This window comes from Camelus ferus, unplaced genomic scaffold (assembly GCF_009834535.1).
Source record: "Camelus ferus isolate YT-003-E unplaced genomic scaffold, BCGSAC_Cfer_1.0 contig1605, whole genome shotgun sequence".
Classification (NCBI taxonomy): Eukaryota; Metazoa; Chordata; class Mammalia; order Artiodactyla; family Camelidae; genus Camelus; species Camelus ferus.
In genome coordinates this window covers 1-53227 of record NW_022587800.1, presented here as the reverse complement: position 1 = coordinate 53227, position 53227 = coordinate 1, and the positions used below count along the sequence as shown (strand labels likewise).

Below are 53227 nucleotides of genomic sequence, written 5' to 3'. Positions count from 1 at the left end.
TAACACTAGTTTGCCTTGATCAGATTCCAGTAAGGACCTCACAGAGTTGCAACATAAGCAAGTTCATGCCTTCTCCTGCAGTTGTTTCTATACTCATAACAAGCAGGAGTGAGAAAAGCATTTAGGTTAGATACAAGCTGTATTTATAGAGAGCTGCAGGCTGTTTTCATATATCAGTAGGTCATTACGACCCCGGGAAGATGATGGCACCACCCTTCACCGTGATTGATAGGAAGAATTCTGTTCTCTATCAGAGATCACATTGCATTGTGCTTAATAAATGGCTCAGGACCTCTATCAATAATTATGTCCCCTTGAGCATACGATTTCTTAATCTCTTGCAAGCCTTGCTTTCCTTGTATGTTGGAGCTAACATATCACTTATAAAGATGTTTCATGAGTAACAGTTCATATAAAGTGCTACATATATAGTAAGCACTTTACAAATGTTAGATATGCTGTACAAATATGTGTATATGTATGAGTGTGTGTGTGTGTATATATATTTGTAACAATCATTTACCTTCTTAAGAAGTCCTAATCTCACATTTTTTTAGAACACTCCTGAATTCTATGACCTGCTGCCACGGCATCCAGTCAAGTTCAGGCTAGATACAACAAGGCAGCCTCTAGCTTAGAACATATGTAGAATATTATAAGTTCTCTACAGCTACCCTATTCCCAAACAGAGGATGCACTCCTAACTCAGTACAGGAAACTGTGTGTGTGTATGTGTGTAGGGTGAGGATGATGAAAGAGGTGCCTAGATGGGGGTGAGGGAGCAAAAGCAGTTTCAAATATTACTCATAAAAAATAAAGTCAAAACTCCTAGATCTGTTACATGGAAGATACCACAGTGGACATAAACCTTTAGTGTGACAGCGGTGGTAGATTTCACAGTACACAGCTGTTTGGCTTGACGTTGACCGAGAACACAGCCAGAATTGCCTAACTTTTGGTACCATTTCCCCTCACATCTGACATGGCTTGATTATAACACTTAATTCCCTAGTGTTTTCCTCCAATCTATAGACTTCAACGTGGAGGCCTGTTGACTCTGCCTTCTTACTTCAGAGCTTTCTTTCTTTTTTTTTAATTGAAGTATAGTCAGTTATAATGTGTCAATTTCTGGTATACAGCATAATGTCCCAGTCATATCTATATGTTTGTTTTCATGTTCTTTTTCATTAAATGTTACTACAAGATGTTGAATATAGTTCCCTGTGCTATACAGAAGAAATTTGTTTTTTAATCTATTTTTATATATAGTAATTAATATTTAAAAATTTGGAACTCCCGAGTTTATCCCTTCCCACCCCCTTTCCCCCAGTAACCATAAAATTGTTTACTATGTCTGCGAGTCTGTTTCTGTTTTGTAGATGAGTTCATTAGTGTCTTCTTTTTTCTTTTCTTTTTTGGTGAGCAAGATTCTACCTTGCTCACTAAAGTGAACTTTCTTCGTGGCTTAAGAGTAGGTCAGGAAGTTTACCAAAGGCAGGTAAATGTCCTTGCCTTTACCGGTTTGTAACACCCCCCCTCCAATATTACAAAGGAATTACACCAAACCTTTCAGAGATTTATGCTGAAATGTTCTAATCAGATGGACACATATTTTTTTTGTCTAAGATTCATAGAGAATAAGATGGTGCAGCTTCTGTTGGTAAGATATTGTGCTTAACAATTTGCATCTTTAGGAAGTGGCTGGTTTAAATCCCACAAGCAATTGATTATCATTGCTAATGAAGCAGACTAGATGTCCAAAAGTTAGTTTGAATATATTTTAGTATTGACAAAGTTTAATCTGTATATATTTGTTATTCTTGTTGCCCACAATCCTAATCTGTGTAGGAATTACAATTCTACTTGTTTGTGATTCCTTCTGAGGTTTTTCTGGCATCAGCACTTACACTAATGAAACAATTTGGTTTGGAAAAGTCTTCCTTGTTGGCTGAATTTAGGATTGAGTTTACAATCAACTTTTCTGACCGCTGTCATTTTTCTTTGTTATACAGTCTAGAATCTGAGCTGTCCAGTACAATAGCCACCAGCCACATGTAGCTATTTACATTTAAATTAATTAAATTAAAATAAATTAAATTAAAAATTAAGTGCCTCAGTTGTTCTAGCCACATTTCATGTGCTCAACAACCAACCACACGTAGCTGGTGGCTAACTTGATTGGACAGGATAGAGAGTATTCCTATCTACAGGGGAAATTATGTTCAGCACTGCTGTTCTAGAGGATATGTCAACAATGGTAAATGTGAGGTCATAGTAATAACATTAATTAAAAGTACTCATGATTTGCTAGGGAGTTAAGAAAGAATATTGTTACTCTCATTTTAGAGCTTAAAGAAGCATGACTGGTGGGATATGGTTACAAATAATTTAAATTGTGTCTCCCACTGCCTTTGGGTGGGGCTACTTTTCTTCTCGCTCCTATGTGAAAACTTAGTCCAGGACTTTTCTGGTCACTCTGAGAACTTTCTGTCATGGCTTTAAATCATGAAAACACCATCAATTCAATAATTAGAATGTCTAGTCCTATGTAATTATCAAAGCTCTGAAGCTGATTTCAAATTGAAGCTTCTCTCTTCCTGCAGTCTGGGACCAGAGCTGGCAGGAAGACGTCATATGATAAGGGAGGTTTAGTCAGCTTCTTCCCTGTTTGTCTGCCAAGCACATGTTTTCCTCCTCTGTCAGCTTGACTGTAACAGCTGGTTCTAAGATAATGCATCTATTATTATGGTCTGAATGTTCACGTCCCCTCCCCAGCTCCAGAATTCGTATGTCGAAACCTAATGTCCAATATGATTGCAGTGGCAGGCAGGGCCTGTGGGAGGTGACTGGGATTGGTGCTGGTATGAAAGAGGCCCAGGAAAGCTCCCTTGTCCCTTTCACCATGTGGGGTTCCAGGTGGAAGGCACCAGCCGGAATGGGCTTTCCTCACATGCTGCATCTGCCGGTGGCATGGTCTTAGACTTCTCAGCCTCCAGAACTGTGTGAAATAAATGCTGTTTATGAAGCACCCAGGTTATGGTATTTTGTTATAGCAGCCCAAATGGACTAAGACAACTTTCACTGGCATTTCTGTAAGTTTTCTAGTGATTTTTCCATTCCCGAGGACATCTCTACATTTCCTTTGTCAAACATGTCTATTCTGTGGAATGAAGAGATAGGGTATAGCTTCCTTTCATTTCCATCCCTAGGTTTCCATTTCCTCTACTGAGGTCTGTTTGCCCCTCCAGGTAAGATTGTTCACTAGGATCACTCTATCTTGCATCTTCTTTATACTCATGATTAATCTCTGATCCATGGGAAACATCCTTTGCCCTGAATACACTCTGGGGATTTAGATTACTAGACAAAGCAGCAAGCTCTCCTGTTTCCACCACTGGAGTGGCTAGGCTTCCAGCCATTCATTCTTTCCACTAATCAGACTTGCTGTGGATGCCAGCCAACCGTGTCCTCCAAAGTTCAGGAGAGACATGTTAATGAGCCCTTAGAGTGGTCACCTTAAAGCTACTATCTTGTAATTGAGGGAGCTGGAATTCACAGGATGGCTCTCACCAAAGAAAATTTCCCCAATCTCTAGCTCTGAAATTTTTGTATACCCTCAGTATGGATGAGTAGATTATGAGCCATTTAATAGGGTTTTAAAGGATTTCCTTTTTTTTCCTGTAATGTATAAACTTCAGTAGTTTTTGATTATAGTCACAGAATTGTACAATCATCACCATACTAAATTCAAAACATTTCATCACTCCCAAAAGAAATAGTACTGTGTACATTAGCAGTCACTCCCCATTCCTCCTGATTGCCCCAGACCTAGGCAATAACTAATCTACTTTATACCTCTGTAGATTTACTTATTCTGAACATTTTATTTAAATAAACTCATACAATATGTTGCCATTTGTAATTGGCTTCTTTCACTTAATCTAATGTTTTCAAAGTTTGTGTTTTAGGATGTTTCAATAATTAATTCCTTTTCATTGTGAAAAAGTATTGTATGGATATACCACATTTTGTTTATCCATTCATCACTTAAAATGGAAATTTGGGTTTTTTCCACATTTTGGCTATGATGATTAATGCTGCTATGAACATTTGCATAGAAGTTTTTGTGTGGACATATTTTATGATTTCTCCTGGGACTGTACATAGGAGTTTAATTGCTGCATCATATGGTAACTCCGGGTTTAACATCTTTTAAGAACTGCCAAAGTATATTCCAAAGGGTCTATGTCATTTTACATTCTAATCAGCCATTTATGAAGGTTTTAATTTCTTCATATTCTTGTCAACACTTATTGTCTGTCTTTTTGTATTGTAGTCACCCTAGTAGATGTGAAGTGATATCCTGTGTGTTTTTGATTTGCATTTTCTTGCTGGCTCATGGTGTCGAGTATCTTTTCATTTGCTTATTGGACATTTGTTGTCTTTGAAGAAATGTCTGTTCAGATCCTTTGACCATTTTTTAATTTAGTTATTTTTTTAATTTAATTGTAGGGTTTTTAATATATTCTGAATACAAATCCTTTATTAGAAATATGATTTGCAAATATTTTATTATGTGTGTTGTCTTTTCACTTTTTTTGACGATAATTGTTTGTAGCACAGAAGTGTTTGATTTTGACAAAGTCCAATGTATCTTTATTTCTTCTGTTACTTGTGCTTTTGATGTCATATATAAGGCTTTGCCTAACCCAAGGTCATAAAGATATACTCATATTTTCTTGTTAGAGTTTATACTTTTAGCTATTATATTTAGGTCTGTGATCCATTTTGAGGTATTTTTATATATGACTTAAGGAAAGGGTCCAACTTCATTCTTTTACATATGGATGTCCAGTTGTTCACTACCATTCATCAAAAAGATTATTCTTTACCATATTGAATTGTCATAGCACCTTTGTCAAAAATCATTTGACCATAAATATAGGAGCTTATTTCTGGACCTCATTCTGTTCCATCAGTCTATACGTCTGTACTTATGCCAGGACCACACTGTCTTAATTTCTGTAACTCTGCAGTCAGTTTTGAAATCAGGAAGTGTGAGTCCTCCAACTTTGTTCTTCTTTTTAAAGATTATATTGACTATTCATTTCCATATGAGTTTTAGGAATGCCTTGTCAATTTCTGCTGAAAAAGAAACTGAAATTTTGATAAGGATGTAATGAATCTGTAGATCATTTGGGGAAATATTGTCATCTTAATATTAATTCTTTTGATATAGGAGCATGGAATGTCTTTACGTTTATTTAGGACTTCTTTTATTTCTTTCAACAATGTTTTGCATTTTTTAGAGTACACATGTTAATTTTTTGTTGTTATTGTTAAACTTTCTCTTAAGCATTATATTTTTTGATGTTATTTTCTGGGAAGTCATTTTCTTAATTTCATATTCTGATTATTTCCAGGGTACGGAATACGGATGATTTTTGTATACTGATCTTACATTCCTCATCCTTTTCAGAACTCTTTTATTATTTCTATTTTGTGCATTTTAAAGGATTTTCTTTTTTTAAGACCATGTCATTGGCAAATAGAAATAATTTTCTTTCTTCCTTTCCTACCTGGATGCATTTTATTTCTTTTTCTTACCTGACTGCCCTTGCTAGAATATTTAGCACAGTGTTAAATAGAAGTGATGAAAGGCAGCCTTGTCTTGTACCTGATCTTGGGGGAAAGTATATAGACTTTCATCAGCAAGTGTGATGCTAGCTATGTTCTTTTTTTTTTTTTTTTTTTTAATAGATTCCCTTTTTCTGGTTGAGAAAGTCCCTTTTTATTCCAAATGTATGGAGTGTTTTAATCGTAAATAATATTTGATTTTGTCAAATGCTTTTCTGTTTCTATGGGAATGATGATGTGTTTCTTTTCCTTTATTCTGTTAATATAATGTGTCACATTAATTGATTTTCGGATATTAAATAACCTTGCATTCTTGGGATAAATCCCACTTTGTTATAGGGCATAATTCTTTTTATACGTTGATAAGTTTAGCTTGCTAGTATTTTGTTTAGGATTTTTACATATGTATTCATTATAGTATTGGTCAGTAGTTTTCTTTTTATGTTTTACGTCCAGTTTTGGTATCAGGATAATACATGATCTCATGGAATGATTGTGAAAGTATAAGTATTTCCTCTTCTTTTTCTTCTTCTTCTTCTTCTTCTTTTTTTTTTTTGGACGTTTGTGAGTCACATTAAATTTTCTTTAATTTCAATAGAGTTTACTAATGAGGCCATCTGGGCCTGGAATTTTTTTTATGCGAAGTTTTTTTTAATTACTGGTTAACCCCTTTGCTTTTTATAGATATAGTCACATTTTCTATTTCTTTATGAATGATTGATTTTGGTAGTTTATGTCTATCTAGAAATTTGTCTGTTTCTTTTAGGCTAGCTCATTTGTTTCCATACAGATTTTATAATATTCCCTGATACTGTTTTTTTTTTAATTTATTTATTATTTCTGTGAGGTTGGCAGTGATGCACCTCTTTAATTCCTGATTTTAGTAATTTGTCATCTTTTTTTCTTAGTCTATCAAAAGGTTTGTCCATTTTGTTGATCTTTTCAAAGAAACAACTTTTCATTGATTTTTCTCCTTGTTTTTCTATTCTGTTTTCTTCATTTTCACTCTAAGTTTTATTATCTCTCTTCAGATTTAATTTTCTCTTCCTTTTTGAATGTTATGGTGGAAGCTTAGGTTATGATTTGAGATACTTTTTTTAATATAACTATTTACAGATACAAATTTATCTTAAGGCATTGCTTTCATTGCATTTCCTAAGTTTTATTAGTTTATATTTTCATTTTCATTTGTTTCAAAGTACTTTCTGATTTCTCTGGTGATTTCTTCTTTGATATATGGTCATTTAATTATGTTATATGATTTACACATATTTGTGATTTCCCTTTTTTTCCCTCTCATTGATTTCTAACATATTTTATATGATTTTAATCCTTTTAAATTTATTTAGTCTTTTTGTTTATGGTGGTTGGGGACCTGGTGGTAAAAACATTCTCCAGGGTCTATGCTGGAGAATGTTCCATGCGGATATGAAAGGGGGGGTTCTGTTGTTTGGGGGTGTAGTGTTTTATAGATGCTCTTTAGAGACCTGCTAGTCATAGTTGGCTTCTGGTCTTGGTGGAGTCTTCTATTTGCTTGTTGATCTTCGTAGTTGATACTGCCTTTGAGGTATTGATATCTCCCACAATTATTGTTGAATTGTCTCTTTTTTTCTTCAGTTCTGCCAATTTGCTTCACATGTTTTGGGACTCTGTTAGGTGCACGTGTGTTTTTAAGTATTACATCTTCCTAATGGGTTGACCCATCTATGAACTCTACAATGTCTATCTTTGAAAATGATAGACACTGTCTTTGAAAATGTGCACTGTGTTCTGAAACTTCATTTTGGCTTAAGGTGCTTTGGAAACTTTCATTTACCGGTTAATATTCTGTCATATAGGTTATGTTACTTTTGCAGTGTTAAGAACCTAGAAAGAGAAGTCAGTGCCTACTGTTTTGCTAATTATTTAAATATCTTATGTTTTGTTTCTCACTCCAGGCCATTTGGTGAGAACCTAAGTATCTGACAACAAGTTAGTGCTTTTGGGAAACAAACACTTTTGGGTGCAGCTGAAATGCATGAGCTTTCGAATCATACAGGTTTGGGTCCTCATTCTAGTTTCTCTGCTTAGTGATCTTTTCATCTTTCTGAGCTGTAGTTCTCTCATGTGTAACACAGAAAAAAATTTACCTTCTTAAAGTTCTTATGAAAAGTGTATGAAATAGTATATGTAAGATATATGAATTATCAAAGTGACATGTATGTGATAATTCAAAACCTGTTAGTATCCTTGATTTCTTTTCTTATCTAGGTTAATAATTCTAATTTCTTTAAATTTACTTCAAATTAAAAAAAAAGGAAAGCAATATAAGTAAGATAGAAAATTCAAATCCACTGAAAAATACATTGAGATTCAGTTAGATACATATGAACCTGTGACAAAGAGTAGAATAAATAAAATCAAAAGACAAATAATTTCTGGGGAAAGTATGGCTTCCAGTACATTTCCTCGCCTTGTGAAAATTGGTTAGTTGATATTTAATATGCAAAGAAATCCTAGAATCAAAAACAAAATACAAATGTTAAAAACAAAAACTGGAGAAAAATATAAGCAGGAAATTCAAAAAGGGAAAAATTCAGTGATGTCATGATGACATGATATTTCAGTTTTTAAAATGAAATATATTCATGGCAAACAATTAAAGATATTAAAAAGATACAATACAACACAGAGTGTAAAAAACTGGGAACTCAGACTTTCATGGAGGAAATGTGAATTGTTTAAATCTTTTTGAAAGTTAATCTGGCATATCTATTGTAATTCAAACTGCATGTGTTTTAGCCACTCTCGCTTTGGAACCTATACTATAGAAATAAATATGCTAGTATGGAAGTAATCATTGTTTTTGGTTATAAAGTAATGCCAACATATTGAATTATTTTTGTATGGAAAATACCTGAATAAAATACAATATATCCAGACTCTAGAAGATTGCACAGCTGTGAAAAATCATAAATTATACTGCTCATATTGACCTGGAGAAAGTTTCATTAGTAAGCAAAGTATTTGGTATTATTTAACTTTTTATTAAAGAACAAAAAAATATATATGTACAGACGCAAGTTGTATGTACAAAACTAGAGTAGAATGAGGAAAGCTGTATCTCCAATGCGCTAGTATTTGTTACCTTAGGGGATGACACTGGCCAGGGAATGGACATCATTTACTTTCCACTTTGTACATTTGTGCTGTTTGACTTGTTACAAGAAGCAAATATTACATTTCTAATTTTTAAAACCCAATATGTATTTTAAAGACATGGAAGGGGAAAAAAAAAAAAAAAGATGAGGGCAAAGGAAATGGCAAGAGAAGATGAGAGGTGACATATCACAGGTAAGTGTGACATAGAATAGAAATAAAATCAGAAAAGCCCAGAGCTAGATCACATCCGTTGAGTCAGTTGGGATCTGATGAGGACAGAGGAACACCTAGCAGCCTCACTTCTCCACTGTGGGAAGATTTGCTTTAGCGACTGCAGACGCCTTACCATATCTGAAATCTTTCATTTTTACTCTGCTCTGACTTGTCAAACAGTACTTCTGCTTTCTGTGGCAAGTGCCTCTCTGCATTTTCACTGCCCTTGAAGAAAGACACTCATGATGCCAGAGACATCAAATTCCAGTCAAGCTTGCTCCTGGAATTGGAACACATGAGCATTTGGTTTTAAGATCAGTCAGTAGGTTTCCATTAGAGTGGACCATCACGGAAGCCAATTTGGTAGATGATCATAAATTGCAATCTCATTAGATAAGTTTATCCCTGGATGATATTTAATAATCATGAAATATCATTCTGTCTTTTTTACTTAAAAATGCCAATGACAGAAAAGGGAAGAAAGAGGATTAGGCTTAGAATGCATTCTAATGCATTCTGTATCTGTGTGACACCCCTACATTACCAATTGGCTTATTATTTATCAAAGCAGCACACACACACAAATCATGTCCACCAGGAACAAGCTAGAAAATACACTTTGCAGATTTGGAGCATTAACCATATTGTGTCTTTATAATGTTAAAGTTTAGGACAGTCTTTATCAGGAAAGTTATTTTAGATACTGTATGCAAAAAAAGAAGACATTTTCTTGATCATAACTATAAACACCATCTTTTATAAATATTAACATAGAGTGTTACATAATAAATTTGATAAAAAGTAATTTTTATTTTCAGCTTTTCTAAGAAAAAGTCTCCAAGAGTTTTTCCCTTAATACAAAAACATGGTGTTCTTACAGATCTTTAAAATGTACACATTGTACTGGAGTCAAGGGGTCTGCTGCAGGCTAGAAAATGATGAAAAGCAATTCTAATAAATTCTATTTGCTTATTGTACTGTCTTTCTTCATGTTTTTAATTTATATGTTTACACAAGAATCTTTATTACATTCATGTCTTTTAAATGTTCTAAAAAATAAAAACAGCAATGGTAGTGTTTAGTGTTCCTCTAATTTTTTATATATGATTTAGTTTCTAAATCTAATCATTCTTCTTCGATATTTTAAGTCCTATCTTGTGTCTCAGTCTTTACCCCCAGCACTCGTTATTTTTCCTTCTCAGAGTATTGTGATTATGACTAAGGGTTACTTCTGGTTTTGGTGATATCTCTTAAATGATGGCCAAGAGCAAATTGACTATTTTCATTCCATTCCTTATTTAGGACAATATAAATCAAGCTGCTTCTGGACATAGTTTTCTCTAAATATATACTCTTTAATACTTTTGACATGTCTCCATTTGTACTTCAATATATTCACAAATAAACATGTATGTTTGTGCATATCAAAGTACAGTTTAACAAAAGATCTTTATAAAAATAATAAAATTTATATAATTAGATGAAAAATTACCCATAAACTTTTATGCAGAGGGATTTCTAAATTAAAACAGCTAGCAAATATTACAATTAAATAGAAAAATACTATCTTTTCAAAGAGAAATCAACACAAATTGAAATATGCCAGAACTTACCTGGCTTATAACTTCTAGTTCATGATTGGTCTTTTTACTTGTCACATTACCCCATGCATTTATTCTTCTGTAGTTGTACACCATTAATATCATTAATTGATATATTGTTGAATTTTTGTATGCTTGCTTAGTTTTCTTTCTCCATTTATTTGTGGTATCAGTTGTGCTGCTTACTTGAATGAACAAATGGTGATAATAACATATATTGCTCACTATCTCTGGGCCAGCACAATTCTAAGCACTTTATGTAGATTTTATTTTTTATTCTTCCCATAGCTGATTTCTACTCATTTCCATTTTATAGATAAGAAATCTGAGACACAGAGAGTTTGCATAACTTGGCCAAAGTCACAAAGTTAAGCCACAAAAGATTCAAACTCCAATGCTTCAACAGTTAGTTAATAACCAAGAGCTACCATAATGACTGTATGTTTGACATGCAGAGAGTTGAAAATTATATGTAATAGAATTCTATTTCTGCATAACGTGATACCCAAAAACCTAGTAGCTTAAATCAACAAAATGAATTATCTCACAGTTTCTCTGAGTCGGGAAATTTGGAGTGGTTTATCTGCTGCCTCTGGTTCAGGATCTATCACAACAGTGCAGTCAAGGTGTCTTCTTGGTCTCTGGTCTCAACTGAAAATTCGGCTGGAAGAAGTGCCTCTTCTAGTGAGCTCACTCACATGGCGATTGGCAGGTCTCAGAACATCTAAGCCTAACCATGTAACTGTAGGCAGGCGTAAGGTTCTTGGTGAGTATTGGCCAGAGATGATAGTTTCTGTCCATTTGGGCCTCTCTGTGCAATTACATCATGGCAGCAGTTTCCCTCAGAGACAGCAAAGGAGAGAGCAAGAGATAGGCCAAGTGGAAGCCACAGTCTCTTCATAACCTTATGCTGGAAGCGACAGCTATCACGTTCACCATAAGCTGTTTATTAGAAGTGAGTCACTGGACCCAGCCCACGCAAGGAGAGGGGACTACATGAATACTAAAAGGCAAGGGTAATTGGGTGCCATCTTAGAGGCAGTCTACCAATCATAGGATCTCTATTTTGATTTATTTAGAGTCTGGTACAAAACAGTAATGACTTCAGCAAATCACAGCTGCTAATTTTCTCATCAAGCTCATGATAATAACCTATCTGACCAAAGTCCTGGGGCTATTCAGGGGATAAAAGAAAAGTCACAGATATGAAAAGTTAAGAGCTTAATATAAATATGACTTTACTATATTATTATTTTTCAAAGACAAGGGATTATGACTAACTCATTTTGATTAGATCAGATCTCTTCTCCATTTATTTCCTCATTATACTGCACATCAATGCTAAATTTCATTTTCATCTTATATCCATAGATATGCAAATAATCAGCAAAAATGTGAAATGGCCAAAGGAAAGAAAACTAATATTTATGGAGCCTAACTCATGTTGATCTCTGTGCCGGACATTTTATATACATGAGCTCATTTAAATCCTCACAATTACTTTCTAAGGGGGTAGCCCCTCCATTCCTTTTATAGGATACTGACTCTTAAAGAAGGAGTACAGCTAATGATCAGAGAGAGTAGCTCTATTTTTCCTTTCACCTGTTCTCCAAGGCAAGTCCATAATAGGGTCTTTATTTTGCCCCATTCAGAATTTTAGAGGTGTAATAACCTTACTAATCTTGATCATTTTTGTTTTACCTCCAGGCAATACCATAGCCAAAAAAATATATCCATCTATCATTTTCTTTAAAATCTCCAGAGAAAGCAACCTCCTTGTTTAACATATCACATCATACTGGTTCAGTGCCTTATGTGCCTGGCTCAGTCTTCCTTATGTTGGCTTTGCATGTATTTATATCCTAAAGTTTGATCAGAATGCCTCAACAACAGAGATAACACATTTTGTAAAGTATGAAATAATGAATCTCTCTCATTCTCTCCCTTTCAGGTATGCACACAACATACATACTGTGTACACTCATTTGCATGCACACAATCATTGGATGATTGGCATCAATATAGTCTGTCTGGGAACTACATATATCAACCAAGTCCAATGATTGTGATATAATTTGACATTTCTAAGGGTCATCTTTTCATAATTGCCTTCAAAGCTACTTTTATGCACCACAAATTCATCAAAATAAGAAATGCAACTTATTGTTTGAATAAATGTAGTACTGTCCAGACCTATCACGTATTTAATTCACATAAGAAGGCTCTGAATGTCCATTTCTAGTAATCAATAGCACCTTCGAAGGACGATAGGAATAGTCCCAAGTTTGCTGAAGAGGAAATCTGAGAATATTCAGACTATTGCGGTATCGTAGGAGTAATTACACAACTTCTCAGTGTGACAGATTTGAAGATATTTGCACTTATTAGATGGTAGGTTCTGATTTGCTAGCTTTCAGAGAGAGTCTTTAACAATTTTACATTACATTATAGCTAGCCTTATCCTAGGAGAGTGCTATTCTCCATGAGAAGTAAAGGCATGGACTCATTCATACTAAAATTAAATGTGTGATTTGTGTGTGATTATATCTCACGCTGGTTAAGATAAAATTAATGAAATTACTTGGGTCACTTCTTATACCTCTTCACTTCCCATAATTCCTTGTGAATATCTAGGCACAAAATAGGTAAATAACATGTATTTAAATTAAATTGTATGTGTGAAACTGACTACTGATGAGCTACTCTGGCATTTTCAGATGATACATCCCAAATTTTGCCATAACAATCAGTTAATTGCAAGAAGTTAATTGCAAGATGAAAATCACTCTCGAATAAGCTATGTATTTTAATGCTTCCTTTGAATAATTGCTGAGTCGAGAGAGCATGGCAGTGTAATGGAAACAGATTACTGGGTAGATACTTTTAAAAGCCATGATGTCTGTATTTATATCTCATGATGCTTTTGTTAAATGTTTACAACAGTAAATAATCTGAGTTCAATAAATATTATTGGTCATTTAAAAAAACACAATTCTTGCTGCAGAATTTTACTCAATGGGCTGAGTGGCCTTGGTACAGTTGTTTTGCTTTAATATGATTGAGTTTCCTCTTTGAAATTGGGAACCCCAAAATCACAGAGTGTAAGTTCTGTAAGTGACCTTAGAGACATCTCATTAAAATCCTACAGTTTACAGATCGAGAGGCTATATCCATCAGAATGGGCTGCATTGTGCCACTGAAGCAAACACTCCCTAAATCTCAGGAACACAAAACAACAAGTGTTTATGTCCCACTCCTGCAAATACTGCTTACTCAAGGTTTGGGTAATGATCCTGGGCATCTGTATTAAATAATTTAATAAGGCTACAATTAATTAGGTCCTAAAATCTCATGTATGCATTTTTTCAGTCTTGTCACCCCTAAATCCCATGATCAGTTACTGAATTGAACATTTACTATAGTGGACATTACCAAGGATGACCAGGGAATCTTTGTATATTCTGCTTGTTGGCTAACACTCTAGGCTGCTTTAATCTCACGATGCATATATATTAACATGTTGTGATGATTAATTTTATATGTCAATTTGATTGGGGCACATAGTGCCCAGGTATTTGGTCACACATGCTGGGTATGTCCATGAGGATGTTTTGGATGAGATTAACATTTGAATCAGTAGACTGAGTGAAGCAGCTTGTCCTCCCTAATGTGGGTAGCCCTCATCTAAACCACTGAAGAACTGAATAGAATAAAAAAACTGAGTAGCAGGGAACTTCTGTCTTAGTACTTAAATTGGGACATTGATTTTTTCCAGTCTTTGGACTCAGACTGAAATGTTAGCTTTTCCTGGGTCTTGAGCCTGCCAGCCACAGATTTCTCAGCCTCCATAATCACTTGAGCCAATTCCTTATGATTTCTCTCTCTTTCACAAATATATGTATACACTATATATATAGTGTGTATGTATGTATATAAGTATATGCATATATCCTGTACCTTATAGTTTTTGGTTTTCTGGAGACTAACGTAATACAGATGTTGGTACCAACAGTAGTTCTAGAGGAACAGAATTTTAAGGATGAATTTTCTGAATTGATTCTGAGGTTTCTGGAATTGGCTCTCTAATGTGATTAGACGTAAAGATGCTAATGAATTTGTTTGCAGTGAAAGAGAGGGTACTGATAGTCCATGGCATGATCTGGCACTAGAGACACGTAAAATGTCATCACTGGATACTCCTAACCAACCACTTAGGAAAAACAAGGACCTCGGTGACGTTGTATTTGATACTTTTGAACATTCTTGGTAAACTGAGTTGTATAATGAGATTGGCTGGTTGCTCCTATTGTAGCTGGATATAGTGGGGGAAATAAGGATGGGCTCAGAGGTTCATATTCCCAGCTCAAGTGCCAGATACCTGACCTGAAAGTTTCTATATGTGACCTCAGGCAGACTCTTGTCTCCTGTAGTTGCAATGCTGAGATGGCTGAAAATTAAACAAGGAATATCATCCTGTAGCTGGCTGAATTACAATTCAAGTTGAATTCCCAGCTTCTCAGGGTGTCTCCTGTTAAAGTGAAGGCATTAATTGGGAAGGAATTATATCCTGATGTGACCTCAGCTGCCCATTGTGAGCTGAGTCTCATAAAGGTGGGTGTGCACGGCAGCATTCCAAGTGGTAGGCACATGGTCAAACCTGAGCAAACCCCGAAGGCACGAGTAAGTTACATGAAAAAGTGGCCCAAATGCTCATGGTCCCCACTCCTGCTACCCTGCCTTTTCTCTCTGTCTGCCTCTCTGGCCTCATGGGGAGTTTCCTACAGTCAGCTGACAGAGGAAGAGAACACATGGGCCTGGTTTACGAGTGATTCTGCACAATATGCAGGCACCACCCGAAAGTGGTTGACTGCAGCACTGCAGCCCCCCATGGGACATCCCTGAAGGCCAGTGGTGAGGGGAATCATACTAGTGGTCTGAACGTCAAGAGTGCGTGTGCTGTTCACCTGGCATGAAAGGATAAACAGCCAGAGGTACGGTTATAATGATTCATGGGCTATGGCCAGTGATTTGACTGGATGGACACAGACAGGGAAGGAATATGACTTAGAAATTGGTGATAAGAAAATTTGGGGAAGAGGTATGTAGACAGGCCTCTCTGAGTAGGCAAAAATATGAAGGTATGTGTTTCCTATGTGAATGTTCAACAAAGGGTGACTCCAGCAGAGGAGGATTTTAATAATCAAGTGGATAAGATGACCCTTTCTGTGACACCAATCAGCCTCTTTTCCTAGCCACCCCTGTCATTACCTAATGAGCTCATGAACAAAGTCACCAATGGTGGCAAGGTTGAAGTTTATACATGGACTCAGCAACATGGACTCCCATTCACTAAGGCCAACCTGGCTATAGTCATGACTGAATACCCAATCTGCCATCAGCAAAGTGCAACACCATTCCTGAGAGTGATCACAAGCTACCTGGTGACAGGTTCATTTCACTGGACAGCTTGCATCATGGAAGGGGCAGTCTCTTGTTCTTACCTGAATAGATTTTTGCTCTAGATACAGATTTGCCTTTTCTGACTGCAGTGCTTCTGCCAAAACTCCCACCCATCAATGTACGGAATGCCTTATCTACCATTGTGGTATTCCACTCAGCATTGCTTCTGATCAGGGGTCTCACTTCACAGTAAGAGCTTAGCAGTGGGTTCATGCTCATGGAATTCACTGTTCTTATCATGTTCCTTGTTGGGAGAGGCAATCTCATGTGTGCAGTCTTTCTACCCCCGACTTGGCCACCTAAGAATGGGCCTTGGGCCTGGAACACTTCCTTACCAAGAGATAAAGAGCCCACACAGCTTGTCCCAGGCTTATCAACTTGTGTGGGAGTATCTTTCACTGTTTCTGTCTCAATGAGAGTTGCTTTGTTCTGCTTAGGCGTGCGTATCGATGGCCCTCAGGCAGAACCCCACCTTTTAGTATTCCAGACTCCATGGAGGAGGGATCGGTCCTTCTACTGAAGCATGAGTGCACCTAGCCAAATGGTCCTTCTGCAGCTGCTTGTGGAAGGATGATGAGGGGATGAGATGGAGCATGCTAATCATAAGAGACCAATGCACACTACTGAAGCTGATCTTGCTCTGTCTCTTCTCTATGTGAGTAAAGCCTTTGTCCCATCCAGAGCTTGACTGTGTTGTGTTTTCCTTGGCAACTCTGATATTAAGATGCAGTGGACAGAAGTATTTGGACTTCTAATCCTTTGGGCTGGTGTTGTGATGATCTTTGCTCTTCTCCCACATAGTTTAAGTCCTCCCTTGGCATTAGTTAAGTGTACAAAGTGTTTTGCTGTACATTTCCCACACATCCTGGAGCAGCTGGCTTGATAAAACTGTGAAATGGCCTTTTGAAGACTCAGTTATAGTGCCAGCTGGGTCACAGTATCCTCAAGGGCTGGGGGGAAACATTCACCAGAAGAAAGTATATGCTCTGAATCAATGTTCAACACATGGTGCTATTTCCCTGATAGCCAGGATTCCCAGGAATCAAGAGGTCAGGAATCAAGCCAGGAATCAAGGGGTAGAAATTCAAGTAGCACCACTCACTGCTAACTCTAGTGACCCACAGAAAAATGTTTGTTTCTTGTTCCCACAAACATTTTTCTGGGTCTGTCTGTGAGGGTGTTTTTGGTTAAGATTAACATTTAATCAGTAGACTGAGTAAAGCAGATTGTCCTCTTTCATGTGGGTGGGCCTTATCCAATCAGTTGAAGTCCTGATAGAACAAAAAGACTGAGTATGAGGAAACTTCTGACTGCATGAGCTGGGACATTGTTTTGTTGTTGTCGTTGTTGTTTTTCAGCCTTGGGACTCCGACTGAAACATCAGTTCTCAGGTTGAGCCTGCTATATTTCAGGCTGAAATTTATACCATGGGCTGTCCTGGTTCTCATGGGATTAGAACTACACAGTGACTCTTGGATCTCTAGTTTGCAATTGCATATCTTACTATTTTTCAGTCTCCATAATTGTGTGAGCCAATTCCTTATAATTTCTCCCTCAAATGACAGATAGTTAGAGCTATCTATCTATCTATGGGAGAGAGAGAAGAAAGAGAGAGTAGAATGTCAGTTGTATATATTCTGTTTCGCTGAACAATGTTAATATAATGTTAAGGAAGAAAAGATGGGGAATTGTTTGCTGTCTCTCAAATACCTCCACCAGGGAGAGATCCATATCATTTCCACTTATATATCCTTGACCAAAGCAATTCACAATGGCCACCCTAACTTCTAAATATATGGATGTGTATTCCTTCCTATGTGTGAATGTCATCAGGAATGCACTTTGGTGAATAAGGAATGATGACTATCACAGTAATTCTGTCCACTAATGAAGAAGCCACTCCTAGTTTGTAGTTGAGTGCAGTTCTTGTCACATTTCTTGTCCATCCTTCAGGCATGCTATGAAGGTCAAAGCCATAATGGAAGATGGGGGAATCAAAGTAAGAACACAAAGCAGAAATATACAAACAAATTTGAGAGGTTTATGAATATTTACCCATTGGACTCTTTATTAAATAAGTTAATATGTATAAAAAGCCTAGAATTGTCCCTGGTATAATATAAGTGCTTAGTTAATATTACCAACTGCTCTTAATCATTGTTCCAAAAATGGTGCTCTACTAACAAAAATTAGGTGATCAATAACCCCCATTGAAATTAGACTTACCATGTGATCCATCAATCCCACTCCTGGGCATATATCCAGAGAAAAACAAAATTCAAAAAGACACATGCACCCCAGTGTTCATAGCAGCACTATTTACAATAGCCAAGACATGGAAACAACCCAAATGTCCATCAGTAGATTACTGGATAAAGAAGATGTGCTGCATATATACAATGGAACACTACTCAGCCATAAAAAAGAATAAAATAAATAATGCCATTTGCAGCAATATGGATGGACCTGAAGACTGTCATTCAGAGTGAAGTGGGCTGGAAAGAGAAAGAAAAACTGCCATATGACATCATTTATATGAAGAATCTAAAAATAATAACAATAATGATAAGGACACAAATGACCTAATTATTATTTTGATTTCTTGACTGTCCTTTATGATTGGACTACTGCATTCTATTGATTCTTATTTTGTAGTTGGCTTTATTCCTTTGATAACTATGTAGTTTAAAAAAGCTAAAGATCTAATCTGTTCTTAGAAACAATAATTAGGTACAGATATGAAAACTAAAAAAAAAAAAAAAAAAAAAAAAAAAGAAATCCTTAAAGAGAGCCTCCTTTTGAAAGCACCGGGATTATGATAATTGTGACCATATTGTGGCTCATCACACTATAACATTATTACTGTGGTGTGGATCACAAAGATAAGAAAACATTACAGTAAAGCAGAAATGAAATCTCAATGAATGGAGTTTTTCCATAAATACTGATTATGTGTCATCTTTGGAAATAAAACTCCTTGGACTGAATATTTCCTTCAAAACAGTCTAGATTAAATGAAGGGCCCTTGCAAGTTTGTTACCGTTGCTTTGATCTGAATAAAGGAGGAGGTACATTTAAATACAGCCCTATTTTGTGTTTCAGTCCAGAGAACTCTGAGCAGGACTGTCAGTTAAAATCAGCTACACTAAAGACAGATTTTTACAAGAGAGAAACATATAAGATTAATTAAATAAAGTATATAAGCAAGAAAGGTGTGTCTGCTTATGGGTAAAACTGCATAAACTAATTAGATCAGTTCTTCATTATAATATAAGGTATTATTTATAATATATCAGAGCAACGGTTTTCAAATATGAATGAACTAAATTGGATCCCCCAGCCTCAGTCACTTAATAGCTATGATATCTCTTCATTACCTAACCTTCTTAACCTCCTTAAGTTTCAGTGCCCTCATCTTACTCTGGATAAAATAATCCCCATAATCTAGTAACTTCATAGGGTTATTAGGAAACTTAACCTCCTTAAGCCTCCATATCCTCTTCAATGCTACATGAAATAATCTCCATGATGTAATAACTTTATAAGGATATATATTAAACTGTAATCTTCAAAAATTAAATGATAACCTTATGGAGTGTGTTAAGAATGGTGTCTGGCACACAGATGAGCCACAATATGATAACAATTATCATTATTAATCTAATACTGACATTCAGCATATGTTAAATTTGCAAACAGAATACTGATGTTCCAGCCATCTATTGCTGGATAACGAACACCCTGAAATTTAGTGGCTTAACACAGTAAACTTTTATTAATATCTCACCCGTATCTTGTGGGTCAGAATTTGCTCAAGGCTCAGGTGCTTGATTCATTGGCTCTATATGGAGTTAACTGTGGTGTCAACTACTCAGTGGTATGTAGTTGTCAGATGGAGAGGACAGGAGGGTCCAAAATGCCTTGACTCGCACGTCTAGTGCTTTGGAGGGGATGATTGAAAGTCAGGGCCCAGCTGAGACTGTCACCTGCAGTGCCTACATGCCACGAGGCCTTCCCAGCGTGATGGTCACAGGATAATGGACTTCTCACGTGGCAGTTTGCAGCTTCCACGAGAGTGCTCCAGATGGAAACTGGCATGGTGTTCCTTCCACTGCATCCTGTTGGTAAAACCAGTCACAGACTCTGCCCACATTCAAGGAGAGGGAAACAGAGAATCAACCTCTCAGTAAGAGGAATGACCATGTTTCCAAGGTTACTATAATGACCATCATTACAAGGTCCACTAGCAGTTCTTTGTGTCCTAATGAAAGTAGCCCATCGCTATGTATAGGGATTATGTCATGTGACGTGGGGTATACTTGGGCTAGAGCTTTTGGGATGTGGAGCCTTCCACATGGAGTTTAGCAACATCTGTTCCATCTGTGCATTTACATATTGCAGTGGCTCCTCTCTCACATGTAATATGAAGTACGGTATTTTTCAGTATTGTCACTATGCTCATGAAGTTGATATTTCAGAAAAGACTTCAGAAAACTTTTCCTGTTAAGGACCAGATAGTAAATACTTTAGGCTTTGCCAGCCACATGCTATGACTCTTTTTTGATTGTTTTTAACATCCCTTTAAAGCTGTGGGGAAAAAAAAAATCATGGCATAGGGGCCATACAAAAACAAACCGAGGGCCAGATTCGGCTCACAGGCTGTATTCTGCACTAAACAAATGAAGAGCAGTACAAGTGTAAATGGCTCCAATTCTAAACTCTGAAAATGCATACAAAGTAGAAATGAAGATCCTGCAAAGTCTAGGAAATTCAACCCTAAGTCTTCAGAGAAACATTAGGAAAAATAGGGGAAAAAATAACTTTTATTAGAATTTAATTTGTTTCCAGGCAGTGTTAGGTTGTCTTATAAAATGATCATGTTTCCTCCTCACAACAACCTTAAACGTGGCTTATGGTCCCCATTATATAGATAGTATTAACATATGAGCTATTTAAAGGCAAGTATTGGATTTTACTTATGTTCAAAATCTAACACAAGGTAGATGTAAAATAGAATTTAAATACATGTTGGATGAATTGAATCAAATGAGAAATATCAGGGCTCAGGGGGGTTCATCAGAATCACAGAGGCTCAGAGTGGAGGTCTTGAATTCAAAGCCAGTTTAATTTCCCAATACTTCTTCCAACTCTTTCTCATCATGCTGCCGCTTTGGCAACTTCTGGCACCAACAATCTGGTCCAAAAATGATTTGTTATAGCACTACGATTATTGTCCTTAGGAAAAATATCATTAAGCAGCATTTACCTATAAATTACGGTATGTAAAGTCTTAGTATGTATTTTGCAGAACTGAATTTATTGATTTGGGGAAATCTTTGATGTCTCATGTTTTACTCACTTAAACCACTATATATGCTCTTAACTATTACAAGCAAGGACAGAATCAAGTTTTGTAAGGCCTAAAGTTTATGTCATTTCGGTGGTCTTTCTTAAGAAAATGAATATAAAATAAGATACAAAGATAGTTACCAACTAAATACTTCTTTACATAAAGTATAAGAAATTCCACAATTTACAAGTCAGCTGAATAAAAAGAAAAGTATTGCAGTGTCTCCCCCAAACCCCAAACCTATCATCTAATTAATGGGCTGATATATGTCTATAATACTTCTTCTTGAAACTTTGGTATGACTAAAACTTTGGTATGAAAAAAGATACACAGAATCAACCTGAAGTTGACACATAGAAGAGCAGTGGAAATAGATTTTTTCTATGTTGTACTGTATCAAGCTTCATAATTGTGTAAACACAACATAGTTTGACATATTGATGAATACTTGTAAGAGTTTGTCCTCTGAAACATTTGTTTCTTTAGGATCTCTTTACTGCATTGGTGGATACAGAGTGTGTCATTTCATGTCCAAGTGCCAGACTTTGTCAAGAGAATATGTGTCTGATGCCCTAACTCTAATACACTGGGATGCAGAAGTCACCCAACTACACACACTACACACACACACACACACACACACACACACACTCTCTCTCTCTCTCGATCTGTTTGCAGTACTGTGTATATTTATACCTTCAAACAGAGGGATTCTGATAAATTCTGTATTTGTACAATTTCTGCTTAGAAATTTCACACACACGTTCCAAAGAATCATGTGTTTTTAAATGTATCTTCTGCCTTATTCAGTTCCTGACAAGAGAGAATTTTTGTTTTAATTAGACATCAGTGAGAAGCATATTCTTGATTTGGAATTTTATGCCTAATAATTGGAAGAACTTTCTATAGATGTGGTTCTGGCTCAACACACTTAAGCCTTGACTCTACTTTACCACCCATATATTTCCAGGAAGCCATATAAGGGGATATTCCATCACAGTAGAACTGTGCCAGGGCAAGCTGGCACAATGGATGTCAAATTCTTGGAAGACATTCTGCACCCTGGTTGTTAGAAATAACTTACGTATAAATAAAGAGACTGCAAATTCATAAAAGTACATCTTAACACACCCAAATTAAATGTATCCCCGTCTCAATTTCCCCTTAACTAGATCCCCAACAAGAAGTATGAGAGGAAATTGAAGAGGAAGGAAGCAGTGTTCTTAACCTTACTCTTGCGAATTTTAAAAAACATGTGACTGTGCAACCACATTATTGCACCCTCCACACCCCCAAGTCTTGGAAGAGGTGGGTGCAAGTGAGAGACCCTGAAAGCTGAAGCTCCACTAGCATCACACTGTCTGAGTCTGCCCAGAAGAGTAATTCAGAAACTGAGGAACACTGGCCAGGCTGACCAGGACGCCTAAGAGAATAACTTTGGGAGTTGAAGGCAATATTGGTTTCCAGACCTTGCAAAATACTGTCTTTATAGGGCAAAATCAGACAGAAACTGGAAGACTGCCTTAGTTTCAGTGACACCTTTTTTTAAGTGTATCACGTTTTTCTCTCACCCTCTCTCCTATGTTTTAAATAAATCTGTTTTACAAGAAATAGAAGCAAAGCTTCCCATTTGTTAGATGAAAAAGGAAGCTTTATATCCAACGTCATTGAAAAGGCAGGGTAGGTACTATTTCCTCCAAATAGGCATGATCAGGCTAACAGAGAAACAAGGAAAACACTCAGAAACAGAAAGATCTAGTAAACCTATCAGTGCTGAATTCAGATATATACTGTTGATGATACATACTGTTCTTAATCACAGCTGTTAGTTTAATAACACAGCAAAACACTTTATATTTTATAAATAAATTAGCCAAATCAAAGGCTTCTATTTACAACCATATACTGCTTTTTTTAGCTAGTCATTTGGAGACAAAATTGAAAATCATTTATGCAGCAAAAACAAGAAATAAAAAGAATAACCATAGGTACATACATCAATATTATCTTTCCATCTCACTGTAGTCATCAATACTTTATCAAAGTCCTATTCAAAGTGTTAAATGCTATACCAGTTATGAGGAAAAAATAAACTAGACTAAAATATTTTTTGCAATTCTTAAAAATCACTAGGTACAAATTTATATAGCTTTATTTATACAGCAAGAATTTGTCTTGCCATTGAAACTTGCATTTCCACCTGTAATTAAATAGCACAATTGTTGATTTATAGGGGACTATGTTGAAACCCATATTGTCTATTTGGTAGGCCTTTTAATCCAGCTTGACTTGTATAATTCATCTTATAACTGCTGAAACAGACATTTAGAACATACTACTGCTTTCCAAAGTCATTGTGGGTCTGAAATGCGTTGACAATTTCCAGGTATTGGTCCCATGTTAGGTAAATAATCAATGTGACTGACAGAGTTGAACAATGATTTCATTTTAGCCATCCACGTTCCTTTTGGAAGTGAACTTCAACTTCCACTTGGGATTGCCCCGACCTAGTCAGTGGCCTCATCCAGCCACAAGGGGGCCAAGAAGAATAATCCTATCCTAGGTCCAGAAGTCAGAAGTATTTGGGGAAAGGTCCCAGAGATACTATATAAGGATCAGCATCCATTACTGGAAAATTCATTGCTGCTAAAGTAGTCAGTCAAATATACTGTATTACCCACCCTAGAAACATTCTACATTTTGTATTTTCTAAATGCAATGGGTTAAAATTTGATTGGGTAAAGTTTTGTACCAGCTGGTATTGGTAATTAACATAAGAAGCAATCAAGTTAGCATAGGTCCACACAGGAGCTAAAACTTATAAAGCTAAGTCATAATTTTCAACCATGCTTAGTACAAGCAGGTCACTTATTTGACTACTATATTTATACAAGACACTATAATGAAACTTTTCCCCAAAAACCCTTAATATATTATCTAGCTTAGAGGTCATTATTCAGAGTGTGTTTGACATATCCTGCCACAGTAGTAAAGAAATGTCAAATGTCTCAAGTTCCTGGAAAGGGCATTGGAATGTTCGATTTTACCATAGATAGTGACAGGGAACAGCTTCAGATGGCCACAAATAATAGGATATACTGTTTTGGCCTATCAAGGGTCTTTTTTCCCAAAACTCACCCAGAGTTTGCAAAATACTGTTTTCCTCCCATGCTTAGATTTTTGCAAATGTATAAAAAATAATATAAAGTTGAAAAGAATCCATAAATTATCTTGTAAACAAAAGATAGTTTGTCAGTTATAGCAACTGACTAGATCTTTATATAAATATCTCAAATTATAAATCTATGCTATATTGCATTTATTTTGGCATTTAAAATTTTAGAAATTGAAAAAGAACTCTCAATCTGTGCTAAGCTTAAAGTGAAACTTATTTCTGTCAGGTGTCATTTAAAACCAAAAAACACTCCATTTAAAAATCACACAGCCTATAAATGAATATTTAGATAACACTTAAAATTATTTTCATGAGTTTCTTTTTCTCTTTAAACAGTTTTTATACTAGCCTTGAGGAAATGTTTAATAGCTATCCAAATAGGTAGCCTGAATCAACTTAGATTAGTTCTTAGCTTGTGTTCCTCTTTAATTGATATATTGCAGTATATGGCTTTGCATTGCATGACTTCACGATTTTAAACAGTACAGCTTGTTCTGTTTCTTGGCTGGAGACCAATTAAATAACCACTGATGCAGCAGTTATTACCTGCTTAAAAGGAAATCTGTGGTTTCCTTATTTAAACTGCTGAGTTTTAATGTCCATCAAAAAGTCTGTTATTGCAATGAATAATTTAGCCATTTCAGTCTACTACACATTTTAATACTACAGGCATGGATTTAAGGCTGCAAGATATGCCTAATGTTTCTCACAGTCCCCAAAATCAGAATCATACTTACTGCAAGACAATAGTTATACATATAATTACTGTTTGAATGATATCTGTTTGAAGGACAATCATTTCTGATAATCAGTTAGAGAAGTAAGGCGTATGAAATTTACCAGAATTAGTTGGATAAATAATTGATCGTAAAGATCTCAAAAATAGTTTACACTTTTATGTAAGTGGATACAGAGGACCTTTTTAAAAAAAAATGAAAGGTCAATGGATTTGAAGATGTAAGGGTGTCATTTCTTCAGCTTGTCCCTTGGTGGCGATATTGAGTCACTTTCTCCCTTCCCCTCAAATTGCTTTATATTTCTTTCCAGAACTGGCTATCCTGTTTACTGTATTTAACCTTTTTCTTGTATTATCGTTAATACAGCGCCTATAATAAATGAAAGCCCCCCAGAGATCATATCTCCGGCTCCTACTTCTTTGTATTCATTCTAACCCATAAACTTTTGTTGTCGTTGTTACTTCTCTTCCTGTCTTTTCTTGGAGGCTTGAACTACGTCACGGACCCTGAATGCTATTATTTCAGCTCAGTCACTGAAAATCTTTTAACTGCAAAGCAGTTTTAAGCAAGCAAGGTTAGTCGGTAGATGTAAAAGTAAAACCAAAAACTACCAGATATTGTAAGTTAGGCTAAGATACTTGGCATGGAAGAGAATCGTTGGCTGAACTTTTATTAAATGTCTATTAGAATGGGATGGAATTTTATATTCCCTTTTTATCTTGGTTTCAAAGGGACATTTATTTTTTATTGTCCTTTAAAATAAGGGGAAAAAAACACAGACATTCACAACATTTCAAAATTCTCACTTTGCGATGACGTCCTATCACTGATCATGCAGGTTTTAGGACCACCGATCTCGTTTGCTCTCCAGTTCTGGCCGCCAAAGCTCCCAGCAGCAGCAGCAGCGGGATCTTTAATTTATTGCAGCCGGTTACACTTTCGATCCCATTTCCTTCTGAACCCTTTCCTCTCAGGTTGAGAAGATAAATGCAGCCTCGGGTCTGAAAAGCCGGGCGGGGTTTGTGGTGGGAGCGAAGCCGGATATCATATTCCCTGGTGAGGTCTAGTACCGGGGGGATTAAGTCCCCCGGTTCCATTTAATGAAATTGCTGAGCACTTGTGGACACTGGCTCTAAGACTGCGGAAATGGGGCGGGGGTGGGGGAAACGGTTTTCTCGCCTCCATTCATCCTCCGCGCCGGCTGGTGGCTAGAGTTGGAGTGTCAGTCCCTAGATAGGGGGTGGAAGAGGATTGGGAGCTCCGGTTGTGGCAAGGACGCCCCGAGGGCTCCCCTCACCTCGCCCACACCCATACCCCGCCCATTCCCTTCCCTTTCCCAAGAACCGATCGGCTGGGCAAATCTGCCAACACTCCCGGGCTGCTCCCGGGGAGAGGTCGGAGCCGGGGACCGTGGACGGAGGGAGGAAAGCCAGGAAGCTTCAGGGCCTCGCAGCCTGGCCGCGCTTTTCTCCATGCCGTGCACGTCGGACCCATTTCCCACGCTGGTTTGGCTTGGCGGCGGCGGAGTTGGTAGGGATGAGAAGCAAGTTTTAAAGTGAAGCTATGAGATCTCTAGCTTTTCTCTGTTTAAAAGCCTGCGTACACATTATAGTTGTGAGATATTTCTACAGCTAAAAAAAAAAAAAAAAGAAAGTCAAAGAGCTCTGCTTAATTGATGTAAAAAATAAGAGCTTACAAATGAAGTATTTTTAAAATAAAAAGTGAACAAATTGACTTTCAGCGTCACGTGAACTGGAAAATATTCAATATTAAGATAATATTTGATATTGTTTAGTTTAAGTATGTTCTAATTAATATAGACATCTTTAAAGTCATCAATATTAAGTATAATACCTTTACTGTACCTAGGTTTAATGAAAGTCAAATAAGATCCTGTTATATCTGTTGCAGATTTGTCAAGAAAAAATAACAGTAATGTGGTGTGGTAAAATTTTAAGTAAGTTAAATGCAAATGAGATGAGAGCTTTGGGTAAATTTTTAAAATATATTTTTAAAATGTATGCTTAAGATAATCTCTAAATGTTTGGTATCTTTAAATTCTAGAGTTGTGCTAAATTAAGTTAAATGATAGGATTTTATTTAATAGCTATGCCATTTTGAGATAAAATAAGATTGAAATATGAATTACTTAACATTTAACTTCCTCTTATAGTGAAATTAAAGGTGTTTAGAAATATTAATAAATGGTTGGTGCCACCCTGAAATAGACTCTACTTTTAAGGGAATGATCTCAGTATCCTAGGAAAGTAAGATAAATGTGTAAAGGTGTGAAGGAAAAGCTGGGTTGGTCTAAAAAGATAACTCACAAGTCTAGGAATGTGGAGAGGCTGGGCTGGTCTAACAAGGTAACTCACAAATCTAAGTATTGGAATACTGATCTGAGTCCTGCTAGACTAACTTGTAAATCTAGGTTAATTAGTGTTGGTTTGCTGTTTATGTGTTTTTCTAGTCAGCTGGATTTTCAAAGATACATATCTGGCTTTGGAACTTTGGTTTGCTGCCTCCCCGCCTCCACTTTTGTGATGATAATGCTGCTAAAGCTGTTCCATGCCTATTGGCCAAATACCCCAAGCTTGTACTTTACCCTATAACACCTCATGTGCACATCTTGAAGGTGCTCAGAGCTTCGGAGCAGGAGCCCCTCTGAGCCCGCCTGCGTAATACATCTGAGTACTCCAACCCTCCGAGTGGTGCTTGTTTCTTGACTGGCCTGTCGTTTCCATAACAAAGGAAGATATAAGAATGGAATTATATTTTGTTAATGAAAAATAGTGACTTTGTCCTGAAGCTGGTTATTTCTGAATGGAAGAGAAAATAAGGGACACACTAATATGAGAATAGAAAGCTGTGGAAGGCTTGTGGAAGAGGAACACTGAGGAAAGCGTTTCTTACGTGGTCGGAATTGGCTAAGTTTAGAATCAACTTGAGCAAAGTAACTGAATCTTAGAAGTAAGCTGGTACAAGACTAGATTTGGTTTTCTCGCTGTTAAGAGGAAAAAATTTTCTTAAAATGTTAATCCACCTTCAGTAACAGATTGTAAAACTTCTTATACCACTTAAGTGATCTGTTCTGCCTTTACCTTTGACGTATTTTCTTGTTAATGAATAAGTACTACGTTACAGTGATCTATATGTTTATCTGACCAAGTGTTCTGAAATCTTTTAACAAGCTCCCCAAATATCAATTTCTAATTAAAGTTCTTTTAATCTCCAGTTAAGTTTGGGATGCTACAGAGGGCCCCTGAAACATCCCAAAGAGAGATTTTAAACTAGTAAGTTTCATTTGGCATGTTAAATAACATGATATTGTCAAATGAATAATAAATCTTCTAAGGTTATATTGTATGAGAAAATATTATTAATATAGATAGTCTAGAAATTATATGGACTCCGTAAATTCTGGTATATCTGAAATGTTACCAGTGATAATTCTGGGTATAGTGACCAGGTTTCTTTATTGATTATAGTGTAACGGTGTTTAACCATGCTTTTAAATCTTTTGTCATATATAGCCAGTTAATTGTCTTCTTCTGATGATTTTGAAAATGCTTGCTCTTCAAGGAGATTTACTGATTTCTAATAAATTTCAAACTATAGCACTGAACTAAATACGGTAAGAAATTTTAAATGTCAAATGAAAACTCTGATTAAAAGAATTAATTATGTGGGACTGAGAAAACTGATGAATATGGTTATAATTTTTGATTTTGTTTGAAATACTACTGGCTTTTAACCTGTTTCCCAGACATAAACTCTTCCTCTTAAGCTAGTTATGAATCACAGAAATTTGATAAATTATACCTATGTAAGCAGACTTAAACAGTTATCTTTTCTCTCTATCTGATCCCTCAAGAGACTAAAAACTCTTAGGTCCCCAGTGGCTCTATCAGACAAATGAGGAAGATCATCTCCTAACAGATATAGGAATCTCAAGGTATTTTAAGGATTTTAAAGAGAAAAGAATTTACCTAAATCTGTAAGGCAGAAATCCATGACAAGCCCTTGACGTGGCTTTCCTGGCCTTAGCAAATCTTATTAACATTCTACTCTGAGACTCCGTATTAAAACTTCCAACACAGCCAATTTAAAAAAGCCTATATGATCAAATAATCAGACTTAACTTGTAAAGAAATTAATCTTGATTTGGCTATATTTGAGAAAAATGAGGGTAACTTTAGAGAGAAAAAAGATTTTATTTTAGTGGATATTAAATTCTAGTTTTGTTAATTGAGGCCTATATTGACAAAGACACTTCCCAGATCATTCCTTGCTGTTATGTCACATTGCTGTACAGTTTAACTGAATTATGAAAAGGATACACTAGGTTTGTTTCTGAAGCTCAGTAATCTATCCTTGGGTAAATTTCCAATGCCTCTTGACCTGCAGCCAGGGGATTATACATACTGGAACAGGCATGACTTAAAGAACTGTCTCCAACCTGAATGGAAGGAACTTTTATCAGGTACTCTTAACTAGACCATACACACCAAAGCTGAAGGAAACGTACTTTCGGATTCATTTCCAATCAGAAAGAGCCCCTGCAGTGCACTGGCCTATAGAGCACTACTCACCTTAAAACAATGCCCAAATAGAGAAAAAGCTACCAGATCAGGATGAGAAGAAGACGACATCTGAGCTCGACAGCTGACCCAAGACACCGGACCAGGCTTGTATACCAATTACTTTGACAATTTCTCCTACATTTGATTATGAACTACTCCAATTGTTAAGTTTATGGTAAATTACCTATGTCTAGTACTTCTGTGTTACCTTGGTGGGTTTCCCTACTCCAAGGCTCTAACTAGATAGCCCTCAGAAACGTTATTCTAAAAAGAAATTATAGTTCTGTTTAGGCCACTGTTGATCTTACAAGGTGGGAGACCTCACCTGGCCAATTAACACCTGCTCTGATCCCTGACCATAAATATGAACTTTCTCATAAGATCACTCAAACTCAATCAGAAATACAAGCAAAATTTTAACCCAGAAATATAACTTCTCGACTATTAAATTCTTACTCAGTGACTTTATTAACGTTACTAGCTATATTACTTATATGCTGTCTATTTTATAAAATTGTTGTCTGTTACATTTCCTAACGTGTAACTAGGCCTACAAGATTGATGATGGCTAAACATCTTGAAGAAATAGATAAAATTTATAACCCTGCATAAAATAAATTTAATAGTGTGATTCTAGGTATGGGAATGAGCAAAGAAGGGCAAACATTTCCTGGATCATAATAGACTAGTAAGACAGGTGATCCAGAGAACTTTTAGTATCAACAGGGCCTGATAAAAAAAACCTAACACCTTGAATGGCAGTTCAGAAAATTCTTCACCTGAACTAGGAATGAGCCATCCTAGCACCGTGGGACAAAATTGGTCATGAAGTGTCTCTCAAAATATTGGTCGAATTTAGGACCAAGAGGGAGCACTGTGATTGAAAATACTACAATGTGAATGAAAATACTGCAACCATGTCAGTAAACAAAGAATGCTGAAACCAAGTCATCAGTGGCTGCTGCCAACCCCCAGCGAGGACATGCCTGCAGCCCAGCCTCTCAGCCACTCACAGTGGTGCCCTCTGAGCGGACTCAGAATAAGAAAGGACAGGATACTGTCCCTAGATAGCTAGGTGCTTGCCAAAGGAATGAATTCAATGACTCATATGTTTGCTTCATCCCATACATAGAAAAGAACTAAATACTTGAACTTGAGATATCTGGTTTTCTTTTGATAACAAGCAATGTTTTATTGTTCCAAGTACCTGGTCTTTGTTGTAAAAGTCCTATTTATCCTAGCTCCTCCCCTACCTCTTGGGAGCAGTCCGTCAGAGTGATCTGAGAGGCTGTCATCCAGGCTCGAGCCCTCCCGCCAAATAAAACATAACACTTAAATTTTAGGCTGAAAGATTATTTCAATGAAGTCCCAGAATAGACACAACTCATCAATTCTGTAATGGAACACACTGAATCAGGAACCAAAAGCGTGTTCTAGTCCCGAAAAACTACGGTTTCCTCTTCTGCCTGTCATTATACAATCCCACCAGAACTCATTAATTTGCTGTCTGCACACTTGGCAACCAAACTCAGAGAAGAGTCAACTAAGCAGAGCTGCCATGCTGGGGAGAACCCCACGCAGCAGTCATGGCGGGCTGCCTGCCCTCCCGCACGCTCTGCTGATCCCTAGTGTCCTCTGTGGAGACCAGGCCAACAGAACTGCTCCAAACAGCTGCAAAGTCCCACACATTAAATAAAAGCATTTTATTTTATACTATATGTTATATATATACCCATCTCTGAAAACAGCTTTGCCAGAAGCCCAAATCTTCAACATTAATCTGCAAAGTCAAATCCGATCCCCAAGGGAAAACAAGTCTTAAGACGATGCTAAGGCCTCCAAAGTCCTCTCCAGGACCGTCAACAAAACTGCCTGCAGGTCTGCAGCTGCAGGCGGTTACATGTCTGCTTTTAAAGCAACCCCTTCCTGCCTTCGGGAATTACAATGTCCCTCTACGCCCTCCCATCTCAGGGTAAGAGCAGCCGCTGCAGAACCTTGCAGGGCAGCACTGACAGGACTGGACAAAAGGATCAGAGCTAAACTAAGCCTTCTGATGACACGAGCTTGTCACTGTGTCACTTTACAGATGAAGATATATATAGAGAGAGGTGGGGTGATATTGCTCAAAGTCACACAGCTAATAAGTGGCAAAGTCTATAACTCTGTTCCTCCCTCCGGCGTGACGCCCCAGCTGGGACGCCCACAGGGTTCTCTCGTGCCTGCCTGACCAGTCCTTTCCTGTCACTCATGACCCACCACAGTGTCTGACCTTAGCCTGCTTTTTCAACATCTTTTCCCTCCATCTCTCAGGAACAAGGCTGCTCTGGCCACTGTATGACTTCCGGCTTCCCAAAACCTCTGTGCTCAGGCTGGTATTGCCTGTGCATCCTTCCCCCTGCTCAGAGGCTCTTCCTCCCCTGCAGGAGGACGTTTCCACTCTCCGCAGGGACACCCCCTCAGGGGAGCCCTCTTCTCGCCCTCAGCACGGCAGGTGTCCCAGGTCACATCCCGAGCTGCCCCATTAGGACTGCGTGTGCCCAGGTCTGCTAGTCAGACCAGCAGCCTCAGAGCCAGGGATTATGCCCGGGTCACCCTGCAAACCTACTGCCAGCCTCACAGCCCCCAGCCAGCAGGTCACCTGGAAGTCGCAGCAAGTGCCCCACCCAATCCAGAAGTCTCTTCATTTGCCAGCACCGCTGATGACTGGTCTCCAAGCTATGGTCAGTTTCGCAAAAAACAGCACCTTCTACTGTGACCGGGGGTTTTCGCTTCTGCTCCCCATCCTTACTGGAAACGTCAAGGGAAACCAAAAGTCCATTTCTCAACACTTTTCTGATGACACCCTCCCACCCACAATACTCACATGCTCAAGAGCTTTGGGTCCACGTGATTTTGTTTCCCTTACGCTAAGTGGCTCAAAACCCTGTGGGATTTTTTCTTTTTTCAGGGTATTTGTACTCAGTTTCTCGATTTAATCTGTTTTTGTCTCTCTCTTCAGTATCCCAAGCAGTTACCACTTCTTACTCCCTTCAGCAGCCTCCCTCCCAACATCTAGTCTAGGAAATCAGCTGTGATGAGGGGCCCGGGGGCAGTCACAGAAGATGCAACTAAGGCACAGAGAGGCTACATAATTTGCCCAAGAAGATCAGCTTCAAGCCCCAACAATGTGTGTCACGTCCCTCTGTTTAACTCTTATGCTAAGCAAGCTAACTTTTTGTAGATTATGGTTATAAACAGACTGAGGTATCAAAATACATAGAAGGACACACATCAACTCTAAGATGTTCATTAACTCCACTATTTTGTTTCTATTTATTTTATTTCTATTAAAAAATAATTAAGAACCTCTGCAGTCAATATAGCAAAATGTTACTGGGTTTTAATCCAGAATATAGAGGTGTTAAGTGTGTCATTACTCATACTTATTTGTATGTTCACAAGACAAAATGATTTGAAGGTCTCTCTCCCCTTCCCCTGCTCACTACTGGCTCTCACCAGAGCTCCCAGACCACACATCTAACAGCCTTTCACTTTACCCATAGCTGAACTCATCAGTTTTCCCCCAGAGCTCCCTCTGAAGATCTCCCTCCTCGGAGCACAGCGGGACCATCATTTACCTCATTAATCCACCCAGAAACCTGGGCCTTACTCCATCCTACCTTCACAGACAGCACTCATCCTTTCATTTTAACCATCTAAACATGCCTTCAATCTGTTCGCTTTTACCCACTGACCGTCCCACAGCTCAAGTGGAAGCCACCAACACTGCCCACCTGGACTCACGGGTCTCCCAAGTGGCCCCTACATGCCAGCTCTCCCATACTTGAGACAAATGGGATTGTGTCACTCCCGCGCTTTTTGGACTCTTTTCAAACCCACTCTTCTAAGAAGTAACTTCCAATTTCTTCACCTGGTGAAGCTCTTTGCCATGAAACTGTCAGCTCAGGGAGGGGAGGACACGCCATCTCCCCTCGGCCCTGCCCTCTGGCAGAGCATCAGCTTGGGAGGACCTGCTGAGCTACACCAGCCTGTATTCTAAACCTGGTCTTGAGTTCTTAGCAAACTGCTTCACTTATCCATACAAATCCAAGGTAGATTAGAAAGATTTTAGATGTTGAGCTAGACTATTGATTTGGGGATTTTGCACTAGCAACCTGCAAGTACATGTTCTAATGATTCTGTCTTCTTAAAACCACACCCAGATTTAAGTAGTATTTGTGGAATGTCTTCGGAAGTAAAAGGGACTGTACTTTTACAGACTTTATGTTTTATAACATGAACAACCCGGACAGGGTCACAAATGGAACCACCTCACATGTGACAGAAGACAGGTGAGAGGCATATAGCAACAGGTCACAAAGATGGTAAGAGCAAAGTTGTTTCTCCAACCCCTGAAAAAATTCCTCCAAGAACCGAAAACTCTGAATTTTGAAGTAAAATACTATCATATAAAGAAATAAAATAAATAATCCTCTTCATCAGTGTTTCAAGATCTGACTTCAGAATTTTTAGCATGCCATACTGAATCCTAGCACACAAACATCAGATGGACTAGTGGTGAGTAAGTAACAGGAAAATGGCAGTAATTCCTCCACTTGTAAGAGGACACACACTCACTTTGTCGAAGGTGATTGTAAACCACATTCTGGAGTGAAGGAAGCTAAGCATAAAAACTGTGGGTGTGCCTGCACGCGGGACATTTCACAGAAGTGGTCGGACTTGTCTGCAAACAGAAAGTCCTTCCAAGTGACTTTGCCCGTTCCCTGGGGGAACACTGCCTGCAAACAGGAATGTTTACCAGTTCCTCAAAAGGAACAGGCCCGAGAACGGGAGGGTCTGGTTGTAGTTAAGATACTTATATAAGGAAAAGTATAGAAGAATGCTTTAGGTGTAGTGCACTTGCGTCAATTCGAAAAATGCTTATTCACTGTGATTTTCAAGAATTTCTCCTTTGTCTGAATGGTATAAAAATAAAGGACCCCGACTCTCAGGGGACATTTTGGCAACACAGCAGGTCTGTGTTTCATTTCGTTGGCAAGCCTGGAGAAATTCAGAAGATTCAGGCACCACTTCCAGATGGTGACGACACGGAAGGACGGCTTGGATGCATGCTTCTAACTGAGTCACCGGCATTCTTACACTGCAGGGGGAAAAGGAGGCCCCCAGTAAAGAGCAGAGGTGTTCCTGTCATGTGTCGCAGGCCGTGCCTCGGGGACTCAGTGCCCTGCAGCAGCCCGGCCCCAGGCGAGGACCCGCAGCATGGCCCACCCAAGCAGGAGGGGCACTGTGCTTGAGAAAACCCACCCCTGATGGGGGCAAGAGGGGGTGGTGGGGTTGAGTGAACTTATAAATGCCCACAGAAATACACATGCGTTCATTCAAGTGATACAACCAACAGTAGCAGGCTATTTTACAAAATTTCAATTTTCAGTGGAAATTTTACCATTCCTTTCCGCTTGTCCCCTGCATTCTGAGACAGGCTTAGGCTCTCTCACACCTGCAGCTCTGATGCAATAGTTGTGAAGTCATTTTTGCTGTGATAGTCCTCGCTCCCCGTGTCTCTGTGTCTGTCCTCTCTTAACACAGACGGATGTCTTCCTGGATCTCTCCCTGAGTTCCTTGCTCCTGCTCCTCAGAACCTGAGATAAAGGGCAAGTGAAGACACATGATCAGAAAAGGCACTGTGGACTTGAACAAAGTCCTCAGTGGCCCCTAGGTGAGTGCTGCCCACCCCTCAACTTCAGTTTTCAAGGTTCTGCCCAGGGTGACATCCAGCCAGAAGAGTGGCCCAGGCCAATTAAAAGCTGTGTGGCTTGGGTGCGGGGACAGGTTCAGGAGCTGTTTCCTGAGCCAGGCCCCTCCCCACCTCTGCTCCCCTCTCTCCCTAGGCCCCGCTGCCAAGCCCCCAGGCTCCCTGATCTTCTGCATTTCTCTTCTACACTACTCCAAGCTCTTTTCCTCTTCCTTTTTTCCCTAATTATCCCCAGCTGGAGTGATTTTTCAATCACAGTATCTGAAAAATTTCCTGCAGCCGAAAAAGAGGTCTCCAGATGTAAATGCCCATATGCTGTTTCCTGAGTAGAGCCCCAGGCTGGGGGGACCCTCACCAACACTCCTGGGGGCATTAGACATGTTGTGGGGTCAACCACCCTCAACAAGAGTTTGCTGAGACCCCAAGGCCCGCACAGCATCCCTGCTCACAAAAATATAGTCAGCCCACTTATCGGTTATTAAGAAGCAAAAATACAAAATTGCTTATGTTTCTTACTAAAATTATTTATGAGATGGAAAAAGAAATTGTAATAAGAAAGAAGAAATCTGACTCCATGTTAGATCTGTTCCTTTGGATTTAACCCTGTGCCCTGTTTTCTAGGCTCAGACTTGCTAGCTCTGCACCTTTTGTGAAAGAAAGTTGCCTTTAGCCTGAAATATACATGAGAGCCTCTTCTCTGGGCTCTGATCTTTAAGGATGTTAGCTCCTCTGCACTTATGTAGAGAGTTTCAAGTTGCAAAATAGAGAATAACCTTTGTTTTGTTGGAGGTTTTACAGGGGCACCATGATTTGACCCACATGGACAGCTGCAAGAACAAAGGAAACCAAGGACAAACCGTACAGCAAGAAGTTTGCAACAACCAACCACACCCCCTCCCCTTTTCAGTATAAAAGGAGCCTGAATTCTGACTTGGGGAAGAGGGTTCTCCCGGATATCAGTCTGACATCTTCTGGGTCTGGAAGCTTTTCAAATAAAGTCTCTATTCCTTACCCCAACACTTCATCTCCCAATTTATTGGCCTGTCATGCGGCAAGCAGAACGAGTTTCGACTCGGTAACAAAATCCATTGGAGGTAGTATGTCTCCACTGTTTCCTCATTTCCAATATGTAGCATGCACATCATTTATGATCTAGTGAAAATAATTCATCAAAGACAACAATAACAAGAAACTCACCTAGCTATCAACACTGAAGTCACAACCTATTAATTTTACATGCCGTTTAACAACAAAACCAAAAAACTTAATATAGAGGCTTCATTCCATAGAAATAAAATTATTTCTAGTCCTACAAAACTTTCTTTCTTTCCTATTTTCTTTTGTTTTGCTTATTGAAAGGAAAATAAAAATCAAATCATTTTATTTCACGTATTTTTGTTATAGCTACATATTTTAAATACTACAAAGAGATTTAAATTGCAACAAAGAAATTCATATATTAGTATAAATATATATACAATCAATGGGGATTAGGAAAGGAATAGACATTTACTAAAAACCCACTGCACATCCAGTCTTTTACAAGCATATCCTGGAATATAAGCTCTATGATCCAGGGGTCCCCCACCCCCATTCTCATTGCCAACTCCCTTAGTAATCAACTACCAAGGCACCAGCATAGAACCACGCAATCAGTATTTTAGGTATAAATGAGGGAATTAGCTCATTCAATTCTAAAACAAAAACCCTAAAATAAATACTGAACTTATTTACAGATAAAGAAAATTGGACACAAAAAAGTAAACTTTCTTCCTCAACGTCACAAAGCTATTAACTGGTAAAGGCAAGATTTGAACTCGTCTGCCTGATTCTAAAAACTAAGGTGGAAATCCCATTCCACTTGTGATGGTCCAGCAGCACAACCTATCACCCTATCTTTGTTCAGATCAAGCCTTAGACAGCCTGAGACAGCACCCCTTTCCTATGGAATTCGAGGGCAAATGATAAAAATAAGGGTTTTATATCCAGCAGTTTTCTTAGGTCTCATTTACATAAAGTGTCAGCAGGTCAGCAGAAAAACTCTGGGCAATGTGAGTGGGTCCAGAGCTTTTTGCTGATAAGAAACTCAATCTATCAGGATAGAGTGACCTTCCCATGAGAGGCCACATGGACATAAACTAAAGGCAGCTGAGCAATGAAAACTAGCAAGACCCTGGAACTCAAGCAAGAAGGATCCCTGCCATCCCACACCCATTTGCCTCTTCATCCACGTGGACACAATGGCAGGAGACCCAGGTTCTTGTCCAAGTTACACCATCATGGATTCTCACCCATAAAAAGTTACGACTCTATGCTGTCTTAAGTCCTTTCCAACTCAAATATGATGACACCAATATCTAAGCAGAATCTCTATGTCTCCACTTCCTCTCTTCTATTAGGAGAATAATTCTATGGCCACAAGCAGAAATCCAATTAAAAAACCATGCATGAAGCCAGGAGAAAGTCTGCTTAAGAGACTTTGCTCTCACGCTCAGTGAATGAAAACTCAGAAAAAGTGGTCCTTCTCCCTCAGGAATTGAGAGGTAGCCAGATGTGTGTGTGTGTGTGTGTGTGTGTGTGTGTGTAAATCAAATACAGTCAAGTCTGGGATGTGAACAGATTTTTTTATGTCACTGTCATTTCTAGGGGATGAGCCAACTTTTAAAGTAATTTGAATCTAGTGTTCTGAGAGAGTCTCAGGATCTTTTGGTGGAGGAAGGGAAAGGAAAGGAGGAAAGAGGTAAATGAAGCAAAGGAGTAAGTATACTGCTAGGGAAAGGCAAAACATTAATTTTGTTCCTACTGGCATAACATACAAATTAGGAACTGTCTTTCTCCCGATGTCTTGTCGAGCACTGAGTTGCAGAAGAAGCGACAGCCTATTTCTCACTGAGCTTGTGACTATACGTGGCATCTTATAGACACAGATAATTTACCCTGAACAAACGCTAGCAGCAGGCTGTAATTCTCCTGTTTTGAGAGACAAGAAAACAGGAGTTCAAAGAGGGTATATAACTTGACAAAAGTCAGAGGACCAGTAAACAAGAGAGGATGAATTCAAACTCAGATCTGAATGCAGAGTCTGATCTTCCCACTCCCAGGACTGGAAAATCCTTAACACACAGGCTCCCCAGCTCCCCTGCATTGTTCCTGGCACCAAGCATTTCCCATGGCAGAGGTCTCCAGTTCTCACAGACACAGCGCTCTGTGCAGCCAATGACCTTCATCGGATCTTGATCACCTACCTGCCACGCCCACCAGGCTTCACCATAAAGGCAGGAAAGCTGGCTTTCAAGTGCATACAAAGCCACCCCTGGTCTAACCTGGGCTCTTCTGGGGCTTCTCCAGCCTAAAGGCAGCCATGAAACTGCTCACAGTTTGTACATGAGCCACACTACCTCTCTCCATCTGTCTCCCCACCTATACTACTTAGCTATGACCATTTTGATAATATTGGAAACAAATTTTTAAAAACAGAATAGAAAGGATTCTGGAACAAGTACTTAATACTTACAATTTTAAATGACAAGTTACAAAGTGAGTATTTACAAACCGAATCTGCCTTCCTAGGTGTCAGTTTTAAGCAGTCAGAAAATACAATAGCAAACAATTCTCACTTACAAAATTAACAAAAACATCAAGAATAATCTGGAATAAACTCAAAAATTATGCCCATGTTCTAAATGAAGAAAACTACAGGACTGTACTGAAGGGTAAAAGAAGAGGTGTAAATGTAGAGACATCAACATATTGCATGGAGGAAAGCAGTTTTGTAAAGATATAAGTTCTCCTAAAGATAATTGAAGACTTACTAAAAAATCCCATGAAAACTCTTATCTGATTTTTTTTAACTTGAGCAAAATATTTTTGGATTCTTCAGGAATAATAAAGTGATAATACTGGCCAAGAAAATTTGGGATGCAAGAAAAGAATAAAAAACAAATCTCATTGTAAAATATTAAATAAATTTTTACAATATGTAAGATATGGTGCTGGAATAAGAGAGGAAAATTGATAGAAAGGAACCATGAGCTCAAAAAGAGACTCTAGTGTACATAAGTATTTTGTACAGGTGGGATTTCAAATCAAAGAGAAAAATATGAATTCAATAATTGTCCTGGGAAGATCAGACAATCACCTGGAAAGAATAAATTATATTCCTGTCATAATGACCACAAGAAAAATTACAGATAGTGATGTAAATATTAAAAAGTAATAATAACAGTAAATACAACAATTTGCTCATATTAACTCAACTTACCCTCACTATAACAAGTACTATTATCATCTCCATCTTAGAGATTAAAAAACCTACAGAAGAGATTTATTCCATTATAAGAACGTATTTCTAAGAATAATGCTGAAGATAAAACCCATAAGGAAGACATTTACTATCTTAAGAATATTTTGGGCCACAATGAAGATAAAAAACCTACTGAACAAAATGAAAGGCAAGAAATGACAAGAAAAACCTCTGTGACACGTGTTGATGAAGACAAGAAGTTAATGTTCATAACATACAAAGAGCTGTCACAAAGCAACAAGAAGCTCCCTCACTTAACTGTGTGCAAAGAACAAAAGGGACCATTCATTTTTAAAAAGCCAAATGGCTAATGAGTGAAAAATGCTCAGTACCTCACTGGTCATCAAATGCAAACTAAAACATTGAAAAAGACACTTTTGCTCATCATATTGGCAAATATTTGTAAAAGGTATTCTAGCTAGTGTCCATCTGTAGGAGAAAAAACTGAGCAAACTTTTTGGAGGACGACATGTCAATGAATATGTAAACTCTAAAAAACGTGCGTACACACTGACTCAACTCCACTTCTAGGAATCGTTTCGTTTAGAAAAAAAGAAATCAGCTCAAAAAGATGTACTCATCAGGGCATTTACACAGCACTATTTACAATGGTGGGAAGAAAAGCTGAAGTGAAATCATATCCAGCGATAGAGAATTGGTTACATAAGTAATTCTACATCTTTCATTCCCCACTGGAGAAGGAATTTCTAGAGTCACTTGAAAGGAGCCTGTGATGAATGTAAATGTCACATCCAGGGACTAAATTTCCAGAAGACTTAACTAAAGGAATACTCATACAAGATCACAGGAATGTTTGTACAAGAAGGATGCCAGTCAAACATCCTTTCTGACAGTGGAAAAGTGGAGAAAACTTAAGTGTCCACCATCAAGACAATGATGCGGTAAATCACAGTGAGCTGTGGGCTCTGAGGGGGCCGGCGTTTCACCGTGGTCCAGGGCCTTGTCCACAGCACTCTCCCACCAAAGGTGTCCTTGCACAAGAGACCACACCTGCACATCAGGAGACCCCTCCACTCTATCTGAAAGGACCGGGTGAGTCTGGAGTGGGAGGACGTCTATGATATACCCCTGAGTGAATAAAGCGAGCTGCAGAAAACATATAGTATGGCCTTATTTTTCAATAAAGCATATATACACACACATATACATAGATTTCTCATATACGTGTATGTATGTAGTATGTATGTGTATATATATATATGTCATAGGCATAAAGGTCATGAAATATATACACCACATTGTCAACAGCTTTTACACTCAGGAAATAAGGGGAAGGGAGGTAGGGGCCTTTCGGTACCACCACAGCTCTCTTTTCAGTATTTCAGTTAAGTATACTTGGAATTTAAAAGTTTATTTAAGTCCGAAGTAAAATGGACGATGCCTCCACAAGACAGAATGCTATACTGGTCATTAAAAATCATGCCAGGGGAGATAGAATATTGTAGAAAAACATGTAATAAGCCGAATGGAAAATGGAGGTCTCCACACAGTAAACAGGCACAGAGTGCTCGCTGGTTTTTATGACAGAGTGATACACACTGATGAAAAGAACAGAAAATAGATGTTAAAGTGTTAATTATTATCTCTGAGTAGTGGGACCAGGATAGCCTCTTTTGCCCCTTTTTTCAGACTTATTATATTAAATACACATTATTTTTCATCTGAAAAAAGCATTTTTAGATGTCTAGTACCACGCATTGGAGAAAATACACGAGTACTTACAGAAACAAGTAACTAGGAGACACGGCAGCAGCGTCACACAATGTAGAACGGGCGATCCTGAATAACACCGCGCAGTTACATAAGGACCCACAAAGTGAGAGCACCTGCTGTCACAGGGCGTGGCCCCCTTCTATTTGTCAGTTGTGTCTTCAGGGCTGAGGCAGTTCTGAGCACGGCCAGTGTCAGTGCTGGTGTCTGGATTAATGCCGCTGGAGGTGAGGGCACCTGCAAACAGACAGGAAGAACAGAAAGCATCTTTTGCCTTTTCTGTCTTGTTTCCTTTTTACTGTAAAGAGAGGCACAAATAAGATAAACTGTGTATCTTCCCTACTGAAATTTCAGTAATGAAACCGTTTTTAAATCCTTCACAGCTTATAATGTGCCTATAACTGTCTTTTCAACTAAAGCATCATATTTATTAAATGTTAATTAACTCAGCTAATTAACTTCCTGTTGAAACCTTCTATTAAAGAACATGAAATGCACTACGTGAAAGCACCACACCTGCAGTGACCAGTTCAGCTGTCTTGATGGCAGTGCAGTCACCCCCACCATCCCGTGGCCCTGACCTCCTGGTGCTGGTAAGAGAGCACGCTGCCAGCCTCAGATGGAGAGAAAGAGTGAAAGCATATTGTGAAGTCAACAGCACTGACAAAACATGACTGAATAGTCCCAGTCTCCTATGAGTCTGTCATTTTCTGTTTCTGGCCAATACCCGTCAATGAGCAGAACCACCCCATTCCCGAGCCATGGGACTCACGTGGGAAGGAGTTTTGGAGATATTTCCAGGTATAGAATGTAACCAACTACACGTAGAACTGTGACAAACGAAACGACGCAATACTCTGATTTTGGAAGACACTCAAAATATTCTCCTAAGCCTTAGTAGCTGGAAAGGCTGGGCTTCTCCTAAGCCACTTATTTATTTCACAGCCAGTGAGCATCTCCCACAAACCCTGTTTCCCTGTGTCTGCTGGGAGCCTCAGGCACACACTTGCTGTCGATCTTATAAGTCACAGGGTAGAGGCGTGTGTCTCACCCTGCAACCCTCACACAGGCTCGCATCCTAGCCTCACGGTCTGAACTTGGCTCCATTTTCTCACCTGCTTATTTGGTATCTGTTATTCTGTAAGCTGCCTGAAATGATTGTTGGAACAAGTCAGAAGAATGAGTGGGTAGATAAATGGACAGATTGACAGGTGAGAAATGGGCAGACAGACAGAGAGACTCCAAGTAAAGGGGAACAAAGAAAATTTCCTATGCAAAACCCTCTTCCAGTCAGGGAGGAAAACCACCACGGAGAAGTGTGAAGGGGCAGGTGGCTTAGGGCTACATTTTCCTACATTCCATGAAAAGTCACACAAGAGATGAGAGGGTAGAACTATAAATATTAAAAGAAAAAATCATGCATGCTTGAAAAAAAATCTACAATAAGTACTTTCTAAACAATAGATTCAAATCAGCAAGGCCCAATAACACAATCCTTCGATATTTACAGAAGTGAGAATCCCACCTCCAAACCACAAAGCATCCCTTTGGAGCACTGAGAGTCTACACGGGGCGGTCATAAAGCCGTCACCGCAAAAGCTATGCTATCCTGCACTTACGAGGAACGAGCAGCTGTGCTCGGGCTGCCCACGTGCGTCATTTACGCCCCACAGCACCTCTACGGGGGGGATGCCTAGTGAGCCCCGTCTCTGCAGGACAGAAAACAAGTCCGGGAGAGGCTAAGCCGACCTACCAGTTCTCCATCTCACAGGACTGGTCACTCCAGAGCAGGACTCGAACTCGGACTCACGATTGTAACCACAGTACTACCGTGCTTTATGTGTGTATAATACATTTGTTTCTGGCATGAAAGTATATTTAATAAATAATCGGTTGTCTTGTTTATCTCATTAGCTCACAATCAGTCTTTATACTGTTGAATTGTACTCTTTTCCCCTGGAGAAAGGAACGGAAAGAGCGGGGGCCAGAATAAGGTGGGGCTCCATTTTCATCTGGTACCTCATCTCATCCAAGTCCCCAACCAGGGAGAAGGAGCAAATGTTCTCTTCATCTTTTAAAGAGAGGGCTCCACTGATGGTGACTTACTCAACTCCAAAACCAAGGCTGAGGGAAGGGCACATGCAGCAACCAGAGCAGTATCACCTGTGGGAAGGCGAAAAGAGCTCACGGGAGAGCTCAGGGGGTCAGCCTGATTTAATTTCAATCGATAAAAGATTACCACACTCTAAAAATACTAGCATGCAATGGATTTGCTCTTTCTTGACATCTAGCAAGTTTCCACAGCCCACATGTAACATTATCATGAACCAGTGAAAGGAAGAGTCTACAACAAGAAAAATCAATGCCACAGGCAGTCTGAAACAAAGGCTGGAGTTTAAGAAGGGGAAGGGCATAGTTAAGAAGTGGGGAAAGGCTGGGAAAAAAATCATCACAAGGACTCTCAAGCATCATCCAACAATCATATAATCATTCATTCAAGAGAGAGTTACTGAGGTCCTATTTGTGCAAGATTGTACAGAGGGTGAAGCAAGAGCACAGAGACCATGGTGGCAGCAAGGGGCGGGGCTCAAATACACTTCTGATCCTGGTGCCTTACACACTTGTCCTCAGTATAAAGGCAAAAAAAAAAAGTAAAATAATACTCTGTAAACTCAAAGCATTGTTGAAAAAAATTAAAGTAGACCTAAATACCTGGACAGACACACCACGCATATTCCTGGGTCAGAAGACAATGCTCCTGGGATGGCAGTTCTCCCCAGAGTGATCCGTGCATTCAACGTGGTCTCGATCACAATCCCAGCGGGCTCCTCTGCAGAAACTGACTAGCTGCTGCTACAAATCATATGGGAATTCGAGGGTCTCAGTAACCAAAGCGATCTTGAAAAAGTAGAACAACGTGAGAGGACTTGTAATTCTCAATTTCAAAACTTACACCTGTATCTCCAGGAGGAGATTACAGGCCATTTTTAACTTATTTACTGTGTTTATCCTTATTTAGTAAATTCTCTACAATGAATATAACTGTTACAATAAGAAAGTAAAAAGTAATGTATCTTTTAAAACATGCACACCGATTCATTCATTGGGGAAAAAAATTAACTATAAAGGGGTAAATAAATATCTAGTGAAAAAGGAGTACTTAAAAACAAGAGTGCATTTACATTTTTCATAAATTGAAAACTGGAAAGCACAAACACATCAAGTATCTAGGGAGCCTGCTGCAACATATTAATAATTATTTTCTAAAATTCTAATTGAACAATAAAAACCCAAGAAAGGGAAAATCGTGATTGACACACAACTTCAAACACATGGAGAGCAAAGGCCTAGAAATCCCAGTCTCTGTAGCTCTGCTACTACCTCAGTAGGAGAGGAAATTACCTCACTGAGGGGACAGTGGGATTCCATGCATAAGACAGGATACACAGTACAAACTGCACTAGATACGGGGGTGATTTTCTTAGAAGAATTCTAAAGGTAGAACATTGCTGAAAAACTATAAAAACACTGAAAGACAGTTTAAAACACACACCCATATATATTATATATAATTGTATGAAGTCTGCTCCCATGTTGCATAGAAATACAAAGTTACATTTGTTCATTTATGGGCACTGATTACTTTATCCCAGGTAGAATATTTCAACTAAAACAAATAATCAATAATACACCCCTCTTGTCAAATCTAGTTGATAAGTTAGTCTGCTATGTAACCATAATGTGTCAAAGATAGATCTATAATTAGTGAAAAATATCTTTGTATGGTTTCTTGAACTCTTCTCAAATTTCCAAGCTTAATTTTAAAATAGATCTGAGCAGTATTTTTATATTATCCTATCCCTTGTGAAATGAACAACACAGTCTGTTGTCAAAATTCTGTCCTTACAATGATTCACGAGCACCGTATCCTAACAATCCTGCTGGACAGCAAGGCACTAACCAGACACTGTGACCAAACAAATGAAACACAAGGAAGACAATGACCCTATTCTGGAGGGCTTATAATCTATGTCAACACTGGGGTTTTTATTTGATTGGTTAGGAAAATAAAATCAATCAAGTACTTTCTTCTTTGAGCATTCTGTAAGTCATGACTCTGTTTTTAGTGTCATGAGCAGGAAAGACTTAAGCATGACTTGATTAGGTCAACTAGCAACAGCCATCACTGCAGAGTGAGTAATAAAAATGTTAACTGATAGCAATGCTTCTGCCTACATGAGACCTAAAATAAACCTAACTGAGCTCTGCAAGTAAAATGAGAAGATGAGGTCCCCAATGAGAAAAAAACTAACAAGAAATCAAAGAAGGAAAGAATTTCATTAACGATTCCAGGAAGGAGTAGAGCATGGTGGTGAAGAGCACAGATGCTGGGGACAAACAAGAGGGTCTGAAATCCCACAGCACCACTGGGTAGCTGTGACACTGATATTCAGGGAAATTTTCTGCATCTCAGTCTCCTCATCCATAGACTCGGGACAACAACAGCACCCATCCCTAGAATGGTCCTAAGAATTCAGTTATTTTATATATAAAAGTTTAAATAAAATACCTCATATGTTAAATATGACCCTAAAGCACAAGGAACAAAGAAAACAGAGATAAACTGGAGTTCATCAAAATTTAAAACTTTGCTTCAAAGGACACCATCCAGAAAGTGAAAAAACAACACACAGGAGAAAATTTTTTGAAATCATTTATCTGATAAGGAATTTGTATTTCCAAGATAAAAAAAGCTCCAACAACTCAACAATAAAAAGGCAACTCAATTAAAAAATGAATAAAGGATCTGAAAAGATATTTTTAAGGAAAATGTAAAAATGGCCAATAAGCACAAAGAAAAGATGTTCAATATCACTAGCTGTAAAGGAAACCAAGTCAAAACCACTAGTAGAAACTGCTTCACACTGACTACAATAGGTTATAATCAAAAAAAGTGTAACAAGCACTAATGACACAGAGGAAGTGGAGCTCACAGCAGTTGCTGGTGAGGATGTAACATAGTATGGCCATTTTGGAAAACAGCCTGGCAGGTCCTCAGAGAGTTGAACATTTGGTTTCTGGATGATCCAGCAATTCTGCTTCCTGGGGACACACGTAAGAGAACTGAAAGCAAATGTCCCCATAAAAACTCCTACAGGAATGTTTATGACACGATTATTCATCACAGGCAAAAAGCAGAAACAACCCAAATGTCTATCACGTGATGAATGGGTAAACAGAGGGACCCAGACATACAGTGGAATATTATTCAGCAATAGCAAAGCAAGGAGTACTGAGACAGGCCACAATGTGGACAAACGTGGACAAACATTGAAAACGTTACTCAGTGTGAAAGAATTCAGTCACAATAGACGGTTCCATTAACATGAAGTGACTCGATTTACATGAAATCTCCAGCACAGGCAAATCCACAGAGAGAGGAGTGGCTGCCTGGGGATAGGGGAGGATGGGGAAGATGGGAATGATTGCTTATGGGTACGGGGCTTCCTACTGGGGGGATGAAAATGTTCTAAGATTGACTGGGTTGCACAATTCTCGGCATAGAGTAAAAACCGCAGTACATTTTAATGGGTGAGTTGTATTAAAACTGTTAAGAACAAAGGCACCTTGGGCCAGTACCTTCCAATAGTAAATGCAAATTGCTAACTTTTATTACAGGAAGAAGAAACTGCCCTCAGCATGAAAGCAGGAGATCAGCAAATCTGAGTTAACCGAAATTGGACAAGAGCATTTCACTTGAAACAGTTGCTGAGTGTACACGAAATATTCAGAAATGACAAGGGAAATCAGTTTGAGATCACGAAGAATTCTGCTTCAAATGCAGATCAAGGATTCGGCAAGCCCAGCTGCTACAAATGACCAGAGAAGAAACCTGGTTCTTAAAACAGGCACCAGAGCCAACAAGGAAATGTGGTGAGGAAAGCAGGCGGCCGAAAATCTGGAACACTTTGCTACAAATAATTTCTCCAATGAAAATTCAAAAATAAAATGAAAGTGATGCAGTGCTGTGCTGGCCTCACGTGAATGGGCTTCCTCCGGTGCTCAACAGTTCTGTAACCCCGAATGAGAGACTCAGGAGTGTCAGCATGGCTCCCGGGTGTCCCCAGGTGACTGCCCACCAGCACGCTGACCACCATCACATCTGCCAGGGTTGAATTGCAGAGAAGAGACCAACTCCTGAAAGGCACAGGAAATGTTGACAAGGGAAGAAAAGGCTGCGGTCAGTCCTGGGACAGAGGCCCTGTGAGCAGAGGCCAGAAGGCTGCAGGTGAACTGGAGTGGCCCTGGGGCAGGAAGGGACTACGGGGGAGCAGATCTCAATTCTCTTCTCTCTCTCCCTCGGGTAGGAGAGATAAAGCCTGCATACTTCTCACTTGGAACTGTGGGTTCTTGCTGGCAGAAGTCTTACCGACACAGGAATGGATTACTCAATACAATGTGGAAAAAGTTAACAGAGCTAGAGAGAGTAGGTAGCCAACTCCATGAGCCTCTCAAATGCTGTCATATTTATTGTGTATAATCAAAGAAAAAGTCATTACCAGTTGTGTGATAGTAAGCAGGAACTTGGGGAAAGGCAGAATGAGATAGAGATTGTAGAATCCAAACTGAGTACAAAGGCTTAGTTTATCTTTAGGGAAGTCATGGGGTGAGGGGAACAAGATACATTCTTTAAATATGTTCATTACAAAGCAGACCACCAGACCAGCCAGGTCCTTGTTTTGGGGATAATAGAATATCTAACAGCACACAAGCCCAGCGTTTATAGCTGAGGGCCTGGGTCCTTGCTTTGCAACGAGCAGAGTGCTATCTAAAACCTCAACTATGCAAGCAAAGAATTGTCTCTTCTTTTTACAGCAAGGAGACAGGAGTGTGGATGCACAAGCCCCTGCTTGCAAAGCAGTTACTAAGCACAGATTTTTCTTCTTAAAGTTGACAGGCGGCTGGGGTCTGTTATAATTTGTTAACCCAATCATGGGCTCCCACATGGAACCATTATGGAGAACACCCTGGGATGACAAATCCTGGGTCTGGGTCTTTTCCTGCCAGCTTTGGCCACTGTAGCAGGATCTAGACACCTCCCTGAATAACGATCCCACAGAACCACTCACACTCTTAACTCCTGGTGCATTGAAACTTAATTTTATCTCTACACAACTTAACGTAGAAAAGTTTCAGAAATAAAAGGTATTATATTCTTTTTATATCTCATCATAGGACTGATTTTTCTGATTGCTCTAAGCTGATTCTACTTGGTAAAGCACCTAATTCTGCAGGTGTATTCAGTACTTTCCATTGGGCATAACTAGCCAGTTTGGGCTCGCTGAATTCTATTGGTCAAATACCGATACACCTAATTGATTTCATTGTTCATCGATTTCAGCCGGGAAGAGAGGGAGTGTCTGTTCCTCAGCCCACCCTGAACTCTTTTCTCATCAGCAACTCAGGCCTCCTGAAAACAAAACAAAGCATTTGTTTCCCTTCTTCTACACTTTCCACAAACCCAACAGGAAACATCAGCCTGGAGAAAGAATTCAACAATAATGTTCAAACAAAAATCTACAAACCTGAAGCATCTCCATCTCCGAATCATGATACACAATGACATGAGAGTGTGTCAGGCACAAAGCATGCGTGAGCCTGACCACCTGATTTCTATTCTTAAAAGGAAGGAAGGTTTTCATATTTTTTATTATCACTCTTTGTCATTGTTTCTGATGAAGAGAAAAATAGTTTATGAAATAATTAAGCACTGCAATAACAGATTTTTGCTGTATTAATTACAGAAGGCATTCAGAGGGGATAGGAAAATTCACCTCTTTAAAAAAAGCAAAATTTCTTCCCCTGTGAAGAACACGTATACAAAATGCAACAGAGAATTCAAATTCTTGTGGAGAGGAGGAAAAGCCAAAGAATCAAAGCAGTCATTACTATGAGTCAATTCAAAATTCACTGGACAAACATGCTCAATGCATTCAAAGAATTTTAAAGGCACACTGCAAACCATTCACTTAAATCTGCAGGCTAGAGGAAGAATTTCCCTCTTTAACAGACAACAGAAATCAATAGGGAGCCCCACCAAACAACGACCAAAGACCAATCAGGTTTTTAACAGTTCTGATAAATCAGCATGTTCTAAAGATCAAAATTCAGAAATTTTAAACATTCATTCACACCGCAATGAAACAAGCACTTAAAAAAAAAAAAAAAACAAAGAAACTAAGCACTTAGATTATGTACATAGATCAATGAGAACTTCTTGTACCGCTGGAAGAAGGAACAGGCTGTAGCCTTTTACTCGAAAAATAAAACTACTTTTAAAGATAACTGCTAAAACACATTTCATCATTCATGTTGCCTTGAAAAATCTGAGGCACTTGTATCTGATCAGAAAAGCAGTTCTGAGTAATAGTATGTTACAATTCAGTGCCAGTTTGCTTTTGAAGAAAAATGAAAAGCTACTGTTTCTCATATCCTGCACAATGTGTGAAGTGCCTCCCTGCTCTTTCTCCTCCCATTTTCTAAGCTCATGCTCCCTAACACTTCTGAAACAAGTATGAGAACCTCATATTCCCACCAATATGCCAAATGAAAAAAGAATATCAGTTTATTTGTGTAAATATATGCCTACAACTTAAACTGGAGGAGAAATGTATCAGAAGGCTATATGGAACTTATTTCTACCTTCCTGAAATCACACACACACATTCATTCAGACACTGACACAGACACATACACACTGAATTACTGGGCACTTCACAAGCTTAGGAATTCCAACTTCTAGAAGATAACTTTGTAGTTAGTTTAAAATACAAAACTGTCAGCTTTTGAAGACTTGATCATCTGCTAAAACCATCCAATTATAAAAGAGACCCAATTAGCCTTCTCTGTAGAATGTAACTTCCCATGATGGCAAAACAGACCCTAAGAAGTACTGGATCCAAGACTCGTGTTTATCACTAGCTATGATCGTTTTTAAGCCCATTAACAGATTCAGAAATGTATGCCCCAACATTTATTCTTATTGAAATAGAATACGTGTTCAATTGTCTATACAGAGACTAGGTCCCATGATGGTGTTTAAGAGCTATTTTGTGTATTGCAATGTTTATTTTTAAGTGCAGACAAGGAGGGTGGGTATTACTCAGTTGTAGAGCACCTGCTTAGCATGCACAATGTGCTGGCTTCAATCCCCAGTACATACATAAAAATAAATAAAAATAAGTGCTTATTTATATATAAGAATAAAGTTATAAAAAATGCAGATTAAAAACCACTGCAATCTAGGAGCCACAAGTATAATAAAAAAAAAACAAGTGTTTCTATAAATTACTGACTATATGCCGAACACAGAGACAACCACAAATCACACCTGACAACCATCACGTGTGATTATCAGCAACCCTACAAAGTAGACAGGGATGAGAAACCCGGCACTGTGGATGAGGAAACGGAGTTCAGAGGAGCCGGGGACACTGACCGTCCTGCTCCCCGTGACACAACGTCAGCCCAGGGCAAGCGCTGACAGAGCTGCACTGAGGGGACACCGAGCTGCATGGAACCTTGGGGGACTGGGGAGTCCCAGGAAACACTCAAAACTGTTCAGTGAATAACCAGCTCAAGTATATTACACTGTGCCACATCCTTTAAACAGGGAACATGACTGAGACCTTTTTGATGCCTCCGTGTCCTTTCTGCCATCATCAATTCCTTGCTCTCTCAGCGCGACCAGTGATGAACTGGACCCCAAATGAAGTACACTCAGATGGCAGAGCTTTTAAAGCTGTTTTATGTAGCTTGTAAGACTCTGTCTATGCCTCACACAGGCGGTCACCCATCACTTCTCACCAGTGTGGATGGACCACCTGAAATCACTTCTTTCTGCTTTTTATAATCCTTTCATCTAATCCAGACTTTTCAACAGCAAAGAGGTAGCTTAACCACAAACAGTGGACAGCTTTTCAACAAACGGCCTCGAAGGGTCCATTGGACGACCTGGAAGCCCTTTTCATCTATTAAACCCACTTCCAGGTACTTCATCATTTTCTGATTTGTAGAGTTTGCCTCTGACTGTCTGGCCTACTCAGAGAGCTCCCAGCTTCACGTGCAGGGCTGGGAGACGACGCTGCTGTCGGGAGAAATCAGTGAGGAGGGGGGACATTCTCTAGCCAGGTCTGCATGGGTAGAAGTGCCACAACGTGCTCAGAAATTATACCATCAGCATCCCTGGGATCCAATGGACTGGTCTCACATTAACCAAACTGATGCAAGAAAACCAGACGTTTAACTTATTAATGTAACAGGAGACATGAAACTATGAACCAGACTGAAATATCAGAGTTCAACCATCAGTACATTTTCTCCTCAACAGCTCAATCATGGGCAGTTGATCATATGGCAAGCATGGACAGAAGCAATGCAGGGAGGGTTTCTAGGTTAACTCAATGTTATACAGACATGCTGCCTGGAAAACAACGTTAATCACGGTGCACTCTCCTGGACAGTGGCTGAGACACAACTGTGAGCCCCTGTGTAACTCTACTTCCCCTGTCTTTTCTGGGGTAACTGATGTACAGAGTTACAGAGACCCAGGCATGCAGATACCTCTAAATACTCACAGCCCATCTCTGGGAGCCTGGAAACCAGACAGCCAGGGTTTAAATGCCAGCTCTGCCACTTACTAGCTCTGTGACCTTGGCATAATTACTTACCCTCTGTGTGACTCAATTTCCACACTGTAAAACTGGGATAACAATCAAACCTTTTTTACTCGTTTGTTTTGAAGATTGAAGGATTCATTTCTATAAAATGCTCAGAAAAGAATGTAGCATGTTTTTGGTGCTCAACAAATGTTAACTTAATATTAAAGTGATTTACAAGTCTTCCTTCTAATCATCGTCAGTGTTTCCCGGCTCGACTAAGTCCCAAAGGAAATCCTTATTTCTCCTTTTATAAACTCTTGGGGAGCACCCTTCTGTTCCATCCCACCACCTGTTTAAACTGCGGGAGGGGATGCCTCCTCCCCACTCCTCTGGGCCATAGAGAATGCTTCTCCCTTCACACCCCTGACCCCTGGCCCACAGCTAGCCCTTGTCACACTAAAAGAGTGAGCTGTGAATCCGGGAGACAAGCAGGGCATGTGAAAACCTTCTTTCTCTCCTTTGTTGGCCACCCTCGGGAAGTACCCGGGATGCTCATCTCCATGGCAGGACAGCCCTGTGCATGATGGGGCAGATCCTTTCAAGGGAAGGCTTGCTGTGGCCCAGAGCTACCTGGGACAGGGTAGTCTCTAGTTCTGGGACACAGTACCATGACACCCATTTCCCACAGCCCTGAAGTTCATGGAGAACATGGCTTCCTCAGTATATAGGAGATGTTAATCGCCTGCCTGCTTTTCTGTGTCATCTCTCAGTTGGCTGCTGGAGAAAACATGTGTATAAGTTTGGGTCCCCTTAAGCCCCAATGTATACTAATTAACAAAAAATTCTGTGGCTTAACGTTGGTTCAGCATGACTGTGTAATGGT

General features: G+C 38.9%; 1 long non-coding RNA gene across 3 annotated transcripts; it reads right to left on the bottom strand.

The window, feature by feature from the left end:
• Nucleotides 1–34966: 34966 nt before the first annotated feature.
• Nucleotides 34967–44592, bottom strand: LOC116662482. Of its 3 annotated transcripts, none has more exons than XR_004318445.1 (4): nt 44396–44592; nt 41696–41920; nt 35341–35536; nt 34967–35037 (listed from the first exon to the last, which is right to left on the bottom strand). It is a non-coding gene; the product is annotated as an uncharacterized LOC116662482 (long non-coding RNA). The 3 variants fall into 3 exon arrangements; XR_004318444.1 differs by lacking the exon at nt 44396–44592 and adding an exon at nt 43703–44027; XR_004318446.1 differs by lacking the exon at nt 44396–44592 and adding an exon at nt 42200–42214.
• Nucleotides 44593–53227: the final 8635 nt, after the last annotated feature.